The 69,326-nt window shown below is 34.8% G+C and overlaps 9 protein-coding genes across 9 annotated transcripts; all 9 read right to left on the minus strand.

Annotated features, from left to right (window-relative positions):
* Positions 1–8,321: 8,321 nt before the first annotated feature.
* LOC135844304 (uncharacterized) lies at positions 8,322–9,787 on the minus strand. The gene is made up of 5 exons (XM_065362461.1): positions 9,509–9,787; positions 9,277–9,430; positions 9,002–9,199; positions 8,815–8,923; positions 8,322–8,716 (listed from the first exon to the last, which is right to left on the minus strand). The coding sequence occupies exons 1-5, from the start codon at positions 9,609–9,611 to the stop codon at positions 8,513–8,515; spliced, it is 768 nt and encodes a 255-aa protein (XP_065218533.1). The 5' UTR covers positions 9,612–9,787; the 3' UTR covers positions 8,322–8,512.
* Positions 9,788–12,465: 2,678 nt separating this feature from the next.
* On the minus strand, positions 12,466–14,286 carry LOC135845420 (uncharacterized). The gene is made up of 5 exons (XM_065363951.1): positions 13,846–14,286; positions 13,592–13,745; positions 13,257–13,454; positions 13,030–13,144; positions 12,466–12,909 (listed from the first exon to the last, which is right to left on the minus strand). The coding sequence occupies exons 1-5, from the start codon at positions 13,964–13,966 to the stop codon at positions 12,706–12,708; spliced, it is 792 nt and encodes a 263-aa protein (XP_065220023.1). The 5' UTR covers positions 13,967–14,286; the 3' UTR covers positions 12,466–12,705.
* A 1,873-nt stretch (positions 14,287–16,159) lies between these two features.
* Positions 16,160–17,614, minus strand: LOC135844271 (uncharacterized). Its single transcript, XM_065362422.1, has 6 exons — positions 17,369–17,614; positions 17,110–17,263; positions 16,923–16,978; positions 16,776–16,851; positions 16,570–16,678; positions 16,160–16,481 (listed from the first exon to the last, which is right to left on the minus strand). Exons 1-6 carry the CDS (start codon positions 17,469–17,471, stop codon positions 16,275–16,277), a joined length of 705 nt encoding a protein of 234 aa, XP_065218494.1. The 5' UTR covers positions 17,472–17,614; the 3' UTR covers positions 16,160–16,274.
* Positions 17,615–20,772: 3,158 nt separating this feature from the next.
* LOC135843842 (uncharacterized) lies at positions 20,773–22,221 on the minus strand. Its single transcript, XM_065361873.1, has 5 exons — positions 22,024–22,221; positions 21,779–21,932; positions 21,451–21,645; positions 21,252–21,360; positions 20,773–21,152 (listed from the first exon to the last, which is right to left on the minus strand). Exons 1-5 carry the CDS (start codon positions 22,091–22,093, stop codon positions 20,946–20,948), a joined length of 735 nt encoding a protein of 244 aa, XP_065217945.1. The 5' UTR covers positions 22,094–22,221; the 3' UTR covers positions 20,773–20,945.
* Positions 22,222–22,506: 285 nt separating this feature from the next.
* On the minus strand, positions 22,507–24,331 carry LOC135844866 (uncharacterized). The gene is made up of 5 exons (XM_065363249.1): positions 24,104–24,331; positions 23,848–24,001; positions 23,523–23,717; positions 23,311–23,419; positions 22,507–22,835 (listed from the first exon to the last, which is right to left on the minus strand). Exons 1-5 carry the CDS (start codon positions 24,306–24,308, stop codon positions 22,629–22,631), a joined length of 870 nt encoding a protein of 289 aa, XP_065219321.1. The 5' UTR covers positions 24,309–24,331; the 3' UTR covers positions 22,507–22,628.
* Positions 24,332–25,993: 1,662 nt separating this feature from the next.
* Positions 25,994–27,358, minus strand: LOC135844620 (uncharacterized). The gene is made up of 5 exons (XM_065362861.1): positions 27,106–27,358; positions 26,849–27,002; positions 26,529–26,723; positions 26,333–26,441; positions 25,994–26,250 (listed from the first exon to the last, which is right to left on the minus strand). Exons 1-5 carry the CDS (start codon positions 27,206–27,208, stop codon positions 26,044–26,046), a joined length of 768 nt encoding a protein of 255 aa, XP_065218933.1. The 5' UTR covers positions 27,209–27,358; the 3' UTR covers positions 25,994–26,043.
* A 3,580-nt stretch (positions 27,359–30,938) lies between these two features.
* LOC135843415 (uncharacterized) lies at positions 30,939–32,216 on the minus strand. The gene is made up of 5 exons (XM_065361291.1): positions 32,028–32,216; positions 31,789–31,942; positions 31,466–31,666; positions 31,247–31,355; positions 30,939–31,172 (listed from the first exon to the last, which is right to left on the minus strand). Exons 1-5 carry the CDS (start codon positions 32,137–32,139, stop codon positions 30,960–30,962), a joined length of 789 nt encoding a protein of 262 aa, XP_065217363.1. The 5' UTR covers positions 32,140–32,216; the 3' UTR covers positions 30,939–30,959.
* A 1,835-nt stretch (positions 32,217–34,051) lies between these two features.
* Positions 34,052–35,258, minus strand: LOC135843564 (uncharacterized). Its single transcript, XM_065361499.1, has 5 exons — positions 35,147–35,258; positions 34,915–35,068; positions 34,575–34,721; positions 34,353–34,458; positions 34,052–34,264 (listed from the first exon to the last, which is right to left on the minus strand). The coding sequence occupies exons 1-5, from the start codon at positions 35,256–35,258 to the stop codon at positions 34,052–34,054; spliced, it is 732 nt and encodes a 243-aa protein (XP_065217571.1).
* Positions 35,259–38,029: 2,771 nt separating this feature from the next.
* On the minus strand, positions 38,030–39,223 carry LOC135843569 (uncharacterized). Its single transcript, XM_065361501.1, has 5 exons — positions 39,097–39,223; positions 38,859–39,021; positions 38,558–38,755; positions 38,368–38,479; positions 38,030–38,236 (listed from the first exon to the last, which is right to left on the minus strand). Exons 1-5 carry the CDS (start codon positions 39,221–39,223, stop codon positions 38,030–38,032), a joined length of 807 nt encoding a protein of 268 aa, XP_065217573.1.
* Positions 39,224–69,326: the final 30,103 nt, after the last annotated feature.

Below are 69,326 nucleotides of genomic sequence, written 5' to 3' on the forward strand. Positions count from 1 at the left end.
GTAGTTTTCGATTTCTCTAAAATTTTAAAATTTTTACAGAAAGCTTGAAAATCAATTATGGGCAGCCAAAAATCAAATTTTTGCTAATTCTCGAAACATTTACCGAAGCTAATTTCCAAGCAGACATCTCGAGTGCGGTTTTTTAGCTCCATCTTACCCGAAATCACTCCCCCCTCGCATGAATTTCTCCTCAAGAATTTCAATATTTATCCAGAAAGCTTGAAAATTAATTATGAGCAGCTAAAAATCAAATTTTAGTTCAATCTCGTCCTATATCTGACATCTCGTGTCTCGTGTGCGTTCTTTTGCTCTAAGTAGGTAAGTGGAAAAAATAAAAAAGTAGATAATTTTTTGCTCGTAGAAAAATTTGAAGTTCGTAAGAATGGCTTTATCTAGGCTAAATAAACCGTCCCTTCAAATCCAAATTTCAACATTTTGAGCCACATTCTAGATCCTTCGACGTGATTTTCGATTTTTCCAAAATTTTGAAGCTTCTCCAGAAAGATGGAAGTTAATGTAAGGAGCCATCGAAGAATCCAATTTTAGCTTAGTGTCTTATTCTTATCTTCTAGTGAGTTTATTTACATTATTGTTTCAATTTCTAACAAGGGAATCTCTTGAGGTGTCACACTCCGATTTGAACGGGACCACGATTTTTGGAAAGAGCATAGTCTAAAACCCCCAAAACCAAATTTTCAGCTGCCCAAGTTCATTTTTCGATTTTTGACGAATTTTTGAAAATTCAAAATTGACTGTTTTTGACAATTTATGCTTTTTTTTAAAAAAATACGTACTTGATCAATAAAAATAGTCAAAATAAGTCCCAAAACTAATATTAATTACCCAAATCCAAATTTTACCATTTCCAGTCATTCTGGAGCCTCCAGCGCGATTTTTCAATTTCTCCAGAATTTTGAATTTGCTCCAGAAGGCGTGAATATGCAGTTGGGAAGCTAAAAATCGAGTTGTGTATTATACTCGACCTGTTTAAGGAGTTTATTTACATTTGAGTCGATTTTTGGAATTACACCTCAAGAGTGGTTTTTTGACCAGCTTTTTTCAAAATTAAAAAATCCAAAAACCAAAAAATAACCTTTGGTGAGGAAATTTTTGAAATTTGGACGAATCGCTGCATTTTCTTTGAGTACTAACCCGGCCGGAGCGGAAATTCCACCATTTCCAGCCGTTTTGGAGCGTGAGTGACATCTCAAAAAACCACTCTTGAGGTGTCATTCCAGAAATCGGCTCAAATCTAAATAAACTCGTTAAACAGGTCGAGTATAATACACAACTCGATTTTTAGCTGCCCAACTTCATATTCACGCCTTTTGAAGCAAATTCAAAATTCTGGAGAAATTGAAAAATTGCGCTGGAGGCTCCAGAATGGCTGGAAATGGTAAAATTCGGATTTGGGTGATTAATATTAGTTTTGCGACTTATTTTGACCATTTTTATTGATCAAGTACGTATTTTTTAAAAATAGGCTAAGCATAATTATATCGCCAAAAATCGAAAAATGAACTTGGGCAGCTGAAAATTTGGTTTTGGGGGTTTTAGACTAGGTATGCTCTTTTCAAAAATCACGGTCCCGTTCAAATCGGAGTGTGACACCTCAGGAGGTTCCCTTGTAAGCATATTACACTCCAGGAAAAAAATTTAAAAATTTCTGTTTGCGAAGAAATCTTTGAAATTTGCGAGAATGGCTGCATCTTGCTTAAAATCAACACTTTAAATCCGAATTTCAACGTTTCGACCCATTCTGGAGCTTCTGGAGTAGTTCTTGTTTCTCCAAAATTTTGAATTTGAAAATTTGAAATTTTTTTTAGAATTTTGAAATTTTGGATATTAAAAAAAAGGTGGAAATTGATTAGGGCAGCTGAAAATTGAGTGTTATTCCAAGTTAGTATTGCTCCGTCTAACGAGTTTATCCACATTTAGCCCGATTTCCAGGAGGACATCTCGAATGCGTCTGTTTGACCTAGGTGAGTATTTTTGATGAGGTCATATATTCGGTGACTTATCTCATATATTATGTATATGAAAATCATTTCATCTCAACAACTTGTCGTTCACGAATAAGTACCCACGTTGATACCAAACCCTACTCACGTGTTATTCCAATCCGGACATTCCGAGAAGAAAAATTCAATTTACGATGCTCCTTAATCTCCACCCGCTGGAAAACTCTTGAGAAACCGTAAAATGCTATGTAAAAGGATGAAAAAAGCCAGGCAAGGGACAAGATCACATGAAATGAAAAATTTCACAGGTGTCTACTGCGGGTGAAGTGATACTGGACATGGTGATGATCGCGGTCGCGGACCCTGTCTTAAAATGCCCGTCTGAGGTAGCCATTATAAAGTTATAAAGATTTGCGGTGTCGAGGTAAGATTTGCGAGAGGCAGTTTAAGAAGGACGAATGACAAGACTGATGAAGTTGAGAAATGATTTGCGGCGGATTGAGCGACCTGCGAGGCTAAGGGAGGGAAATACAGCTCGGTGTGTGCGAGAGAAAGAGAGAGAGAGAGGCTTAATCAAGCGAGACGCCTTCTTCGTGCTAACAACAAAAGAGAGAAAATTCTCGCATTAATCAAACCGACAACGGTCTCACCTCGGTGACATTTCATCTTGCCACGCAGCACGCGTCAATGGTGCGGACAATGCGGCCCGAATCTGTATCCTACGTTGTTTTCTTCTATACTCGTTCGCGTTCCTATCTTCGTCTCTCTTGGTCTTCATCGTCATCGTCGTCTTCGTCGCTGTGTACTTCGATATCTATATCCTATCGTATCGTGTACATGCCACGATACCTCCGTCATTTTTTTGCGTAGCTTTTTTTCCCATCCCCATCCCCCTCGTCTATATATAGTTTTGAACCGCACCTCATCCCCTATTCAGAGTTTTTCATCTTCATCTAGCCGGCTATTTCGCCCTCTTACCCCTTTCGCAGCTTTTCCATCGAGGTTGTATTCTTCTCAGCACAGGAAAGCAACGACGACGACGACGTCCTCCTCGACGTTTTTTTCGCTTCTTCTTCCGCCATCCGCGTCGTTCTTTTCTCGCCACACCGTTTCCAATACAAAAGGTTTTCACTTCCGGTGCATTGGCGTTGTCGATTTTCAATCAGCACACTTCCCCCCTGCACACCCCCCTTCGCCCCAATTGTCGCTTGTACCGATTTAATGAATTTTTCGTCACCGCTACCTCGATCCCAGCCCGAGTTGTTGCTGTTGTCGTCGTCATCATCGTCGTCTCTGCTTAATCGTATTCCGGCTGAGTAATTACTTCTTTTAATGTGCGGTCTTAGCCGACTGATGCGACAGCATTCTGAGCTGCTGTGCGGCGACGACGACGACGACGGACTCTGCTTTTGCTACCATTTCGTCGTTTTTCTTCGTCTTTCATTTTTTTTCTTCTTTTTCTTCTTTTTTTTCAGACTACAGAATTCTCTTTCGTCGAAGAAAAAACCTAAGGCTATTGTATTTTATGCTGGAAGAATATCCGATCTGCTGCATGGGGATGAGTAGGCGAGAGATTATGACGTGTTACGATTTCTTAAAAGCTGAAAAAATTGATGGGATATTTTCTTTGAGGAAATTTTTGTATGCGTTTGTGTTACTCGGACGTTTTTATTATAGAGTCTTTTTAATAATAGATAGAACATAGCTCGGAATTACTTTGTAGGAGCTTGAGTTTTAAAATGGGTTTCATGAAATTACCTATACGCGTTTGAATCGTGGCTTAGTAATTTCGATGTATGTGGAACACTTTCACTGATTTTTTACATGATAGGAGTTCAATCGATGTTTTGAATATATTATTCGACTGTTGATGCCAGAGCTTTAGAATAATCGACAATTTCTTCCAATTTTTAGAGGAATTTTGTATTAATCTTCAAGTTGTATTCCATTTCACATGATGGTTCTCTTCTCCCCCCCTCCCCCCCCCCCCAAAATGGAGATCAAAAAATCGCAAAACATGTTATTTTTTGACTAAAATCTAATATCTGATGATGGAGAATGAACAGTAAGTTTGGATGAATAGATTAAAACCTACGAAGGATGAACGACACCATCATTTTTGAAAAGAGCATGGCCTGAAACCCCTATAATCAAAATTTCAGTTGACGAAATTGATTTCTCGATTCATTGACGAATTTTTGAAAATTCAAAATTGACCATTTTCGACGAGTTAGGAAAAAAATCACGTAGGTCGTAAGTGTTTATTAAGTAAAAATGTTGGAATTTCATAATTTCCGTTCATTCAAAAGCACCCCTGAGTGATTTTCGATTTTGCTGGAATTTTTAAACAATTTCCAAGGGCAGATAAAAATCGAGTTATGGCTTGGTCTCGACGTCTTGTTCAAAGAGTTTGTTCAAGTTTGAGCTCATTTTTTGGCAGAATCCTCCGAGTATCGTGAAAACTAAGTAAGTTTTGGAAAATTTGATCGATCACGATGCTCTTTTCAGTTTTGATAAAATTTAGAAGTTTTTGGAAATGTTGGCAGAAAACATACCTACCTTTTTTGCTGACATTACAACTTTTAACACTTTTTGTAGAAAATGTGACTTTCTTACAATTTTAAGGAATATTAAAAATTTTTGGATTGTTTTTGGCAACGAATGAGAATAATTTTTGATATTTTTGGCTAAATTTAGCCTTTCCAACGATGCTGATAGCGAAAAAATGACTTTTTTTGGCAACTTTGGGAGAAAAGCACATAGTTGGAGAGCCTGCATAAGGATCTATCGCACCCCCTCCCTTCGTTGATCCTCCGGGACAACTTTTTTCCAAAAGAGAGAGTCCTAAGGAACATTTTTAGCTCTTGCCCTCAAAAAAAAGTGGCCCTACTTACAAAGTGGTGGCCATTTTGATTGACAAGTCAGCCGAAATCGCAGATCGCGTTCCAACATAGGACTTGCACGAAATTTTTCGAACCGTACAGACGTATATCGAAAGATCAAGCAAAAATTTATCACTTTTTAAAATTTCAAGTGCCAAAGTGCTTTTTTCCATTTTTGGTGAATTTTTGAAAATCGAATTTAGGTCAAAAATGAGGGAAAATCAAAATTTTACCAAATTGACCGATAAAGCTGATATTATTTGGGAAATACCCTATTTTCGACATGCCAAATCGACTGGAAACGGTTTCAACCCGTTTTGAGCAGTTCTGGAGCCTCCAGCATATTTTTAAAACTCGAAATTCCCACAAAATTCCATCAAATTGGAGTTGTAAAGCTAAAATTTATTCTAAAAACGAATTTCAATACGCTACGAAGTACTGCAGGTGAATTTCAAGTTGTTTTGAAGCCTCCAGCAGATTTTTGAAACTTTAAATTTTTACAAAATTTCATCAAATGGAGATGGAAAGCTGAAATTTACTCTACACTCCAATTTTAACACCCTCTGAAGACGACTTCAAGTGGGTTCACGTCATTTTAGAGCCTCCAGCGACTTTTTTTGAAAATTACTGGAGCCTCCAGTAGGCTTTTGAAACTTGAAATTTCCCCAAAATTTCATCAAAGTAAGATGGAAATCCGAAATTCATTCTGCAAACTAATTTCAATTCGCTACGAAGTCGACTGCTGGTGGATTTCAAGTCGTTTTGGAGCCTCCAGCGACTTTTTGTAAGGTTGTATGGCGTTTTTTGGAAACTTGAAATTTCCAAAAAGTAGCTTGGAGCTTCAAAACCATTGAACTCATCATGCATAACTCCATTTGATAAAATATTGTGGGAATTTCAAGTTTCAAAAATCAGGTCAAGACTCCAGTAATTTTCAAAAAGTCGCTGGAGGCTCCAAAACAACTTGAACCCAACGTGAAGTCGTCTTCAGAGAATCTTAAAATTGGAGTGCAGAGTAAATTTCGGCTTTTCATCTCCGTTTGATGAAATTTTGGGAAATTTCATGTTTCAAAAATTTACTGGAGGCTCCAAGAATTTTCAAAAAGTCGCTGGAGACTCCAGAATGAATTGAACCCACGGGCAGGCAGTCGGTTTTTTAACTCAATTTGTTGAAGTTTTGTAGAAATTTCAATTTTCAAAAATCTACTGGAGGCTCCAGTGATTTTCTAAAATTCCTAGAGGCTCCAAAATAACTCAAAATCTACCTGCAGTTGACTTCATAGCGTATTTAAATTAGTTTAATTTTATATGATCGGAAAATGAGTAGTTTCCTAGACAGTTTTGTGGTTGGAAAATACGTCTTTAACGCATCTATCTAAACATGTGCGGAAAACGGTTACTTTCCTCCCTAGGGAGGAAAGTAACTGTTTTCCGCTCATGTTTACAAATTTGAAATTAACAATTTTTTAAAATTTCAGCACTTATTTTCCTCTCATATAAAATTAAAATAGTATACGCGACAGGATTGGACAGTAACGCGATTAACTTGTGCGATTATGTCGCTCGGCTTCGCCTCGCTCCTTAAACTTCGCACTCGTTAATCGCATACTTTCCGCTCGATCCTGTCACGTAATATACTATTACAGAATAAATTTCGGCTTTCCAACAACAATTGATGACATTTTGTGAAAATTTACAGTTTTAAAAATTTACTGGAGGCTCCAAAATGACTTGAAGTCCACCTGCAGTTGACTTCATAATTTATTAAAATAAGTTCACAAAATGTATTTTGGTTTTCCAAATGCTTTTGATGATGGAAAGCCGAAATTTATTCTGAAAACTAATTTCAATACGCTACAAAGTCAGCTGCAGGTGGATTTCAAGTCGTTTTGGAGCCTCCAGCGACTTTTTGAAAGGTTGTACATGGCGTTTTTTAGAAAAAAGGAATTTCCAAAAACTAGCTGGAAGCTTCAAAACCATTTGGAAACACCATGCAGTCGACTTCATATCTTATTGAAATTAGTTTGCGAAGTAAATTTCAGCTTTGCTAACTCCATTTGATAAAATGTTGTGTGAATTTCAAGTTTCAAAAATCTGGTGGAGACTCCAGTAATTTCCAAAAAGTCGCTGGAGGCTCCAAAATGACTTGAACCCACCTAAAGTGGTCTTCAGAAGGAATTATAAAATTGGAGTGCAGAGTAAATTTCGGCTTCCCATCTCCGTTTGATTTCAAGTTTCAAAAATCTACTGGAGGCTCCAGTAATTTTCAAAAAATTGCTAGAGTTTCCAAAAGACATTAGTATGCAGATTAAATTTCGGCTTTCCAACTCCATTTTTGATGAAATTTTGTGGGAATTTCTAGTTTCAAAAATCTGCTGGAGGCTCCAGAACTGCTCAAAACAGTTTGAAACAGTTTTCCATCGATTTAGCATGTCTAAAATAGGGTATATCCCAAATTTTAGCTTTCTTGGTCAATTTGGTAAAATGTTGATTTTTTTTCTCATTTTTGGCCCAAATTTGATTTTGAACAATTCACCAAAAACCGAAAAAAGCACTTTAGCACTTGAAATTTTGACATGTGATGAATTTCTGCCTGATCTTTCGATCTATCTCTGCTCGGTTTAGAAAATTTCGTGCACGTCCTATGTTGGAACGCAAAATCTGCGATTTTGGCTGTCCTGTCAATCAAAGTGGCCCCATTTTGTAAGTAGAGCCCCTTTTTCTTTTGTGGGCAATGGCTAGAAATGTTTCTTAGAACTTTCCCTTTAAGAATAAAGTGGTCCTGGAGGATCGAGGTAGGAGCAAAAAATGATTTTTTGGACATATTTGTCAGAAAAACAAGTTGACTTTTTTCCAATGAGAAAAACAGAGGACAGAATTTTTTTTTTTTTTTTTTTGAAAAAAGCAATTTCGAAAAAGAAAAAATCGGAATTTGTAAGTAATTAAGCCAAAAATATTCACGTATTAGATGTTTTGGCAAAAAAATAAAAATAAAAAACAGAACACACGATCAAAAAGTGGGGAAAGCAGGATAAGCAGGGCTTTTGGACACCCTGAATGACTCTCGTATCAGAAGCACAAAATGTTCGTAGACCTCGATTTTTCATTTTTATGATGTTTTATTCATACTTTGAAGGCTCCATATAAGAGACCAAAACACTGTTCGGAGTACCTACTAAGAAAGACTCTTTTTTGAAAAAATACAATTTTTCGAAAGCTTTTCGAGACAGACATGTAAAATTTTCAAGAAATATTCACCATGTTTGGTTTACTTCATTCTGCTTGATTTTTGCAACCGAGTGGGGGGGGGGTCGTACAAGGAGACCAGCATAGCTTGGGAGGACTGGGTGGTGTTTCCTTGAAAATGCATAATATTATTTTGTTAAACGAAACTTCAAAATAAAAAATAAGAGCTCTTTTATCAATAGTACGTAGAAACAATATTCATAAGCGTTGAAATCAAATTAAAATGCACCGAGAACGTATCATCATTTTTTATCAGTGTTTTTATAATTATTTCATGCAGAGAAAATTATACCTACTTACATCGGCTACATCACACTTTGTACGCTACGGTAATTATAAATATTTTGTTCATTAGTTTGCTATCTACATTTTAATTCAACTTCATACGTAATTTGTAATCATCTCGATACCAATCCAAGTTCCCTATTCTTCAGATTTTTCTCCCAAATGATCTAAATATTCAAAAAGCTCGTCAAGAGTCATTCCACCCACAGCTTCTTCGACCAAAATATGAGCTTGGGCATTCAGTACTTTATCACCATTTTTCTTCATTAAATCATCCAAAATGTCATCTAAGACTGCACTGGCAAACGGATCTGGCAAATCCATGAGGTTGGTAACCTTGACCTAAAAAAAAAAAAAGTAGAGTAAGTACGAGATATTATTTCGTTCAATCTGTGGTTCGGATTCTAAAAAATCGATGCCTAATTGCGTTGAACACTCACATCAATATTTTTGTTGACTCGATCAATTTTCACTTTTTCAACAACCACGTATCCTTGTTCTAAGCCCAGATCTATGACAACTTGGAATACTTGATTCGGTGTAGAGAATCTGCATCAGTTCAGAACATTTTGTAAATAATTTAGTAATATTATAGTAGGTAAAGATGGTTTGCAGGCGATCACTTACTCGATGAAACCATCACCAAATACAGGCATGAAGTTCTTCAACAAATAGCCATCTAATTTATAAGGAATTTTGGATGAAATGTTTCTGTGAGTGAGCATGAACGACACCCGCATGTCTTTTGCGCTCGCTTCCACATTCGTGGCTTCATAATTAGCGAGTCCTTTTATGATAGTTGTGTTTTTATTGAAAAAATTCAGACTGTGGATTGAATGAGTGAATCTTATTAACGATTGATATTGAAATCAGATATGACATCGATACGATTATAATCTAACCTGTATTTTTTACTAATTGATTTATCGCTGAGATCCCAAGAGGCATCTACGAGCTCGTAAGGATCCATCACCGGATAATCAAGTTCTGTATCTCCTACCAACATTATCTTACGAAATCCTTTAATGGCCTTGACCATGTAATCTTTAAGTTTCTCTACATCATGAAAAAAAAATCAATTTGAGCAAAAAAGCATCTCAATGGTCATATCAGATACAAAATCGTATTACTTACGCTGACTTACGCCCACAATCCCATCATCATTTACAGCCAAACGACCTTGGGTGAAATCTTGAATAAATACGACCACGCAAATCAAAATCAAAATTGATCTCATGATGACAGAAGTACCTATTACGTATCAAAAACTCTCACTTAATTCACAAAATTGAAAAAAAAATAATAATTTGTGTCGAACAAATAAGTACAACTTTACACGACAATATGAACAATTTCTCGGTATTAAAGATTCAGACGTGCTCATTACGACGCGACGAGACGAAGAGGACCACCTAAAGTATCACTATTTCTCAAGTATTCGACGTATAGGTACTTATAGATAAAGAAAATATAAAGTGGATTGTAATCAGTTCTTTTTTTTTTTTTTATTTTTTAGAAAATGTTTTTCATTCGGTTTGATAAGTCGAGTCTCGCAGACTTGAACATTTATTGTTATGTAGGTAAGGTTTACCTATCTGAATTCTGAATACCTACTCAAAGTTGTAAAAATAGTAACTAAAATGAAGATACAAACTGACATCTTGAAAAATCGTATTGGAATAATTTATTCGTTTGGAGTAGGTAGGTAAATTTGTCCTCGATGCAATCCAAATTCGAATGTTTTTAACTTGAGAAGTGAGGATACTATGATCAGGTTTTTTGACAAATTATATAATCTGGCATATGACAATACGAGTAATTGCACCCCCCCCCCCGCCGATCCTCCGGGACAACTTTATTCTTATAGGGGACATCCTAAGAAACATTTTAAAGCAAACTTGCCCAAAAAAAAGTTGGCCTTACTTACAAAATGGCGGCCATTTTGATTGACAGGTCAGCCAAAATCGCAGATTTTGCGTTTTAAGATAGGACTTACATGAACTTTTTCAAACTTTACAAAGGTAGATCGAAAGATCATGCAAAAATTTATCACCTGTCAAAATTTCAAGCCTTGAAGTGCGTTTTTCGATTTTTGGCCAATTTTTAAAAATAGAATTCAGGCCAAAAATGAGGGAAAAAATCAAAATTTTACCAAATTGACCAAGAAAGCTGAAATTTGAGATATACCCTATCTTTGACATTTTAAATCGATTGGAAAGGGTTTCAACCCGTTTTGAGCAGTTCTGGAGCCTCCAGCAGATTTTTGAAACTCGAAATTCCCACAAAATTCCCATCAAATTGGAGTTGTAAAACTAAAATTTATTCTAAAAACTAATTTCAATACGCTACGAAGTACTGCAGGTGAATTTCAAGTCATTTTGGATCCTCCAGCAACTTTTTGAAAATTCCTGAAGCCACCAGCAGATTTTTGAAACTATAAATTTTCACAAAATTTCATCAAAAGGAGATGGAAAGCTGAAATTTACTCTACACTCCAATTTTAACACCCTCTGAAAACGACTTCTGGTGGATTTCAAGTCATTTTAGAGCCTCCAACGACTTTTTTGAAAATTCCTGAAGCCTCCAGCAGATTTTTGAAACTTGAAATTTCCTAAAATTTCATCAAACTAAGATGGAGAGTCGAAATTCATTCTGCATACTAATTTCAATACGCTACGAAGTTGACTTCTGGTGAATTTCAAGTCGTTTTTGAGCCACCAGCAATTTTTTGAAAGGTTGTATGACTTTTTTTGGAAAATTGAAATTTCCTAAAAGCAGCTGGAAGCTTCAAAACCATTTAAAACCACCATGTAGTCTGCGAAGTAAATTTCAGCTTGCCTACTCCATTTGATAAAGTGATGTTGGGGAAATTTCAAGTTTCAAAAATCTACTGGAGACTCCAGGAATTTTCAAAAAAGTCGCTGGAGGCTCTAAAATGACTTGATCTCACCTGAAGTCGTCTTCAGAGGGTGATAAAATTGGGGTGTAGAGTAATGTTTAGCTTTCCATCTCCATTTGATGAAATTTTGTGAAAATTTAAAGTTTCAAAAATCTGCTGGAGGCTTCAGGAATTTTCAAAAAAGTCGTTGGAGGCTCTAAAATGACTTGAAATCCACCAGAAGTCGTTTTCAGAGGGTGTTAAAATTGGAGTGTAGAGTAAATTTCAGCTTTTCGTCTCCATTTGATGAAATTTTGTGAAAATTTAAAGTTTCAAAAATGTGCTGGAGGCTTCAGGAATTTTCAAAGAGTCGCTGGAGGATTCAAGATGACTTTAAATTTACCTGCAGTACTTCTTAGCGTATTGAAATTAGTTTTTAGAATAAATTTTAGCTTTACAACTCCAATTTGATGGAATTTTGTGGGAATTTCGAGTTTCAAAAATCTGCTGGAGGCTCTAGAACTGCTCAAAACGGGTTGAAATCGTTTCCAATCGATTTGGAATGTTGAAAATGGGGTATATCCCAAATTTCAGCTGCCTCGGTCAATTTGGTAAAATTTTGATTTCTTCATTTTTGCCCTAAATGGATTTTCAAAAATTCGCTATAAATCGAAAAACGCACTTTAGCGCTTGAAATTTTGACAGGGGATAAATTTTTGCATGATCTTTCGATCTACATTTGTAAAGTTTGAAAAAGTTCATGCAAGTCCTATGCTAAAACGCAAAATCTGCGATTTCGGCTGACCTGTCAATCAAAATGGCCGCCATTTTGTAAGTGAGGCCAACTTTTTTTTGGCAAGTGTGCTTTAAAATGTTCCTTATGATGTCCCCTTTAAGAAAAAAGTTGTCTCAGAGGATCGGGGGGGGGGGTGCAATTACTCCTATTGTTATATATGCCAGACTAATAAGAGTTCTTTTGAATTCGATACGTTTTGGAGATGAAAAAGCTCTGCTAAAAATTAAAAACTAAAAAAAATCGAATTTTCAAATGAACAAAATAACATGAGAGTGGAAGATTTTTTAGATGTCTATTTCAGTTCGTTGAGGGGAGCGGGGGCTCATCAATTTTTTCACAATCCTTCTTCCAATTCTTCATTACACGTACAACATAATCCTCAAAAAAAAAAAAAATGAAAAAAAAAGAAAACACGAATCCTGGAAAGTTTCAAAACTTTATTGAGAATCTGAAGAAAGCTGGACTTAGTAGGAAGATTGCAAACTCAGGAAATTGTAGAATTTCCTCATTTTTTAATGAAACAAAATCAACATTCCATCAAAATTTAAATTATTCTAACAAGAAACTTGTAACCTGTAATACAAGAGCTTAAAAACAAATTGCTTGTGTTTCATTAATATTGTTTTCAAACCAACATCGTAATACAAAATTCACTTTTCACTGGATTTTTCTTTCAAAATGACCAAGGTAATCAAATAACTCATCCATGGTCATTCCACCAATAGTTGCTTCAATACGATCAAGCATGATATTCTCCAGTGCCTTGAGACCTTCTGTTTCTACTTTAGAAGAGCCGAGGATGTCATCCAGAACATAGCTAGCGAACTTATCAGGTAGATCCATAAGACCAGTAACCTTGACCTAGAATTTAAATAGGTATGTAGAATAAAGAAATTAAATTTTAGGCAATTTATCGAACCACTGAAAAACTTTCTAGAATCAATAAAATGTGTAGGTAAATTTTACATTTCTCTTACGTACGTTTATCTCGTCATAGTACGAGTATGAAATAAGACGAAAATTCTCAACCATGATGAATCCTTTCTCCATATCCAAATCAATTATAATATAAAACTCTTTATCAGGAGAAGAAAGCCTGAGTCAAGACATAAAAAATGATATCGCTAAAGTATTTTCTTCACGAATCAGTTCAAAAAAATGAAGTAACGTAGGTAAGTATTTAGATGAAAAAAAAAAACATCACGTACTTGAGAACACCTTCACCATACACGGGCATAAAGCCTTTCAACAAATACCCATCCAGTTTGTAAGGAATTTCGATTTGAAGATCGGAGAAACCAATATCGAAAGCCAATGTCATATCTTTAGCACTAACTTGCATACTTCTTATTTGGCAATTGGAGAGTCCTTTTACAACAGGTTGGTTCACGCTGAGAAATTTCATACTGAGAAAAACAAGCGTGATTAAAATTCGAATCAACATAATGTAGAATTGAACCTGTTTACATCCAAGAGTGAAATATGGATGATTGGGATGTACTTAGAAGTTTCTGCACGATCAAGTCTCTAGGTTCAAATTCACCTGTATTTGTTACTGCCTGATGTATCGCTCCAATCCCAAGAAAAATCTTCCAATTTGTAAGGCTCCATAATGGGATAGTTCATTTCCTCGTCTCCTTTCAGTATTACATTTTTGAATCCATTGAAAACTTTGGTCATGTATTCCTCGAGATTTTCTAGGCACAATAAGGAAAATGTCACGGATCATAAAACGATCGGGAAAAGTAGATAGGGGCACGTAATAACGGAACTCAAATATTTAGAATAGGTACTCACTTTCACTGACACCAACAATACGGTTATCATCAGTTGAATTGAGATCCTCAAAAGCAAAACTTTCAAAAAACACCAAACCATAAACCAACACTAACACTGATTTCATGACGACAAATTTCATTTCAATTCGAGTTGTAACGAAAAATAATATGTCCAGAATGCACAAAGTTCTGAGGCAATGTGTGAGATTTTTCTCAGTATGATCGTGTTAACTTTATGGGATTAAATAACCTATACGATAAGGAAGACACCTGTTGAAAATGTCATTACTTCTGGTTTGCGTGGGTAGAAACAGTGGTACCTTACCTATGTACTTCATGATGAAGTAAAATTTGTGGAGTTTCTTGGAAAATTCACTTGAAAATTAGGTACTCGTAATTTGATATCGTTGCTTAGAAATCATGTTTTTGATTTGCCAACGAGCCATGTTTTTAATCGGTGAGAGCGGGTGACACAATGAAAGTTACAGGCGAGAAATGATAAAAACGCACTCCAAGTTGATACATCGATTTTTTTCAATTACGTTTTACTGCCTTATTGAAAAATGTTGAGTAATTACGTCGAGAAAGTCGAAAAAAATTTAAGTGATTGAATTAGTTGGAGAAGAACCGAAAAAATTTGAAAATTTTCCTCCGAAGTCATAAGAAATTGGAGATGACCCACACAAAAAGAGGCTTGTAAAATCATTTTCGCTCCTTCAACCCCTCGCTTGAGATTATTTCATTCGACTGATTTCATCATAAAAGATTTTAAAGTTTTCAGATGATTCTTTTTAGAATGCAATAAGTAATACATATGACAAGTAATTAATTGGTAAATATTGATTTCAGGTAATTATTCGTAATTTACAGGTAATTATGTACAAGTTATTTGCATGTAATTACAAGTGATTCGAAAATAGTGACTCGTAATTTTGGGTGAATACCAGTTATTTTAGGTAATTACGAAAAATTTCAGGCAATTATGAGTAATTTACGGGTAATTATGAGTGATTTACGAGCAATTTAGAGGTAATTACGAGTAATTTACAGGTAATTACGAGCAAGTAATTACGAGTAATTTACAGGTAATTACGAGTAATTTACAGGTAATTACGAGTAATTACGAGTAATTTACAGGTAATTACGAGTAATTTACAGGTAATTACGAGTAATTTACAGGTAATTACGAGTAATTTACAGGTAATTAAAAGTCATTTACAAGTGATTACGAGTCATTTACAGGTAATCACGAGTAATTTACAGGTAATTACGAGCAATTTAGTGGTAATCATGAGCAATTTACTAGCAATTATTAGTCACTTACAGGTAACTACTAGTAATTTACAGGTAATTACAAGTAATTTACACGTGATTACAATTCATTTACTGGTAATTACAAGTAATTTACAGGTAATTACAAGTCATTTACAGGTAATTACGAGTAATTTACTGGTAATCATTAGTCATTTACAGGTAACTAGTTAACTACTAGTAATTTACAGGTGATTACGAGTCATTTACAGGTGATTACGAGTAATTTACAGGTAATTACACGAGTAATATCAGGTAATTACAAGTACCTACGTAAGTGAAAAATAATTACAAGAAATTTTCGAGAAATTTACTGGTAACGGCGTAATTACAAGCAATTTACCGGTACTCACAAACAACGTGCCTGTAATTACAAGTATTTTTCCAGTAAATCGCGATTAATTCAACAACTTACGAGTAATTCATCCAAAATTATGACAGATCCACCCATAATTGCAAGAAATTCAGTTGTAATAATTATACTGCGTTGAAAAATAGATAAACATGGGGAATTGGGGAGGGAAGGACAGTTAAGGAATTCGACTTTTCGAGATACTCACAATAAGATGCATCTAGGTCAAAAAGTCAATAACATTTCTCTCGTCTTATGATGACCTACAGAAAATTTTCTACACATTTGATCTCGCAAACTGATTCTGATCACTTTTCTTAACAGAACGTAGGAGTAAGTAATATGAACCATTAAACCCATAGTATGTAAAGCTCTTGAAAGAAAAAAAAAACATCAATTTGGGTAGAAAATTGACAGTTATAAGGTATTTGAATTTTGAAAAGTAAATCAAAATGAAATAGGTAGGTAAGCACTTACCTACCAGTAGTTAAAAATTTTCATGAAGTGTTGATAATATTAAATGGTAAGTTATATTATCCCAGAAAACACATTTTCTATTCACTGCATCTAAATTACAATCCTATCAAATTTCAGAGGTTCGATTTTCATAAAAGTGAGAACAATACGCTCGTATTTTTGAAAGCTCAATTCCTTCAAAAAAAAAAAAATCAGATAAAAGAGTGCTCGAATCAAAATTTTTTCGTATTTTGATTTTACAAAATTTATGTATTTTTTAAAAAAATTCATGGCAATTACATAAATAATAAACATTAACGAAAATTCATTCATTTTTTATCGTACTTTTTAACAAAATGATCGAGGAATTTGAAAAACTCATCCATAGTCATTCCACCAATTGTCTCTTCGATGAGATCACTCATGTAGTTTTGCAATGCCTTATCACCGTATTCATTCACAATACTGTCCAAAATGTCATCCAGCACGTAGGTAGCGAATTTATCCGGCATATCCATCAGACCAGTAACTTTAACCTGCAATTAAGAAGACGTTACTGCATCATTTTTTGAATAACCGAGAAAAATGTTGGAAGATTGATAAAGGAAATTCTCCAGTTCTCACATCTGTGTTAAAACCGTATCGATCAAGACGCAAATTTTCTAGAAGAATGAATCCTTTCTCGATACCTAAATCAATTGTAACTTGAAACTGTTGCATAGTACTAGAGAGCCTGTGTATAAGCGTAAGTAAGTAAATACGAATAGAATTATTATTTTTTTCATAAGTCAGTTGGAAAGAAGACGTCTAAAAGCAAAAATTCTACTTACTTGAGAAGTCCTTCGCCATATACGGGCATGAAGCCTTTGAATATATATCCGTCTAATTTGTAGGGAATTTCGGTTTCTAAATAGAAGAAAGCAAGTACGAAATCGAATTGCATATCTTTAGCGCTTACATCCATCCGATATACCTACTTATGTAATAATTGGAAAGTCCGCGTAAAACGGCGTCTTTTAAATCAACTTTTACGCTGCAAAGATGAAATACGATTAAAATGCGTGATTTCAACGAAAGACGTAGAGACCTAGGGCTACTTTTTGATTGTGAAGAATAAGATGGACAAATGAGTCTTCGGAGGCAAAATGATATGTCTAAATTTACCTATGTTTGTTTTTTCCGGACGGATCTATAAAATCCTGAGAAAAGTTTCCATATTTATAAGGCTCCATAATAGGATAATTCAGTTCCTCGTCGCCTTTCAACATTACATTCTTGAATCCTTTAAGAGCTTTGGTTATGTATTCCTCGAGGTTTTCTGCAATATGGATAATTCAATGGACCGTATGAAAGGAGTGTAAAAAGCGAGTAACTATAGGTAATAAAGATAAGTAACGGAGGAAAATCAAATATTAGTGCTTACTTTGACTGACACCGACAATACCATCTTTATTTAGAGCAGGATCACCAGAAACAAAACTTTCGAAAAATGACAAAGCACAAACCACAAGCAAAAATAATTTCATGGTAAAAAATGTAAATCCAACTTGTCTATTCAGGTAAGTATAAAGAATAATGTCTGTCTTGAATGAATAACTTGATACAACGATACATAGGTATACCTATATAAGATTTTTCATTATAACTGCAGGGAACCATAATACATTTACACAATATGATGAAATTTGTTGTTGAAAGTGTCATTACATCTTAATTATCTACCTATTGCGAATAGATAGGCAATCGGTCATCAAGGAAAATAATAAGTACATATATGTACGTGAAACTTCTTTGAATATAGTCTCGAGAATCACTTGTAATTTAATCCTGTTGTAAGTACAAAAATTACGTTTACAATATTTATTGACGAGTCAGTTAGTTCCAAAAATTTAAAAAAAAAATGAAAGTCAATCACAGCTCTTTGAATCCATACGAAAATGTGTCACTCTGAGAGATGCCTTTCAATGGAGTATTCTTTTTTCTCGTAGTTTGATTGAAAAACATCGCTTTCGTTTCGTTTTAACTTATTAGCAAAATTATGATAGATGAAAAATTTTGAAATTTTTCGAAATCAGGTATTTATCTACATTTGGATGATTTTTACTTTGTTATTTCTGCTCATATTTTTGTGTTGGAGAGGAGCAGTGACCCTAGAGGAAAATATTGGATCTGATCGTGATCTAAACACATTAATCTAATACTTTAAAAATTTCATGTGGTTAGATCAGATGAGATCAAACTGAATCAAGATAACATTGAATTTCTGATTTGACCACATCTGAACCGATATAATGTGATGAAAACTCGGATCTGATTATATTTGATTAGATCTGGTCAAACCAACTTGGATCCAGGGTTGGCACTCATAGCACAGTGCGACACATATGTAGAGGTGGAAGACACGCTGAATCAGGAAATAGAAGAGCTCAGTGCATACTATACAGCCAACCACCTGAGGCAAAACCCAGCCAAGACAGAAACTTGTTTGTTCCACCTGCGAAACCGCGAGGCCAAGAGACAGCTCAACATACAACGGAGAACCACCGCACTAAATCACGTTGACCACCCCAAATATCTAGAAGTGACCCTGGACAGATCACTCACCTACCAGCAACACTGTGAGAAGACCAAAAAACCTGATACGAAAGCTGTGCGATTTACAAGTAATCTACTGGTAACTACAAATACTTTACAGGTAATTACAAGTAATTTACAGTTAATAACGAGTCATTTACAAGTGATTTATGGGTAATTACGAGTAATTACGAGTGATTTACGGGTGATTACAAAAAATTTACGGGTAATTACGAGTAATAAAAAATAATTTACGAGTAGTTACTGGTAATTTACCGGTAACTATGGGTAATTTACAGATAATTACATATAATCTCAGGTAATTACGAGTAATTTACAAGTAATTTAACGGTAACTACGGGTATAATTACGAGTTATTTACGGGTAATTACGAGTAATTTAGGGTAATTACGAGTACTTTACGGGTAATTACGGGTAATTTACGGGTAATTTAGGGTAATCACAATCACGAGTAATTTACGGGTAATCATGGGTAATTTACGGGTAATTACGAGTAATTTACAGGTGATTACGGGTAATTTACGAGCCAGTGGAAGATTGAGGGACAGGGCCATAAAGAAATACCTCTTGCAATAGTCTAGTTTTTGCTGCATTGGCTTTTCAATTTTTTTTGTTTTTTTTTTGTTTTTTGATACCATTTACTCTCCACCGCCCCTCCAACATTATATTATATTGTACTATGTTTCGTAGTTTTGTTAATCATTTTTTTTTCTTTTTTTTCTTTTTTTTTCTTTCTCTCTCTCTCTCTTTTCATACCATTACTTTGTAATTTGTCAGCTCTTTTCTATAGTTTGGTTGAAATTGGCTGTGCGACGGATACATAGAGCGCGCTGTTACGCGCCGAAACGTAAAGTTGAAAACGGGTCCAGTTGTACAGAGAGTATAGGGAGAAATCACGTTTTTTAATTTTTACGCAAAAACGGTAGGGTTTTTTGCTATTATGTATGAAACATTATTTTCAGAGAATTTAATTTCCGATTTTTTGGTGTAAAAAAAATTGAATTTCGATCATTTCTTTCACCCGCTTTCAGCATTTCACAACTTTTTAATTGAATTTCTCCGCGAGTATTCAAGCTAAAAATCTGGTGATTATATTAATGTACAGAGGAGAAAATGCTGATTACTGAGAACATTAAAAAAATCAGCATTTACCAATATATTTTTTTGTGAAATGCTGAAAACGGGTGAAATTGCTACACGAAAACCAAATCTGTCACGTTGGAAATGGTCGAAGGTCATTTTTTTTTATACCAAAAAATCGGAAATTAAATTCCCTTTAAATAATGCCCTACACAATTGGTAAAAAACCCTACTGTTGTTCCGTAAAAATTAAAAAACGCGATTCCTCCCTATGCTCTCTGTACAACTGGACCCGCGTTTTCAGCATTTCGAGCGTTCGCCGCTAGATGTCAGCCACTTTGCGTCGCAGTGCCAATATCTGCGTTTTATACTTATTATTTTATTTTGTTTTTTGTTTTTTGCTTTGTTGTCTTTGATTGTCTATTGTTTATCGGCCCCCGCTCGCCTTTGGCATAGGGGTGTCGTTAATTTGTGTACCTACTTGCCGTGTAATGTTATCTTCAATAAAATTATTATTATTATTTACGGGTAATTTACGGGTAATTTACGGGTAATTACGGGTAATTTACCAGTATTTGAGAATAATTCACTGATTATTACCAAAAATGTACAAGTAATACCGATAATTGATCAGTAATATCTGTAATATACCAGTAACGATGGTAATTTACTAGTAATGACAGTAATTTACTGGTAATGACGATAAACGTCAGTAATTTTTCAGTAACGGCATAATTACACGTAATATACCGATTACATACAATCTGCCATTACGCATCCTGGGTAAGAATTTAATAATATTAATTAATTCTTCCAGCATAATGACCTTCAGAAAGTTTTCTTCGCATTTGAGCTCACAACCCGATTTTAATATGTACAATCCAAGAGAACGTAAGTGTGGACCCATAAGAGAGCTCTTGAAAAAATTAAAACAATTGGGACAGAAAATTGACGGTGGTGTTTTAAGATCTATTTTTGAAATGGATCAGATAAAATTCATTTTTGAAAAACTCAAAAACGAAGAACTAAAATATCAAGGAATTACTTAGTTACTGATTTCATAATATGGCTTATTTGAAAAGTTTGAGACCAAAAGGTTTTAGTGAAAACCACTATCTTGGAATCAAATAAAAGATCGTGCTCGAATTGAAACTTTTTCATGTTTTAATTTTACAAAATAGGTACTTATACTTATTTTTGTTTGAAATTTGTAGCTCAAACATATGACTATAAAATTATGCGTTCAATCTTTTGCATAGGTAGGTACCTATCTAATTTCAACATTAATTTGTTTCCACAAACAAACATATTTTCCGGAAATTCATTCATTTTTCATCACACTTCTTAACGAAATGATCGAGAAATTTGAAAATCTCATCCATGGTCATTCCACCAATAATCTCTTCGATGAGATCACTCATGTAGTTTTGCAATGCCTTATCACGATACTCCTTCACAATATTGTCCAAAATGTCATCCAGTGCGTAGCCAGCGAATTTATTCGGTAGATCCATCAGACCAGTGACTTTGACCTATAATTAGAGATGACGTATGTATCCTTTTTTTTGAATAGATACCTAAATGAGAAAAATACTAGAGTAGGTAGGTATTGATAATGTATCAGTTCTCACATTTATGTCGTTATTGTATCTATGAAGATGTAAAGATTCAAGCACAATGAATCCTTTCTCGATACCCAAATCAATTGAAACATAAAACTGTTGCGCAGGAGTAGAGAGCCTGTGTAAAGAATACGAATATGTAATTGATTTTTTTTCTCACGAGTCAACTGGAGAAAGGATCACATCTGACAGCAAAAATTCTACGTACTTGAGAAGGCCTTCGCCATAAACAGGCATGATGCCTTTGAATATGTATCCATCTAATTTGTAAGGAATTTTTGTTTCTAAATTGGAGAAAGTAAGGCCGAAATTGAATCGTATATCTTTACCGCTCACTGTTACTCGATTTATATTATAATTGGAAAGTCCTTGTAAAGTGCATTGATCAAAACTAGTTTTCAGGCTGCGAACATAAAATTCGATTAAAATGCTTGATTTCAACAATAGACGTAGGTAGACTTGGGTCTATTTTTCGAATGTGAAGCATAAAATGGACAAATGAGTCTTTGGAAGCGAAATGCAGAGTCCAAATTCACCTGTGCTTGTTACTTCCAGATGTATCTATAAAATCCCAGGTATAGTTTCCTATTTTGTAAGGTTCCATGATAGGATAATTCAGATCTTCGTCTCCTTTCAACATAACATTTTTGAATCCTTTAAGTGATTTGGTTATGTATTGCTGGAGGTTTTCTGTAAGCATGGATAATTCAATGGACCATGAAACGAATGTAAGCGAAGTAGGTAAAAGATAACCACGAAGTATCAAAATATTAATGCTTACTTTCACTGACACTGAAAACAAAACTTTTAAAAAACGCCAAACCACAAACGACGAGCAAAATTAATTTCATGGCGAAAGAATAAAATCAGACTGAACTATTCACGTCAAGAAAAATGTCTGTCTCCATTGAATGACATAATACGAGTACATTAACATGTAAGATTTTTCTTTAATATAAAACTGGCAAACGTAGATATCTAATGGGTACCAATGCTCAAAATATGATAAAGTTTGCTGTTGAAAGTGTCATTACATCTCAGTTATTGTGAATAAATAGGTACTCGATGATTTAGAAAAATAAGTACGTAAACTTCAAAAAATTGAAAAAAAGTAATGAAAGCCAATTAGATATAGGTAGGTACCTAGCTCTCTAAATTGATACGAAATAGCGTCACTCATTGAGATGACTTTCAGTTAGGTAGTTATACTCGTAGGAACAACAATGATAAGCATTAAGAGTGCTTGAATTAAACAATTTTCTCGTTTCAATTTCACAAAATATATTTTTGTTTGAAATTCATAGTTTAAAAATAGTTATGAAATAAAGGCATTCAACTTATTGCATACCATTCTCTTCACAAATAAACATTTCAACGAGAATTCATTCACTTTTCATCAAACTTTTCGACAAAATGATCGAGGAATTTGAAAAACTCATCTGTGGTCATTCCACCAACCGTCTTTTCGATGAGGTCACTGATGTAGTTTTTCAATGCATTGTTACCATGTTTCTTCACAATATTGTCCAAAATGTCATCCAGCACGTAGTCAGCAAAATCATCCTTTAGATCCATCAGACCAGTGACTTTAGCCTATAATAAGATAACGTTTACCATTTTTGAAGAGTGATATTCCAAAACTCGCTTTGTCCATTTTCACAACTTTTCAGGAGAGAGGAAAAACAGTTTCCCTTTAAACGGGTAAATTGGCTTTTTAGGCGAGTTTAGCACTTTATTTGGGTGGATTTATGATGTAGGAGTGTAGGTAGACATTTTATCCACTAAATACTGCTGAAAAAATTTCAATAACAATGGACAAAGCGAGTTTTGGAACATTATTTTTTTTTAAATTTTCAGTGAATTGGCTATTTAGGTGAGTTTAACACCTCATTTTGGTAGGTTGATGATGTAGGAATGTGAGTTAATACTTCATCTACCAGGTACCACTGAAAACCCAACTTTGATAAAAATGGACAAAGCGAGTTTTGGAATATCACTCTTCATTTGTATCATTTTTTGATAAACTTAGAAAAATGTTAAAGAATTGAATAAATGCATCAGTTCTCACATTTATATTGGAACTGTCTCGATGAAGAAGTAAATTTTCAAGCATAATTAATCCTTTCTCGATACCCAAATCAATCGTAACATAAAACTGTTGCTCGGGAGCGGAGAGCCTGTGTAAGCATAAATTGTGTACGAATAAAATTAGGTAATGTTTTTTTCACAAATCAGTTGGTGAAAAGACGTCCAAGAGCAAATTGCAAAAATTCTACATACTTGAGAAGACCTTCGCCATACATAGGCATCATGCCTTTGAATATGTATCCATCTAATGTGTAGGGCATTTCAGTTTCTAGATTGGAGAAAGTCAGAGCGAAACTGAATCGCATATCTTTAGCGCTCGCTTCCACCCCACCTATCTCATAATTCGAAAGTCCGTGTAAAACGGCGTCCTTAAAGCCAACTTTGACGCTGCGAAGATGAAATATGATTAATATATGTGATTTTAACACTACAGAACTATGGCCTGTCTATTGAATTTGAAGTAGGTATGTGAACAAAATATAATTCTGTAGAGCCAACATGAAAAGTTCGAATTCACCTGTGTTTGTTTTTTCCAGACGGATCTATAAAATCCTGGTTAACGTTTCCTAATTTATACGGCTCCATAATAGGATAATTCAGTTCTGCGTCTCCTTTCAACATTACATTTTTGAATCCTTTAAGAGCTTTGGTTATGTATTCCTGGAGGTTTTCTGTAATATAGATAATTAATAATTCAATGCACCATGAAACGAATATTACTCGTACGTAGGTAGGTAAAAGGTAACCACGAAAAATCAAATATTAATGCTTACTTTGACTGACACCGACAATACCATCTTTATTTAGAACGGGACCACCGAACACAGAACTTTCAAAAAATGCCAAAGCACAAACCACGAGCAAAAATAATTTCATGGTGAAAAAATTAAATCCAACTTGACCACTCACGTAAAGAAAAATGACTGTCTCGAATGAACAACACAATACAACAATATGTAAGGTTTTCCAATATAACATGGGAGACGTAATATTCTCAAAATATGATAAAATTTGTTGTTGAAAGTGTCATTACATCTCAATTATTGTGAATAAATAGGCACTCGATGATTAAGGAAAATACGTGAGTACGTGAAACTTATTTGAATAGGTATTTTTTTGAGAATCACTTGTAATGTAGTCTTGTACTAGATAAGTACAAAATATACGTTTATAATATGTATCGATGAGTCAGTTCAGAAAATAAAAAAAAATAATGAATGCCAATTTATAGCTCTTTAAATTGATACGAAATGTGTCACTCTATGAGATGCCTTTCAATGGAGTATTCTTTTCTTTTCTCTCGGAGCTTGGTTGGAAAAATCACAAAAAAACTCGTAAGACATCGCCTTCGTTTCGTTGTAACATTAGAACTCTTTTTGTTCATGGAAAAAATTATGATAGACGAAATTTTCGTAATCAGGTAGGCACATTTTGGTTTTACTTCGTTAATTTCTGCTCCTCATATTTTTGTGTCGGAGAGGAGCAGTGTCCCTAGAGGATATAAGATTGGATCTGATCATGATCTAAACACATCTGATCTGATACTTGGAAAATTTCATGTGGTTAGATCAGATGAGATCAAACTGAATCAAAATAACGTCCAATTTCTTATTTGTCCAGATCTGAATCGATATAATGCGATCGAAGCTCGGATATCTGATCATATTTGATTAGATTTGGTCAGACCAACTTGGATCCAGGGGATCTTCAGACCTGATCTGATCTGATTAGACACGATCGACCCTCTTTACCGCCTGCATTTATCAATGGAGGTGTGCTCAATTAAGTAAAAGAGTTTAAGTATTACTATGTTAGGTGGGATTCAAATCGAAAATGAAATGAATCACAGATTGAGAAAAACAAGTCCATTTTTCAATTTTTTCCAACCGAAATTCAAACTAAAACTGAACAAATGCAAAGCGAATGATAGGTACCTACGTAATTTCAAAGGTGATCAATGAAATGAATTGATTCTCTGGCGTTCGATCAACCGATTTTCGATCACGACCATTTCTGATCGTGAGGTCTGTTTTTCTTTTTTGGCTACTATTGTTTTTTCATTTCGAACACTTTCGATGATATAATAACAAAAAATCGATTTTTGGAATTTGATTAGTCGATATTTGATAATCGATGTGATCGATTTTTTATCACGAGGTCTTTTTTTTAGTCTAGATTGGATTTTTCATTTATAACATACCTATCCGCTCCTATGAGATCAAAAATTGCAAGTGGATCAATTTTTGCGATTCGATTAATCGATTTTCGATTGCAAGGTCTGATTTTTGCTACTATTGATTTTTAATCTAGAACACTTTCGATCAAGTGAGATCAAAATTCACAAATGAATCGGATTTTTGGAATTCGATTAGTCGATTTTCGATCATGATGATCGATTTTTTGACCCGGAAGAGTATACCGAAGTTGAATCCAAATAATCAACACTAATACTCGTCGACGTCGAATTATGAGAAATAACTTGCTGCTAAACATTCAAAATTTTTAGACCCTGGTCCCCTTTGAATGGCGTGAAAAAATACTTTTTTGTAAAGAAAATAAAAATACATTTATTCAATGTGATTTTTTCAAATTTTCAAAATGGTGAATTGAACTTTTTTGTATTTGACCTGAAACGTTGAGCTTTTACATATATCATGAAAATTCAATAGTACCTTTATTTTCACAAAATATAATCATTTTAACGTAAATTCATTCATTTTTCGTCATACTTCTTAACAAAATGATCGAGAAATTTGAAAAACTCATCTGTGGTCATTCCACCAATAGTCTCTTCGATGAGGTTACTCAAGTAGTTTTGCAATGCCTTATCCCCATGCTTATTCACAATACTGCCCAAAATGTCATCCAGCACGTAGTCAGCGAATTTATCCGGTAGATCCATCAGACCAGTAACTTTAGCCTGCAATTAGAAGACATACCGCATCATTATTTGAATAACCGAGAAAAATGTTAAAGAATTGATAAAATGCATCAGTTCTCACATTTGTGTCATAATCGTATCGATGAAGTTGTAAATTTTCAAGCAGAATGAATCCTTTCTCGATACCCAAATCAATTATAACTTGAAACTGTTGCACAGGACTAGAGAGCCTGTGTACATATAAGCGTAAGTATACGAATAAAATTATATATTATCTTTTTCATGAGTCAGTTGGAAAGAAGACGAATTCTACTTACTTGAGAAGTCCTTCGCCATATACAGGCATCATGCCTTTGAATAAATATCCGTCTAGTTTGTAGGGCATTTCGGTTTCTATATTGTTGAAAGTAAGATCTAAACTAAATCGCATATCTTTAGCGCTTACTTCCAACCAATCTACGTTAAAATTGGAAAGTCCCTGTAAAATGGCTTGATTTAAACCCACTTTCACGCTGCGAAAATAAAATATGATTAAAACATGTGATTTCAACAATATAGAACTAGGGCTACTTTTTGATTGTGAAGAATAAGATGGACAAATGAGTCTTCGGAGGCAAAATGATATGTCTAAATTTACCTATGTTTGTTTTTTCCGGACGGGTCTATAAAATCCTGGGAAATTTTTCCTAATTTATAAGGCTCCATAATAGGATACTTCAGTTCTTCGTCTCCTTTCAACATTACATTTTTGAATCCTTTGAGAGCTTTGGTTATGTATTCCTGGAGGTTTTCTGTAATGTGGATGATTCGATGGACCATGAAACGAGTGTAAAAAGTGAGTAACTAGGTACCTAAAAGGTAAGTAACCAAGGAGAATCAAATATTAATGCTTACTTTCACTGACACCGACAATACCATTTTTATTTAGAACGGGACTACCGAAAACAAAACTTTCAAAAAATGCCAAAGCACAAACCACGAGGAAAAATAATTTCATGGCGGAAAAATTAAATCCAACTTGACCAACTATTCACGTAGGTAAAGAAAAATGTCTGTCTCGAATGAACCACACAGTTACAGCAATAAGTATGTATAAGATTTTCCAACATAGGTAGGTAACTGGGAGACGTAATATTCTCAAAATATGATGAAATTTGTTGTTGAAAGTGTCATTACATCTCAATTATTGCGAATAAATAGCCACTCGATGATTAGGTAAGGTATATAAGCAGGTACGTGAAACTTCTTTGAATAGGTATTTTTTCTGAGAAGCACATGTAATGTAGTCTTGTTCCAAGTACAAAAATTACGTTTATAATACTTAATTGATGAGTCAGTTCGGAAAATTCAAAAAAAAAAATTAAAAAATAGAAAAAATAATGGAAGCCAATATTATAGCTCTTTAAAGTGACACGAAATAGTCGTGTCACTCACTGAGATACTTTTCACAATCAGTTATATTCCAACGTTGATTGGTTGTAATCATGTTATCATTACACAGTTCTATCCAGATAGGAACAGCGCCTAAGGAGAAAGCTAAGCTTCTCAAAAGTGGCTAGAAACTAGTGAAAAAAGATGAGAATTTTGATTTTGAGTCAGCAAAAATGGAGGATTCGAGAGTAGAAGTATTAAACCTATTTCAGATGGAACTCGCATCAAAAATAAAATAAATCACAGTTTGAGAAAAAAAACAAATTTTTGTCAATTTTTGCCAAACGAAAACGAAAGATAAAACTGAACAACGCAAAACGAATGATGCATAATTTTAAACATGATCAATGAAATGATCGAATCACTCGAGTTCGATCAATCGATTTTCGATAATAATTGATTTTTGATTGTATGGTCTGTTTTTTTTTGGCTATCATTGATTTTTCATTTCAAACAATTTCGATCATATGATATTGAAAAATCGATTATTGGATTTTGAGTCTAGATTAGGTTTTTTCATGTTTCGCTCTCATGAGATCAAAAATCGAAAATGAATCGATTTTTGTGATTCGATTAATCGATTTTCCATCATGATCGATTTTCGATTGCAAAGGTCTGCTGTATAGGTAAGTACTAATGGTTTTTCATTTCGAACGCTTGCGATCATTTGAGATGGATTTTTGGAATTCGATTAGTCGATATTCGATAATCGATGTGATCGATTTTTTATCACGTGGTCTTTTTTAGTGTGCGTAGCACACTATTGGTTTCGCTTTGAGAAATGAAATTTTATTGGAACTGAATGTTCTCTTAAGCTATCCAACCGTTTTTTGTACCTATTGGACACCATTTGAGAATCATTAAGGCGGAGGGAATAGATTAATTTTCATTCAATTCGGATGGGTAATTGCTGAGTAATTGCAATTTTAGTTCATTATTTTAATGCATTAAATCCTAAAAAAGGGAAAAGGGGACTTGCAGAACACCTGCCGCTCATTGTACCCTGCTATACCCCCAGTCTATTCCATCACCAGCTGTGTTTCATTGTACCCTGTTACACCCCCGGTCTGTTAGCTGTAAATTCCAAGTGGGAGTGGTTTGGTGGGGCGTTTACCAAACAAATATATTATTTTAATGCCCTAACCCTCGTAGGCAATTGTTGGCTGAGTGGTTAGGGCATGTAGGTAGGAATAGGAAATTTAGGGACCCAGGTTCGAATCCCCGTGAGGTAAGTAGGTAGGTGACAGATTTTTCATAGGCAAATTGGATAGGTAAATGCTTTGGAGTTACCTATGTAGTAGGTACATGATAATGGGGTAAAAAATATAATGCTGAAATTGAGTTATGAATTATGATATATTTGCTAACTAAAAATTCATTTCATTAATTTTTTGTCTACCTATAGCCATAAGTATAGTAAGAATTACCTTGACATGCATAATTTTTAACTTTTTACTTATAATTTAAAAATTACTTCAAAATGAGTAATTAAACTAATTTTTGTACAATTGAAACATGTAATTTTTATTATCATGATTTAGTAAAAATTATTAAAACAAAATGATTTTTACTATTGGTACCTATAGCAAAATTTATTAAAATGATAATTTTTACTATACGATTACAGTAAAAATTATTGAATGGGATCTGGTACTTAATTGTGCTAAATACCAGTATTTAGTTAAATTTTTTTGTAAAAATTACCCATATTTTTTTTTGTGTAATTTAGAGGCAATGCAAATTCTTAACAATCATATTTTATAAGATTTAATTCTTAATTTAGAATAAAAAGCAAGTTCTGAAAATTGGTTTGAAAATTTATAAATTTGAAGACAATAGAAATTCTAAAAAAAATAATATGAAAATTTGTATTTAGAGACGCTGAGAATTACAAAAATTGATTAAAAGTTCTGTAAGTTGCAGATAATGTGAACTTGAAAATTATATGAAATAAGTATTGTAATATTTATGAAGAAGATGAGAATTCTGAAAAATTGGAGGCAATGTGAATTCCAAAAATTGAGTAAATGTTTTATAATTTGTAGACAATATGAACTTGAAAATTGAATTTGAAATTTTTTAATTTAAAGACAATAAGAATTCTGAAAAATTATTCAAAATTTGACTATTTAGAGGCAATGTAAATTCTAAAAATTGGTTGCAAATTTCCTAACTCAGCAGCAATGCAAAATTCTGAAAATTTATTGAAAACTTTATGAAATTGTTGCGATGGGGAATTCGGGAAATTGATTTGAAATTTTGTAAATTTTAAAACAATGCAAACTATGAAAAACAACTAGAAATTTCTTAATTTAGAAGCAATAGGTACAAGCTTATAAATTATTCTGAAATACCTATTGTAATTTGGAAAATATGAAAACACTGAAAAACAATTATTATTTTGAAGCAGTGAGAGTTTCAAAAATTCTCATCACTGTGACATGGTTGATTCACTTATGCACTACCTAGATGTAATAACGGTTATAGCTGTAGAAAAGGCAGCTAGCTACGCACACTTTGCAGCTAAGCTTTGCTTAGCTGTCTAGTTTGAGTCTAGACTAGATTTTTCACTTAGAACATAGGTATTCACTCCTATGCGATGAAAAATCGCAAGTGGATCAAATTTTAGGATTCGATTAATCGATTTTCGATTAAGAACGATTTTTAATCGTGAGTTCGGTTTTTTGGCTAGGTAGGTACTATCAATTTTTCATTTCGAACACTTTCGATCATATGGTAGACATAAAAAAATCGATTTTTGAAATTTGATTAGTCGATATTTGATAATCGATGTGATCGATTTTTTATCACGAGGTCTCTTTTTGAGTCCAGATTAGATTTTTCATTTAGAACATATTCGCTTCCACGAGATCAAAAATCGCAAGTGGATCAATTTTTGGAATTCGTTTGGTCGATTTTCGATCATGATAATCGATTTTTTCATCCGGCAAGTTGGTTACCTGCTGAGCTGAATCCAAAAAATCAAACGATACTCGCGAAGGTCGAATTAATGAGAAATAGGTAACTTGCTCCTAAACATTCAAGATTTTTATATGTAAGTAGAATGTCGACAAAAATGCCAAACCCTTGTCCCATCTGAAAAATGTAGAAAAATAGTTTGTTGCGCAGAAGATAAAAATATATTTATTCAATGTGATTTTTCCAAATTTTTCAAAATGGTTAATTGAACTTTCGTACTTGATTTGAAACGTCAAGCTTTCTTCTTGAAAGATTCGAATTTTCTTTTTTCATTCTTCTATAAAATAACAGCAGAATCTGACGTTATATTCAAAACAAACATTTCAATACAAATTTATTCACTGTTTATCATTTTTTTCTTTTTTTACAAAATGTTCTAATAAACCGAACAACTCTTCCATAGTCATTCCTCCAACAGCTTCTTCGACCTTATTCCGCACGAATTTTTGTAATTCTTTGATTCCTTGGTTGATGATAATATTGTGTAAAATATCATCCAAAACTGTGTTGGCGAACTTGTCAGATAGATCCATGAAACCAGTGACATCGATCTACGATCAAATACCATTATAAACTCATTATGTTTTGTACAATCGTTTAAATAAAATTTTTTTGTAGTTCTTACATCAATATTATTTTTATATCGATGAACTCGTACGTCATCAACTATGATGAATCCATTCTCGATATCCAAATCAATCATAATATTTAAACGTTGAGTAGGAGCAGAGAATCTGTAATGGTAGACACGAGTAAAATTGATTAGTAGGTATTTGGTAATTATTTACCACGTTGAACGAGTCAATCAGAAAAAATTGATTCACAAAGGAATAATGTTACATACTTGAGAAGACCTTCGCCATATACTGGCATAACGCCCTTGAACAAATATCCATCTAATTTGTAGGGGATTTCGGTTCGTAGATTGGAGAAAACAATATTGAAAGTCAATCTCATGTCTTTGGCATCAACATCCACACCTGTTATTCTATAATTGGAGAGTCCATTTATATTAACTGGTTCATTTTTTTGGAGAAATTTCAGGCTGCGAAAAATAATAAGTAGGTACATTGTGATTAAAATGAATCAATACCATAATTTTCATCTTTCAATATAAATGGTTTAGTAAATGGATGTTTTGAAAGTAGAAAGTCGAAGCACTAAAACCTGTATTTATTACTGCTAGGTGAATCAGTATGCTCCCAAGAAATGTCTTCCAGTGCATAAGGATCCATAATCGGATAATTGAGTTCCTCGTCTCCTTTCAACATCACATATTTGAATCCATTAAGAGCTTTAGTTACGTATTCTACCAGATTTTCTACAATATGAAAAATTCAATGACCCATGAAACAATTATAAAAAGTAAAGAACAATAGACATCGTAAGATATAGGTATTACTCACTCTGACTTACACCAACAACACCATCACCATCATCATCGCTTAGATCGAGATGACCAACAACAAAACTTTCAAGAAATGCAAAACCACAAATTAACAACGAAGTTAACTTCATGGCGAAAAATAATATCAACTTGACTCTTCACGTAACAAAGAATATTTGATTCGAATGGACAAAATAACTCGACTAAAACATGTAAGTATGATTTCTTGGCATGATTAAATAAACCTAATCCACATGAATCACGATAAAAAAGTACCTAGGTAATTGAAATTGTCATTACATATCATGTTATTCTAGGTAGGTAGGTAAGTAGGCGTAAAATTATTGAAATATTATCGTGACACTTCCTGTAATATTCTTTCGAGAATCGCTAACTAAATACGTAAATGGTTCATCAATGAGTCAGATTTTGTAAACGTCAAATACCTACACAAAAAATGGAGGAAGAAGGTGGTGGGATTTTCAATCACCAACCCCTTCAAGGGAGAGTGAGGGTTTTTTTATATTCTCACAGTATTTCGTGGCATCTAAATTCAGGAAATTCCCTCTCGTTAATGCAAATTTTGATGAAACTTGAAATCTCACTAGGCCTCCACGATTCCTCAAAAGTACTAGTATGAGCCTCAATTTTTGGTGAATCATTTATGAACGAATTGATACATTTTTTGGAAGAACCATTTCCGAACAAATACATTCATTTTTGGCGAATCATTCGCCAACGAATTGATCGCAATTCTTTAATTTATTAATCAATTTGTTCGCGAATGATTCACCAAAAGTTATGCAATTCGTTCATGAATGATTCACCGAAAATGGAGTAAATGAATCGATTCGTTCGCGAACGAGTCACTCATACAAAATAATCAATTCGTTCGTGAATGATTCACCAAAAATTGAGTAAATGAATCGATTCGTTCGCGAACGAGTCATGTATACGAATCGATTCGTTTGCGAATGAGTCACCTATACGAATCAATTCGTTCACGAATGATTCCCTGAAAATGATTCAATTCGTCCGTGAATGATTCACCAAAAATTGAGTAAATGAATCGATTCGTTCGCGAACGAGTCACTTATACGAATCGATTCGTTCGCGAACGAGTCACTTATACGAATCGATTCGTTCGCGAACGAGTCACTTATACGAAACGAATTCGTTCGCGAACGAGTCACTTATACGAATTGATTCGTTCACGAACGAGTCTCTTACACGAATCGATTCGTTCACGAACCAGTCACTTATACGAATCAATTCGTTTGCGAACGAGTCACCTATACGAATCAATTCGTTCGCGAATGATTCGCTGAAAATTATGGAATTGCTTCATTAACGAGTGACTTATACAAATCAATTTGTTCGCGAATGATTCACCAAAAATTGTTCAATTCGTTCGTGAATGATTCACCAAAAATTATCCTATTCGTTCATGAATGATTCACCAAAACTTGAGTAAATGAATCGATACGTTCGCGAACGATCCATTAATAATTATTGAACTCGTTCACGAACGAGTCACTTCTACAAATCAATTTGTTCGCGAATGATTCACCAAAAATTATCCTATTCGTTCGTGAATGATTCACCAAAAATTGAGTAAATGAATCGATTCGTTCGCGAACGATTCACTAATAATTATTGAATTCGTTCACGAACGAGTCACTTCTACAAATCAATTTGTTCGCGAACGAGTCACTCATACGAATCGATTCGTTCGCAAATGCTTTCAAAATAAGCGAATCAATTTGTTCGTAAAAGACTTTTATTTGAGGAAAAGTCAGTATTCTTACGCCAAATGCGTTTTTTTCCGAAGAAGATTAAACTTATATTATTTTACTTATTCGATGTGATTTTTCCAAATTTTCAAAATGGTGAATTGAACCTTTGTACAAATATTTGACCTGAAAAGTTGAGCTTTTACAAATATCTTGAAAGTTCAAATTTTATTCTTTCATTCTTCTATAAGATAATACTTAACAAGAATCTGAAGTTATCCTCAAAACCAGAATTTCAATACAAATTTATTCACTGTTTATCATTTTTTTCTTCTTTAACAAAATGTTCTACGAAACCAAGCAATTCTTCCATGGTCATCCCTCCAACAGCTTCTTCAACCTTGTTCCGCACGAATTTTTGTAATTCTTTGATTCCTTGGTTTTTAATAATTGGGTCTAAAATATCATCCAATACTGTGCTGGCCAATTTGTCAGGTAAATCCATGAAACCAGTGACACGGATCTAGTACGATTAAATACCATTATAACCCCATTATTTTTTGCACAATCGTTTGAATAGAAAATAAGCGTGATTTTTGTGTGGTTCTTACATCCATAAAATTATTTCGAGTAACTTGTACGTCATCAACTATGATGTATCCGTTTTCGAGATCCAAATCAATCACAATACTCAAACGTTGAGTAGGAGCAACGAATCTGTAACGATAGACACGAGTAAAATTTATTAGCAGGTAAGTATGTATTAGGTAATTATTCATCAGTTAAACGAATCAATCAGAAAAATCCATTCAAAAATAAATAATGTTACATACTTGAGAAGACCTTCGCCATATACTGGCAAAACCCCCTTGAACAAATATCCATCTAATTTGTAGGAAATTTGGTCGCTGTGTAGATTTAAGAAAACCATGTCGAATGTCAATTTCATGTCTTTGGCACTAACAGCCACGTTTCTTATTCTATAATTGGAGAGTCCATTTATAACTGATGGAGTTTTTTGGAGAAATTTCAAGCTGCGAAGAATAATAAGTAAGTAGGTACATGTGATTAAAATGTATTCATGTCTACCATAGTTTTCCTCTTACAATACAGAGGTAAGTATATGGTTTAGTGAATGGGTGTTTTGAAAGGAGAAAGTCGAAGCACTAAAACCTGTATTTATTACTGCTAGATGAATCAGTATGCTCCCAAGAAATGTCTCCCAGTGCATAAGGATCCATAATGGGATAATTGAGTTCCTCGTCTCCTTTCAACATCACATTTTTGAATCCATTAATAGCTTTAGTGACGTATTCTACGAGATTTTCTACAATATGAAAAATTCAATGAACCATGAAACGATTATCTAAAAAGTAAAGAATAATCGACATCGTTAGATACTCACTCTGACTTACACCAACAACACCATCACCATCAACATCGCTTAGATCGAGACGACCAAAAGCAAAACTTTCAAAAAATGCTAAACCATAAATTAACAGCAAAGTTAACTTCATGGCGACTAATAATTTCAACTTCACTGCTCACGTAACAAAAAATATTTGACTCGAATGGACTAAAAAACTCGACTATAAATACGTAATATGCAAGATTTCTTGGTATGATCAAAAAACCTAATCCACCCACGAATCACGATAAAAAAGTAATTGAAAGTATCGTTACATCTCCTGTATTGGAGGTATGTAGGTAGGTAAGTAGGCGTAAAATTATTGAAATATTATCGTGACACTTCCAGTAATATCCTTTCGAGAATCGCCAACTAGTAAATGGTTCATCAATGAGTCAAATTCTTTTAACATCAACTACCTACACAAAAAATGAGGGGAAAAGGGTCAAGGAGTTTTGTGTCCTCAAACCCTTCATTAGAGAGCGAGAGCGGACATAGAAATTACATCAAAATGACAGGACACGAATAAAAAAAGTTTTGATGCTCGGGAGGCTTCTTGTCTCAAATGTCTTTGAAATATAAATAGGTACTTTAACAGTTTTTTTAAAAAAATATCTCAGATGAATATTTTTTGAGTTCACTCACCTGATAAAAATCTACGCTTTCCATGGTTTTCAAGGATTCAAATCATAGCCTCAAAATGTGGCAAGATTTTGAAGATTGAGCTTCTAAAAAAAAGGTGACCTTTGAAATTTTGAAAATTTTGGCAAATATTTTACTTACCGACTTTTTGTAAGAGACAAAAATCAAGTACTGGTAGGTGGGTATCTATTATTTTTGGTGGGATTCGTAAGTATTGAAAATGAAATAAATCACAGATTGAGAAAAACAACGGAATTTTTGTCAATTGTTGCCAAACGAGAACAAAAATAAAAACTGAGCAACGCAAAACGAATGATGTGATCAATGAAATAAATTGATTTTATTCGCATTCGATCAATAAATTTTTCGCGAACAATTAATAGATTCAATTTTGACGAATCATTCGCCAACTAATTGATCAATTCTTTGATTTATTAATCGACTCGTTCGCGGATGATTCACCAAAAATTATTGAATTCGTTCACGAACGAGTCACTATAACTATTATACAAATCAATTTGTTCGTGAATGAATCATCAAAAATTGTGTAAAGAATCGATTCGTTCGCGAACGAGTCACTTATACGATTCAATTTGTTCGCGAATGATTCACTAACTATTATACAAATCAATTCGTTCGTGAATGATTCACCAAAAATTGAGTAAATGAATCGATTCGTTTGCGAACGAGTTACTTATACAAAATAATCAATTCGTTCGTGAATGTTCCATCAAAAATTGAGTGAATAAATCGATTCGTTCGCGAATGAGTGACTTTCTAGGAATTGATTCGTTCGCGAACGAGTCACTTATACGAATCAATTCGTTCGTGAACGAGTCACTTATACGAATCAATTTATTCGCGAATGATTCACAAAAAATTATTCAATTCGTTCGTGAATGATTCACCAAAAATTGACTAAATGAACCTATTCGTTCGCAAACGAGTCACTTATATAAAATGATCAATTCGTTCGTGAATGTTTCATCAAAAATTGAGTAAATGAATTGATTCGTTCGCGAACGAGTCACCAATATAAATCAATTCATTCGCGAATGATTCACTAAAAATTTGAGTAAATGAATTGATTCGTTCGCGAACGAGTCACTTATACGAATCAATTCGTTCGTGAACGAGTCACTTATATGTACGAATCAATTTGTTCGCGAATGATTTACGAAAAATTGACTAAATGAACCTATTCGTTCGCGAACGAGTCACTAATATAAAATGATCAATTCGTTCGTGAATGTTTCATCAAAAATTGAGTAAATGAATCGATTCGTTCGCGAACGAGTCACTAATATAAATCAATTCATTCGCGAATGATTCACTAAAAATTGAGTAAATGAATCGACTCATTCGCGAACGAGTCACTTCTACGAATCAATTCGTTCGCGAACGAGTCACTTATACGAATCAATTTGTTCGCGAATGATTCACGAAAAATTATTCAATTCGTTTGTGAATGATTCACCAAAAATTGAGTAAATGAATCGATTCGTTCGCGAACGAATCACTTATACAAAATGATCAATTCGTTCGTGAATGTTTCATCAAAAATTGAGTAAATGAATCGATTCGTTCGCGAACGAGTCACTTATACAAATGAATTTGTTCGCGAATGATTCACGAAAAATTATTCAATTCGTTCGTGAATGATTCACCAAAAATTGAGTAAATGAATCGATTCGTTCGCGAACGAATTACTTCCTGTAACATACTTTTGAAAATCGCTATAAAAATTTTGTTTATCAATTTTTTTTTTTAAACAAAGAAACAGCAGAACTGTCGTGAGGCATTCACCACATACAATTAACAGACACAAATTTACAAAAGTGTGAGGAGAATGAATCAGATTTTCAAAACACGAACCTAGTACATATACCTAAGTACACAGAAATTGTAGGGAATGATGGTGGGAAGATTTTCTGTTCCCAATCCCTTCAATTTTTCTTGCTCAAGTACCTACACAATTTCTTCCCAACTTTCCCAACTTTTTCCAACTTATTCAATTTTTTCCAAAAATCCTCAACTTTTTACCTTATTTCGCTGTCTGGGTGGGGAGGGAAGGGAAGGGGGCTGAGATACCTTCCTCACTTTCATGAGTTTCGAAACATTATTTTTAGGTACTCGAGACATGACAAGAGAAGACGTGTTTCACTTTTCTATGTTTCACGCAAACAGAATCAACAATTTAGTTTCAAAATATAAACGCTCTAGTAAGTACTGATTTATTTACTGTTTATCACTTTTTTTCACAAAATATGCAAGAAAATCTGAAAATTCTTTCATCGTCATTCCACCAACAACTTCTTCGACCGTATTGCTGATGAATTTTCGCAATTCTATGTCTCCATGTCGTTGCATAATTCTATCCAAAATGTCATCTACTGCGTAATCACCGAACTTGCCAGGTAGGTCCATGAAATTGGTGACTTTCACCTGCATATTTGAGTAGGTATAGTAGATATGTATAGGTATATTATTTTTCGTACGATCGTTCATATTAAATGGATAAAAATAAACTCAAGTGAGCAAAATGAATGAAACATTCGAATTTTCCCAGCACTTACGTTTGTATCATCATCATCATATCGTTCAGTATTTACAAGATCAACTACAATGTATCCATTCACAACATCCAAATCAATCGTAATACCCAAACGTTGAGTAGGAGCAGAGAGCCTGTACAAATGGACAGAAGTAACAGTTGGTTTTTTTTTTTAGAAAAATATGACATAGATAATAAAAAATGCCACATACTTGACAACGCCTTCGCCATATAGGGGCATCATTCTCTTAAACATAAATCCATCTAATTTGTAAGCAATTTCAGTTTGTACATCGGATAAAATGAGATTGAAAGATACCAACATTTCCTCAGCGTTAACTCTCAAATCCTCTATAGCGTAGTTGGAGAGTCCATGTATTTTGCTCTCTTTTTTGTTGAAAAATTTCACACTGTGAAGTACATACATACAATTTTATTCGTCATGAAGAAGGCGAGAAAAGAGAATTGGACGTATTTATTTTCCGCAGAAGCAACGAAGAGATTTAAATTCACCTGTATTTTTTACTGCCTGATGTATCGATATAATCCCACGAAACGTCTCCCAGGGTATAAGGATCCATAACAGGATAACCCAACTCCTGGTCTCCTTTCAACATCACATTTTTAAATCCTTCGAAAGCTTTGGTTATGGATTCTTCGAGATTTTCTACAATACCTACGTACAATTCAATTGAAAATGAAACCATTCGTGGAAATTGAAAAAACATTGAGTAGGTACCTACTTACTTACCGATAGGATGTTCACTTTGACTTGCTACATTAATCAAACCATCGTCATTGTCACTTGGACTCGAATCACTGAAAGAAAAAATATTTAGAAATGCTAAGCCGCAAATTAAGAGCAAAATTGAGCTCATTGCGAAAAAATAAATTTTAACGTGACGAAGAATGTTTATCGCGAGTTAATAAAACAATCAGACGTTATGTAAAAATTTTTTGAAATAATCGAGCAATTTGATTTGCTCAAAGTTCCTATTATAATCGTGCTATTGAAAGTGTTATATATGTAATTGTCATAAAAGTACATGTAGGTAGCTGCGGATTAACACGAATTCTTGAAGCTTCTGAGAAAGTTCTCTTGAAAAATCAGTCGTAATGTGAAATATTTCTGCGAAAATTACGTCTCTGATTTATCGATATCTTGTATTTAAAATTAGTTGAAAGGTAAATGGAAGCCACACTGAGAAAAGTTAAAATAAGTTCATCAAGTTAATACGAAATCACGTCTTTGTTAAGAAATATTTTTTTCCAAAATGTTTCATCATTGATCTTAATCACTCAATGGGCTAGATTGAAAGAGCAACCATAAATTTATCAGCAGTCAAAATTTCAACTGCTCAAATGCATTTTTTGATTTTTGGTGAATTTTTGACAATCAAATTTATTTGGGTCAAAAATGATGGAAAAAACCAAAATTTTACCAAATTGACTTAGAAAGCTGAAATGTTGAGATATACCCTATTTTTGACCTGCCAAATCGATAGAAAACGGGTTCAAACCGTTTTGAGCAGTTCTATGGACTCCAGCAGATTTTTGAAACTTGAAATTTTCATAAAATTTTATCAAATGAAGTTGTAAATCCGAAATCTACGCCTCACTCCAACTTAAACACGGTATTAAGTCAACTGATGGCGGTTTCAAGTCATTTTGGAGCCCCAGCGACTGTTTGAAAATTCACAAAGTCTCCAGTAGATTTCTGAAGCTTGAAATTTCCACAAAATTTCATCAAATGGAGTCGGAAGTTCAAAATTTGTTCTGTAAACTGATTTCAATAGGCTATGAAGTCGACTGCAGATGGATTTCGAGTCGTTCTGGAGCCTCCAGCTACTTTTTGGAAGTACTGGAGCCTCCAGCAAATTTTCAATGCTCGAAATTACCATAAAACTTTAACAAATAGAGTTGAAATGTCTTAATTCACAATGAACTCCAATTTCGACATTCTATCGAGTCGATTTCAGAAGTGTTCAAATCATTTTCAAGCCCCCAGCAACTTTCTGAAAATTTCTGGAGTCTCCAGCAGATTTTTGATTTCAATACACCATGAAGTCAGCCGGAACCGGTTTTAAGTCGTTTTGAAGCCTCCAGCTACTTTCATATTTCTAGGTTAATTTGGTAAAATTTTTATTCTTTCTCATTTTATGCCAAAAATGAGAAAAAAATCAAAATTTTACCAAATTGACTTAAAAAGCTGAAATTTCAGATATACCCTATTTTCGACCTGCCAAATTTATTGCAGTCAGGTTCAAACCGTTTTGAGCAGTTCTGGAGCGTCCAGCAGATTTTTGAAGCTTGAAATTTTCACAAAATTTTATCAAATGAAGTTGTAAATCCGAAATTTACACTGCACTCTAACTTAGACATGCTATCAAGTCTACTGCTGATGGGTTCAAGTCATTTTGGAGCCTCCAGCGACTTTTTGAAAATTCACAAAGTCTCCAGTATATATCTGAAGCTTGAAATTTCCATAAAATTTCATCAAATGCAGTTGTAAATTCGAAGTTGGTTCTGTGAGCTAATTTCAATAGGCTATGAAGTCGACTTCAGCTGGATTTCAAGTCGTTCTGGAGCCTCCAGTGACTTTTTGGAAAATACTGGAGCCTCCAGCAGATTTTCAATGCTCGAAATTTCCATAAAATTTCAACAAATAGAGTTGAAAAGCCTTAATTCAATCTGAACTCCAATTTCAACACTCTATCGAGTCGATTTCAGGTCGATTCAAGTGATTTTTGAGCCTCCAGCAACTTTCTGAAAATTTCTAGAGCCTCCAGCAGATTTTCGATTTCAATACTCCATGAAGTCGGCTGGAATTGGTTTCAAGTCATTTTGAAGCTTCGAGCTACTTTCATATTTCTACGTTAATTTGGTAAAATTTTGATTTTCTTCTCAATTTTTGGTCCTTCGAATTTTAGAAGTTCACCAAAAATTGAAAAATGCACTTGAACCCAAAAAAAACTTTGGTTGGTAATGGTAATATTTGATGGTTTTCTGATCTAGTTTTATCTGTTTCAAAAAATTCTCTGCCAGCTGAGATTTCTCTCTGGTACATAAATCAAAATTCTTGATGTAGTGACAATTTAAGGGAGGGGGTACCTATTTGGTTGAATTTAGAGCCCAATGGAAACGTCCAAGTTGAAAAAAAAAAACATCATAGTAACTGTTAAGTCGTTAGAATGTTATTTTATATTTCATTTTATGAAGAATTTAATCAAGGCAATGACGAGAATTTTCAGAAAACGAAAACGGTTATCTGAAGTATTACCAATGGGTAAAGTACTTATCGATAAATGCATTCGAATTATTTATCATCGAAGTTATGGGTAATTAACAGCCTTCAAGCAGCAACAAAATGAAAAATAAAAAAAAAACAAGCACTTGTAATTTATTTCGAATATTTCTCAAGTACCTACTCTAAAACGAAAACTACCTACTCTGAGATTTCTATTCGTTGTAGGTAATCTAACGACAGCGTAAACTGTACTCGTATTTATTGTTTAAACGAAATAAAGAAACAATATTACACCAATAAGAATTTAAATGTAGGTAGTTTGCAAAAGAGGCACAATTTACTTCTCGTTCATCCTACGCAGTTGTCATCGTCAATTTCAGCAACGTATTAATTGAGTGTGGGAGACTCACAAGGGCTGAAAAGAGACCACTTTGCAGTTTGCATGTCATTTAAAAAATTCTCGATTCATAAGATAGGCTGTAGGTACATGTACCTAGTCTTTTTATCGTATCTGAGAAAAAAAATTCACCGAACACTTTCTCAAACATGGCTCGTCTTTCTTCTTCGTAGTCGGTTTTGATAAACGAGTTCGTGTCGGCCTAGTTGTCGCGTGTACGCTGAATAGGGCCAGCTGGGGGTGAGGGGGCACACTGGCGGCGCATTCATTTCTATTAAAAGGCGCGCCTTGCCGCCGTGAAAATAACAAATTATATTTAAATTCGCTTGATAAGCGAGTACAGTTTGGAAAACTGTCAAGACATGATTGAAAATACGATCAACATTTAATAAAATTACGAAGTTTCGATTTAACCCCTCATCCGATACCTGCTCCACGACATCGTGCGTGTGTAGGTACGCAACACCCGAGCCTATAGCTTGGGTGGGACAAGAAGAAAAAAAACGATGCGAAGAAATAGAGGTATTAAAATATAGCTAGGTAGTTTTTTAGCTCGTCGCCTGTGAACCGACCAGACGAGGGTAGTTGTGAAAAGGGGGAGTGAAATTGGAACTTACTATACCATGTACGAAAGTGTACATAGTTTGAGTATGAAAATAGTGTAAAAATTCTTCTGCAGGCGGTATACGAGCGTCGTAGTAGGAGAAAAAAAAACACCTAAATCAAATTTACGTACTCGAGAGATATTTGCCATTATGTTTTGATTTATTGAAAAATGAGAAATTTTTAATTTTGTTAATTTTTTTCAGCGAGGGTGAAGAATATAAACGAATCCTGGAAGAGGAAGTGGTTGGAGTGTAATGGTGCTCTGGGACACGAAAGGGGAAAGAAGTTATTCGAAATTCGCGAAAATTATTTTAGGAGAATAATAAATATGCAAAGTGTAACAAAGTACAATAGCGTGATGAATTGATTAACCTATTTTTCTAACGGGTGAATTGCTTTAAAAATACCTGGTCATTAAAATCGTTTGCGAACGATAAAATTCCTTTTATAATGAGTTGGCAGTGAAAATTTGTTATTTATTCGAAACGAAACCTCACAGTCCAAAAAATATTACTGAGTGAACCAAGGTTTCAAATTGTTCGCGAACGAGACTCGAGGAAATCATTCATTGTAATGACTGAATTATTGTATTATTGGAAAAGGAAGTATTGTTTTTCAAATAATTTAATGAAGATTTTTCACAAATGAATCATTCAAATCGTTCGCGAACGACTCACGTGATTCATTCATGAACGACCGAATCACTTTGGATACGAAAGACCAATGATGGCATGATTATTCTACCAAAAACGTTCCAGTAATTCACAAAATGACTGATACATAACTCATAGCTAAATCGTTCGCGAACGAGCCGATTACACTTCGAAAATATCTTTGACCAGAAGTACGAGCAATTTAAATTACTTAATCAGTTCGACAAAAAATGTTGGAAAATGTTTGGCATCCGAAAATCTTTCAGATCAAATCAACGACTGAATTCGTTCTTACTGTGAACCATTCGCGAACGTCTGATTCACTTATGAGGTTTGTTTTTCAAATGCATTATTTTGATGATAATTTTTTCGCAATAATATAACATTCGAATCGGTCGCGAACCACATTCATGAATAACTAATCATCTCAGATACCTACAAATTTCCTATATTCAAGTCAATCGTTCGCAAACGATTCATGTGAATAATAGTCCGGCATATGACAATAGGAGTAATTGCACCCCCCCCCCCCGCCGATCCTCCGGGACAACTTTTTTCTTAAAGGGGACATCCCAAGGAACATTTTAGAGCAAAGTTGCCAAAAAAAAAGTTGGCCTTACTTACAAAATGGCGGCCATTTTGATTGACAGGTCAGCCGAAATCGCAGATTTTGCGTTTTAACATAGGACTTGCACGAACTTTTTCAAACTTTACAAAGGTAGATCGAAAGATCATGCAAAAACTTATCACCTGTCAAAATTTCAAGTGCTAAAGTGCGTTTTTCGATTTTTGGTGAATTTTTGAAAATCGAATTTAGGCCAAAAATGAGGGAAAAAATCAAAATTTTACCAAATTGACCAAGAAAGCTGAAATTTGGGATATACCCTATTTTCGACATGCCAAATCGATTGCAAACGGTTTCAACCCGTTTTGAAAATTCCTGAAGCCTCCAGCAGATTTTTGAAACTTTAAATTTTCACAAAATTTCATCAAATGGAGATGGGAAGCTGAAATTTACTCTACACTCCAATTCTAACACCCTCTGAAGACGACTTTAGGTAAGTTCAAGTCATTTTAGAGCCTCCAACGACTTTTTTTTGAAAATTACTGGAGCCTCCAGTAGATTTTTGAAACTTGAAATTTCCCTAAAATTTCATCAACCAAGATGGAGAGTTGAAATTCATTCTGCAAACTAATTTCAATACGCTACGAAGTTGACTGCTGGTGAATTTCAAGTCGTTTTGAAGCCTCCAGCAACTTTTTGAAAGGTTGTATGACGTTTTTTTGGAAAATTGAAATTTCCTAAAAGTAGCTGGAAGCTTCAAAACCATTTGAAACCACCATGTAGTCTGCGAAGTAAATTTCAGCTTGCAAACTCCATTTGATAAATTAATGTTGGGGAAATTTCAAGTTTCAAAAATCTACTGGAGGCTCCAGTAATTTTCAAAAAAGTCGCTGAAGGCCCTTAAATGACTTGAACCTACCTGAAGTCGTCTTCAGAGAGTGTTAAAATTGGAGTGTAGAGTAAATTTCAGCTTTCCATCTCAAATTTGATGAAATTTTGTAAAAATTTAAAGTTTCAAAAATATGCTGGAGGCTCCAGTAATTTTCATAAGTTGCTGGAGGATCCAAAATGACTTGAAATTTACCTGCAGTACTTCGTAGCGTATTGAAATTAGTTTTTAGAATAAATTTTAGCTTTACAACTCCAATTTGATGGAATTTTGTGGGAATTTCGAGTTTCAAAAATCTGCTGGAGGCTCCAGAACTGCTCAAAACGGGTTGAAACCGTTTCCAATCGATTTGGCATGCCGAAAATAGGGTGTATCCTAAATTTCAGCTTTCTTGGTCAATTTGGTAAAATTTTGATTTTTTCCCTCATTTTTGGCCTAAATTCGATTTTCAAAAATTCACCAAAAATCGAAAAACGCACTTTAGCACTTGAAATATTGACAGGTGATAAGTTTTTGCATGATCTTTCGATTTAACTTTGTAAAGTTTGAAAAAGTTCGTGCAAGTCCTATGTTAAAACGCAAAATCTGCGATTTCGGCTGACCTGTCAATCAAAATGGCCGCCATTTTGTAAGTAAGGCCAACTTTTTTTTTGGCAACTTTGCTCTAAAATGTTCCTTGGGATGTCCACTTTAAGAAAAAAGTTGTCCCGGAGGATCGGCGGGGGGGGTGCAATTACTCCTATTGTCATATGCCGGACTATAATTGACGAACCATCCAAGTGAATCGTTCGTGAACGATTCAAACAAATCATTTACAAGCGATCCAAGTGAATCGTTCGTGAACGATACAAAAGAATCATTGACAAACGATCCAAGTGAATCATTCACGAACGATTCTAGCTCTTAGAACACTCCCTTTTCTGAAGTTTGATCTCATTTAATCCATTAGAACATTGTCCAGGTCAAAAAAGTGAAAGTTCAAGTTTCTGTGAATCTTTCATATGAAATCTGAAACAGCAAGGACCGTCTAATTTGAGCTCAAAAGTCCAGAAATATCAAAATTTTCAACCCTCCCCCTCCCCTCACTTTTTTTCAAAACCGAGCCTACCACAATAGCCATCATTTTTCAGCTAAAATTTGTCTAAAAATGCTCCATTCTCTATATTCTTTGCGATTCGACTTCGAAAGCCATAGCCAGGTATACACAGAATAAAGAAGAAAGCAGAGAAAAAAGAAGACGAACAAACTAACAACAACAATAAGTCACCTGATTGCAAATTCGATTCGACTTAATGTTTCCACCGAAGCGTATGATTTAAATCTTCTTTCTACCTTCGCCAACATCGTTCAGTGTATGTTTTTCCTCTCTACCTTGCCTAGCCTATATAGCTCTGCGTATGTATTTTCGTAAACGTCTCGTTCGTATATGGACCATATTCCACTACAACGGCCTTATATATTTATCATTTAATTTCGAAATCAATTTTTCGCGCTGCATGTACATACCTACCTATACCATCGTCTACCTAACGTACATTGCTATAGAGTGTATATTTGCGTAAACAGCGAAGCAAACAGATATTACAGGAGGAGAATAAGGAAGCCAGCAGCAGGCATTATAGAGAAATACGTACGAATATCGAAATGTAAAAAATATACAAACTATGCAAAAGTTTATTTTCGTCGACGAAAGGATTAAAGTACACGTGTGTGATGGTAATGGTGTGTCTGTGTATATGTATCGTTTTGCCTTTGCCTATACTCAAAATGTACTTTATTTGTACCTATATCTACTCGTATAAATGCACAAATACACGTTAGTACATCTAGTATACTAGCAAATCTTCCAAATGAACACGATAACGTACACGCGAACAACGTTTGGACGTCGTTGAAGCGAAAAATGTATTCGCAAATGCGACCTGTTCCCGTTTAAATCAACAATTTTACACGAGAATGAGGTACTGAGGAGGGTTCGACGTTCGAGTTGAATACGACGAGCTGCTTTGCAATCTAGACGAAGGAATGACGAAGATGTGAGACCATCATCGTCGAGAAGAGAGCTTTTCTGCTCGATGGATGGATTTTCCTCACCTCTATTTTCATCCTATTCTCGTAATCGAAACGAGGAAGGCTAAATATGCATGGGACGACTGACGATAGTGAAATGGCGATTTGATTTACTGTAAATTGATAATATCGATGCGTCAAGTATCACGTAGATAGGTAAATTTCCACGAAGCACATAAATTTCACCATGTGTACGTTTTGTTACCTATTCCAGCATAATATCTAACAAGTTGCAAACGGCGAGAAAGTTTTTTCCCCTTATATCAAAGATGAGAATATTTGAATTTTAATACGACCCCTGCTGCTGGAATTTTCTACACGAAGTCTTCAATGTGGAACGAAGTAGTTTACCTACTTACCTGCCTACTATACCTACTTGTATGTAGTATAATCTACCACATGTACTATATGTATATAGGCATGCGTCCCTAGATGATTGTAACAACCAAACAGTTGTACATGCTACACATAAAAGTTGCCTTATACTTTATTCCTTTCCCTTCCCCACCTTTTGTTAGTCTCCGATATGTGCAGCTTTCGTACATATGCCAAGTTTCCAGATGTGAAGAGATATTCTGTTCAAAAAGCTTCTTCACGTATCAGCCAAACAGAATGTAAGGTAATTTACATTATTATGCGCGTCTAACGTGAAACCGTAGGTGTAGTAAAGAGACACGAGAAATGAAAGATTCAAAAACAAACAATACGTGCAGTAAACTATGTTTACCTACTCTATCATATATTTTAAGCGTCCTTGGGATCAAAAACATTTGCGTCAAAATGGAGCTCGAAGGTGTCAGATCGTGAGAATAATTTCTTCATTGCGATCGCAACAATCTCGAAAACACAACATGAATCGTAAGTGACAAGGTTTTCTCTATTTTCAGTGAGAAAGCGAGAGAGAAAGAAGGAAGTTGAAAATACTGAATCCAAAAAATCAGTAAATTTTTGTTTCGGTTCCTCAGAAACTTATAAAATGACCTTTTTTTTTTTGCATTCTGGCCAAAACTTCTTGGCATCTGTATCCTAAATGTATACTTACAGGATTTTTTAAAATTTCAATGTTGTACTTACTTACCTAATTTCAAAAATAATATTCAAAATCGGTGATCGAAATTTTGAAGCTCAGAATTGAAATTTAAAGTTGTACAAGCTCAACTGATTTTATAATGATGATTCACTAGAATCATTCGTGAATGATTCACTTGAATCTTTCGTGAATGATTCACTTGAAGTGTTTGTAAATGATTCACATGAATCGTTCGTGAATGATTCACTTGAAGTGTTTGTAAATGATTCACTTGGGTGGTCCGACAATTATTCACATGAATCGTTCGTCAATGATTCACTTGAATCGTTCGTCAATGATTCACTTGAATCGTTCGTCAATGATTCACTTGCATCGTTTGTCAATGAATCACTTGAATTGTTCGTAAATGACTCACTTGAATCGTTCACGAATGACTCACTTGAATCGTTCACGAATGATTCACTAGAATCGTTCGCAAATGATTCACTTGAAAATTGCAGAAAGATCATTTTTTCGAAGGGACGTGCGTAATTTGGCCTCAAATTGATGAAAACGGTCCAAAATAGTACCATACTGAATATCCTAACTGTAACTAACATACCCAAATTTCAGCCTCCGACGTCACCTCACCCCATTTTAGATGGAAAAAACATCATCTTACCCCTATTCTTGACCCCTCCCCCACCTCTAAAATGGACCTAAGAGCCCACATTTTTAAAGTAAAACTAGAGCGTATCACGAAGTGCTTTTTGCAGGTTTCATCCCTCCTACAGCCTGTAGCCCCTCAAAATTCACCTAGAAGGTCCAAATTTCTAATATTTTGTACTTAATTAGAGTGTCACTGAATTGCCTTTTGTAGGTTTCAACCTTCCAATCCTTCTTGACCTCACTCCAGGGTCAGAAAAAGTGAATTTTTGGCCTATTTAACCAACTTTAGATATCTTTTTCTGAACTTTGAGTTTTTTGTTTTCGTTTTTGTGTTTATTTTTTTCTCGTATTTATCATACAAATTACTCTACTATTGGATTTCGTCTATCAATTGAAATGTGTCAATAATTTTAAAAACTGTTTATTTTATAGGATAGATTCATGTTTTACCGACTTTGCCGTGAAACGGAAAAGTATTACCGACTTTGCCGTGAAACGGAAAAGTAAGGTATTGTATTTGTCATGATGGTTGAGGATTTGGGTGGGGGTGGGTTTTCTTGACGTTTTGGAGTGTGCTGATCACGATAAGACGTATGGCGCAAAACGAGATAAGTTTACATATATATTTATAGATTTAAACTTAGTCATTGTGGTGCCCGTTTTAAGTATACGTAGTCATTGTGGTGCCCGGTTTTGGGCTTGTGGCGCCCAAATCGGGCACCACAAGGTCTTTTTATATATAACGATGTAGAATTTGATGAAATGCACTCTAAGGTGAAAAAAAATTTTTTGAGGCAGGCACCACAAGTACCAAGTTTATATAACGGGCACCACTATGACTAAAAACCACAAAAAAAATAAACTGCTCCAAAACACCTTTATCATACATATATATATGATCCTCTATGTATGCGGGCACCACAATTACCATAAAAGACCCGGGCACCACAAGGTACTAGGTACGTGTATTCATATATATATTTATAGGTATATCAATTTATGTATAAATTTGTGTCACGCTGAACTCAAAAGCTCCGAACTTTAAGTCGAAACTGATGATGGCAAAATATTGCTTTGATACTGAACTAGAGAAATTTTTAATTTGGTCGAAATCGATTCAGCCGTTTACGAGATATGAACGTTTAAGTGTGTTTCAACGTTATGGATAAGCAGAAATTTGTGTAAACCCTTATATCTCGCAAACGGCTCACCCCCATCAAACAGATGGGGTGGTTAGGGTGTGTAGGTTGCAGATTGGTGCGCCGGAGGTCGGGTGTTCGAATCCCGCGCGAGTCAAAAGGAGAAAATTTTTTGTTGATTTTTTTGTTAATTTTATCCGTCCAAAATTTTTTTGCCATAAAAAATCAAAATTTTTCAAAAATTTCTAGTGTAATTTTTGTTTCAACAAAAAATATTAAGTTTTTGGTAAATAGCCAGTAAATTTTGATAATTTTTTTTTTTGGTGAATTAATAGTAATTTTTAGTAAATAAAATGATTAGTTATTTTTGGTGAATTACTCGTAATTAAAGTTGGTCAAAAATTTTGGTAAATTGCTTGAGTAATTTTTGTTTTGGTAAATTAATAGCGTAATTTTTATTGGTAAATTGGTATTCCAATTATTAAATTTTCGTAAATTGCTGGGGTTATTTTTGGTAAATTGGTAAAAAAAACCTTTGGCAGTAAATTACTGGGGTAACTAAAAAAAAGTCGGTAAAAATTCGGTAAAAAATTGGTAAATTAGTGGGGAAATGTCTGGTAAATTACTGAGGTGAATGTTGGTAAATTGCTGGAGTAATTTTTGGTAAATTGGAAAATTGGTAAATTAGTGGGTAATGTCTGGTAAATTACTGAGGTAAATGTTAGTAAATTGATAGGGTAATTTTTGGTAAATTCATAAATGTTGGTAAATTGGTAAATTTTGGTAAATTTTGGTAAATTGGTAAATTTTGGTAAATTTTGGTAAATTGGTAAATTTTGGTAAATTGGTAAATTTTGGTAAATTGGTAATTTTAGGTAAATTGGTAATTTTAGGTAAATTGGTAAATTTTGGTAAATCGGTAAATTTTGGTAAATTGGTAAATTTTGGTAAATTGGTAAATTTTGGTAAATTGGTAAATTTTGGTAAATCGGTAAATTTCGGTAAATTGGTAAATTTTGGTAAATAGGTTAATTTTGGTAAATTGGTAAATTTTGGTAAATGGGTAAATTCTGGTAAATTGGTAAATTTTGGTAAATTGGTAAATTTTGGTAAATTGGTAAATTTTGGTAAATTGGTAAATTTTGGTAAATTGGTAAATTTTGGTAAATTGGTAAATTTTGGTAAATTGGTAAATTTTGGTAAATTGGTAAATTTTGGTAAATTGGTAAATTTCAGTAAATTGGTAAATTTTGGTAAATAGCTAAATTTCAGTAATAATTTTGTTTTTTGTCAACAATTTTCTTGATATATTATTCCACTTGTAATATGATGATGGTTACGTCTTCATAAGTACGCTAATTTTTATTTGAAAATCAATTTCATAAAAGTGTAATATGATGGCTACTTATGATTGACTATTTTACTTTGTCGATGTTTTCCACTTTTCGTATTCATTAAATCGGTAAATTTGGGTACTTCCGCGCATTTTGATAAATTGGTAAATTTTTAAGTAATGTCTGGTAAACTACTGAGATAAATGTTGGTAAATTACTGGGGTATATTTAGAGCAAAGTCGGTTGATCTTGCGAACTGCGCAAGATGTTTTTTGGGGATTTTTTTCCTCTCAAATTTTTTCTGCAATATAGTCCGGCATATGACAATAGGAGTAATTGCACCCCCCCCCCCCCCGCCGATCCTCAGGGACAACTTTTTCCTTAAAGGGAACATCCTAAGGAACATTTTAAAGCTAACTTGCCAAAAAAAAGTTGTCCTTACTTACAAAATGGCGGCCATTTTGATTGACAGGTCAGCCAAAATCCCAGATTTTGCGTTTTAACATAGGACTTGCACGAACTTTTTCAAACTTTACAAAGGTAGATCAAAAGATCATGCAAACATTTATCACCTGTCAAAATTTCGAGTGTTGAAGTGCATTTTTCGATTTTTGGTGAATTTTTGAAAATCGAATTTAAGCAAAAAATGGGGGAAAAAATTAAAATTTCACCAAATTGATAAAGAAAGCTGAAATTTGGGATATACCCTATTTTCGACATGCAAAATCGATTGGAAACGGTTTCAACCCGTTTTGAGCAGTTCTGGAGCCTCCAGCAGATTTTTGAAATTCGAAATTCCCACAAAATTCCAGATCAAATGGGAGTTGTAAAGCTAAAATTTATTCTAAAAACTGATTTCAATACGCTACGAAGTACTGCAGGTAAATTTCAAGTCGTTTTGGATCCCACAGCGACTATTTGAAAATTCCTGATGCCTCCTGCAGATTTTCGAAACTTTAAATTTTCACAAAATTTCATCAAATGGAGATGGAAAGCTGAAATTTACTCTACACTCTAATTTTAACACCCTCTGAAGACGACTTCAGGTGGGTTCAAGTCATTTTAGAGCCTCCAACGACTTTTTTGAAAATTACGGCAGCCTCCAGTAGATTTTTGAAACTTGAAATTTCCCCAAAATTTCATCAAACTAAGATGGAGAGTCGAAATTCATTCTGCAAACTAATTTCAATACACTACGAAGTTGACTGCTGGTGAATTTAAAGTCGTTTTGGAGCCTCCAGCAACTTTTTGAAAGGTTGTATGACGTTTTTTTGTAAAATTTAAATTTCCTAAAAGTAGCTGGAAGCTTCAAAATCATTTGAAACCACCACGTAGTCTGCGAAGTAAATTTCAGCTTGCCAACTCTATTTGATAAATTAATGTTGGGGAAATTTGAAATTTCAAAAATCTATTGGAGGCTCCAGTAATTTTCAAAAAAGTCGTTGGAGGCTCTAAAATGACTTGAACCCACCTGAAGTCGTCTTCAGAGGGTGTTAAAATTAGAGTGTAGAGTAAATTTCAGCTTTCCATCTCCATTTGATGAAATTTTGTGAAAATTTAAACTTTTAAAAATCTGCTGGAGGCTCCAGTAATTTTGAAAAAAGTCGTTGGAGGCTCTAAAATGACTTGAACCCACCTGAAGTCGTCTTCAGAGGGTGTTAAAATTAGAGTGTAGAGTAAATTTCAGCTTTCCATCTCCATTTGATGAAATTTTGTGAAAATTTAAACTTTTAAAAATCTGCTGGAGGCTCCAGTAATTTTGAAAAAAGTTGTTGAAGGCTCTAAAATGACTTGAACCCACCTGAAGTCGTCTTCAGAGGGTGTTAAAATTAGAGTGTAGAGTAAATTTCAGCTTTCCATCTCCATTTGATGAAATTTTGTGAAAATTTAAAGTTTCGAAAATCTGCTGGAGGCTTCAGGAATTTTCAAAAAGTCGCTGGAGGATCCAAAACGACTTGAAATTTACCTGCAGTACTTCGTAGCGTATTGAAATCAGTTTTTAGAATAAATTTTAGCTTTACAACTCCAATTTGATGGAATTTTGTGGGAATTTCGAATTTCAAAAATCTGCTGGAGGCTCCAGAACTGCTCAAAACGGGTTGAAACCGTTTCCAATCGATTTGGCATGTCGAAAATTGGGTATATCCCAAATTTCAGCTTTCTTTATCAATTTGGTAAAATTTTAATTTTTTCCCCCATTTTTTGCCTAAATTCGATTTTTAAAAATTCACCAAAACTCGAAAAATGCACTTCTGCACTTGAAATTTTGACAGGTGATAAATGTTTGCATGATCTTTTGATCTACTTTTGTAAAGTTTGAAAAAGTTCGTGCAACTCCTATATTAAAACGCAAAATCTGGGATTTTGCTGACCTGTCAATCAAAATGGCCGCCATTTTGTAAGTAAGGACAACTTTTTTTTGGCAAGTTTGCTTTAAAATGTTCCTTAAGATGTCCCCTTTAAGAAAAAAGTTGTCCCGGAGGATCGGCAGGGGGGGTGCAATTACTCCTATTGTCATATGCCGGACTATTAGTTATTATTTAGGAACGTTGTGATGTCAATTATTTGATCATTATCGTCACATTCAAAAACTCAACCAATTTTTTTTCTAGATTTTTTGAAATTAGCAGTTATGGCAGAAATGTTTTCAATACACGAATCAAATATTCACATTGGATGCAAATAATTCAAAGTACCTATCCACGCAGATTTCCAATAAGAGAACATTCAAGAGGTTTAAATTTTTATAAATACATAATTATTTCATGTTTGATGTATTACAGCTAACCACGTCGGCTCCTTTTCTAATCGGAAAAATATCCTTAATTTTGTTTTTCTAATATGCACAAATAATCAGCCAACTCGCGATAGAGAAGGAAGCAACGATACTTTAAACGCCTGCCTTTCAAGTCGCTAGAAAACAGAGCAGCGAGACAAAGACAGGAACACTGTGGAAATGATAATTGGATACCGAAGAGGAAGAAAATACCCCTTTGCATTATAATGTGCTGCAGTTGAGCTTAGAAACAATCGATTACCGGCACAATCCCTAAGCGTACAAATTGCACCGCATTCTGCTGACTTTGTAATGTAAAGGAACAAGTAATTGCTAATTCAAAAGACAGCGAGATTCGATTTTCAAAAGGAAATTTTATTTCAGGCTTCAGCATTTCTTCGCTGGCGCGCCTACGAGTGGTGGAAGAGAGCCTTTACTCTTGCTATCTAACAATAATACATAGGTATAGTGTGTATACGAGTAAGTACTCAGTCCTACCCACCCCTGTACCTCTCACTGTGGGTGCTTTTTTCCCCTATATGCTGCATCTTTGCATTATTTCGAATAGTTTTCACGTTTAAAACTCAAAATGAAGGGTCTTCGCTGAATTTGGTCATAATCGTAATATTTTTTTTCGCAATATCGCAATCCATCCAAAAATTCTATAAAAGTTCTTGCGGGGAAAAAATGTTTACAAAGGTGTAAATGTATATTCTCTTCCTCTTCATGTGTTGTTGTTTACTTAACCCTAAATTAATAAAGACAAATACATATATACACTATGCGACGATGACGACGAGTAAGCTCTATCCTCATTTTTAATGGACTCGTCGCTCGTTTGAGGGGAGAGAGAGAGGAGAAGACAGCTGCGAAATATTCTATATATTTCCATTTTCTTATGTACTTGTACTTAATCACAAAAAATTCAGCAAACTACTGTTATTTTATTATTACAATGATAATATTAAAACGAGGGCTCGTAATTATATGGTTTTATTTTCCAAAGTTAAATGCATTGTAAAAGCAAAATGAGTCTTTGAGATATTTAATATCGTCGCTTTAGCGAGAAGCTTTTTTCATCTTTTGGTAGTCTGATGCTATGACCATCATTGGAATGGATTATACTAAGGGTGAGGAATAGAGGAGGGTTTATTCTGAGAAACATAAACAATGATTTCTCGTCGCAAATAACACTTTTCTTAGGTTAGGTAAAATTTATCTATATAGGAAATATGTACGAGTGCTTATAAAAGATTGAGATGAAATACACAAGTAGAGGGGATGATTCCAAGAGCGATTTGCTCGCTGCAGCATGCAAATACACATACAAGTAAGTATATTATGTACACTACTTGATGCAGGGTGCAAAGCAGGAGGGGTGCGGGGGGAGGACGAGTATCGCTCCGCGGCAGTGATGATTTACGAGACGCCAGCGAGATAGCAACGATTAAACATTAAAAAAGAGAGAAAATTGCGCATAAAAAAGTCAAATTTCAAAAAAATTACCCTCAGCGATTTTATTATTCGGCGATACGCTTAAAAATCTCAAGTTTTCTCCGATATAAGCGAGTATAAGTTTTTCATTTGATGGGCAATAAAAGTTTTTTTTGCCTTTTTTTTGCTTTCTTTTGCTTTTTTGTGTTATAATTTAGTATGTAAATTTTTTTAAATGTAATACCGTTATATAGTAACCAAGTTCACAGCAATAAACCATTAAATTATACGTAAAACGACGATTCGAAACTTTTTGCTTCTTTTTTTCCCCTCCCTGAATGCGTATCTTTGCTACGATTTTTTTTTCTTTTTATTTAATAAAACACCGCGTAATTTATCGATAAATACATGCTGCGGAGCGTGCAGAAATTACGCCCAAAGAAGTTGTATTTTGTCCAATTTTACTGTACTTGGTAGAAAAAGAAACACCGAAAGTTTCAAGCAGAAGAAGGTAAGTAAACCTGTGTATGGACAAATACTTCTTTGGGGTTCATTTCCGAACACTCCGCAGCGTTTATTTATCGATAAATTACGTGATGTTTTATTAGATAAAAAGAAGCAACATGTAGGCACTTGTACATTAGGGTACAGGTATCTCGAAAAAAAAGTCAAACTAAATTCAGTGAAGACACTTGGAAACATTTTGGCTCCGAAGGTGTCGTCGTGGAGCCCGCATAAGGATCAATTGCACCCCCCCCCCCGTCGATCCTCCGGGAAAACTTTAAGGGGGAGTCCTGAGGAACATTTGTAGCGCTTGTACTCAAAAAAAAAAATAAAAAAATGAGCTTACTACTTACAAAATGGCGGCCATTTTGATTGACAGGTCAGCCGAAACCACAGATTTTGCATTCCAACATAGGACTTGCACGAAATTTTTTCAACCGTACAAAAGTAGATCGAAAGATCAGGAAAAAATTTATCACCTGTCAAAATTTCAAGTCCTAAAGTGCCTTTTTCGATTTTTGGTGAATTTTTGAAAATCAAATTCTACGTGGGCTAAAAATGAGGAAAAAAATCAAAATTTTACCAAATTGACCAAGAAAGCTGAAAGTTGGGGTATATCTTATTTTCGACACGCTAAATCGATTGGAAACTGTTTCAAACCGTTTTGAGCAGTTCTGGAGCCACCGGCAGATTTTGGAAACTCGAAATTTTCACAAAATTTCATCAAATGGAGTTGGAAAGCCGAAATTCATTCCGCAAACTAATTTCAATACGCTCTGAAATCAACTGCAAATGGATTTTGATCCTACAAAGACTTTTTGAAAATTACTGGAACCTCCAGTAGATTTTTGAAACTTGAAATTTCCCAAAATTTTATCAAACGGAGATGAAAACTCAAAATTTACTCTGCACTTCAATTTTAACACCCTCTGAAAACGACTTCAAGTGGGTTCAAGTCATTTTGGAGCCTCCACTGACTTTTTGAAAATTACTGGAGTCTCCACCAGATTTTTTAAATTCGAAATTCTCACAAAATTTCATCAAAATGGAGTTGAAAAGCCAAAATTCATTCTGCAAACTAATTTCAATACGCTACGAAGTCGACTTCAGGTGGATTTTAAGTTGTTTTTGAGCCTCCAGTGACTTTCTGAAAATTACTGGAGCCTCCAGTAGACTTTTGAGACTTGAAATTTCACAACATTTCATCAAATGGAGATGAGAAGCCGAAATTCATTGTGCAAACCAATTTCAATACGCTGCGAAGTGGACTGCTGGTAGATTTCATGTTATTTTGTAACCTCCGGCGACTTTTTGAAAATTACTGGAGACTCCGGTAGAGTTTTGAAACTTGAAATTTCCGTAAAATTTCTTCAAGTAGAGATAATTGAAAGGTTGTATGCCGTTTTTTGGAAAATTAAAATTTCCAAAAAGTAGCTGGAAACTTCAAAACCATTTAAAACCACCTTGCAGTCGACTTCATATCGTATTGAAATTAGTTTGCGAAGTAAATTTCAGCTTGCTCCCTCCATTTGATAAAATGTTGTGGGAATTTGAAATTTCAAAAATCTGGTGGAGACTCCGGTAATTTTCAAAAAGTCGCTGGAGGCTCCAAAACGACCTAAACCCACCTGAGGTCGACTTCACAGGGTGTTAAAATTGGAGTTCAGAGAAATATTTCGGATTTCCATAACCGTTTGATGACATTTTAGGGAAATTCCAAGTTTCAAAAATCTACTGGAAGCTTCCGTAATTTTCAAAAAGTTGCTGGAGGGTCCAAAACGAATTGAAATCCACGTGCAGTTGTCTAAGCAGCGCATATTGAAATTAATTTGCAGAATGAATTTCGGCTTTTCATTTCCATTTGATGAAATTTTGGAAATTTCAAGTTTCAAGAATCTACTGGAGGCTCCAATAATTTTCACGTATCGTATTGAAATTAGTTTTCAGAATGAATTACGGCTTTCCAACTCCATTTGATGAAATTTTGAGAAATTTCGACAGTTTCAAAAATCTACTGGAAGCTCCAGTAATTTTCAAAACGCCGCTGGAGGCTCCAAAACAACTTGAAATCTACCTGCAGTCGTCTAAGTAGCGTATTGAAATTAGTTTGAAGAATGAATTTCGGCTTTTCATCTCAATTTGATGAAATTTTGAGAAATTTCAAGTTTCAAAAATCTACTGGAGGCTCCAGTAATTTTCAAAAAGTCGCTGGAGGCTCCAAAACTACTTAAAATCCACCTGCAGTCGACTTCGTATCGTATTGAAATTACTTTGCAGAATGAATTTCGGCTTTCCAACTCCATTTGATAAAATTTTGTGGGAATTTCGAGTTTCAAAATTTGCTGGAGGCTCCAGAACTTCTCAAAATGGGTTGAAACCGTTTCCAATCGATTTGGCATGTCGAAAATAGGGTATATCCAAAATTTCAGCTTTCTTGGTCAATTTGGTGAAATTTTGATTTTTTTCCATCATTTTTGACCTAAATTTGATTTTTAAAAATTCACCAAAAATCGAAAAGGGGACTTTAGGACTAGAAATTTTGACAGGTGAGGAATATTTGCCTGATCTTTCGATCTACCTTTGTACGGTTTGAAAAAGTTCGTGCAAGTCCTATGTTAAAACGCAAAATCTGCGATTTGGGCTGACCTGTCAATCAAAATGGCCGCCATTTTATAAGTAGGGCCACTTTTTTTTTAGTACAAGCGCTAGATATGTTCCTTAGGACTCTCCCTTTGAAAGAAAAGTTTTCCCAGAAGATCGACGGTGGGGGGGTTGCAATAGATCCTCATGCGGGCTCCCCGACTTCCTAATTGAAATTGAAATGGGCATGTTAAGCGAACCAACTGAGCGAATCGTTACCAAGCAATCAACTCCAATTTTTTGTGGGTATTGATTCATGATACGACGTTCTATAGTATACTCGTTAATCTAGTTCAATGTGCGATTGCAGTTTTTCAGAAGAGCTTGCTACCTGAAACCTCTGTAATCAAAATTTCAGCAATCCAAATTAAGTTTTTGGTTTTTGAAAATTTAAAATTGACCGTACGTATTCGACGATATAAAAACAAAAAAGTAGTTTTGTAAGAATTTGGCCTTCGAGAATTGCCAAAAATTCATTAAAAATGAGGCCTCATATTTTATCATTTCTTTCAACCAAAATTTGTACATTGCATACAAAGCAAGTGTTCTACTTTTTTCCACCAAGTTCGAGTATGCCCTTGTCCCACAACAATGTGGCACCAGGGCGTTAAATTGAACAGTTTTTCTCATTTTTTCTCAACATGTCGCCGACTAGATCGCCCACCATCGCAATGAGGTGAGCGAGAGTTTACCTTCGTAGATTAAAAGCCACTACTCGTACGTTTAAAAAGACAACGACAACGATGAGCTCATCAGCGAGACCATCGAAGCGAGAAATATAATGTATACATAAGCGAATGAGGTGTTGTATTATGTATTTGATGTTTAAAAAGTACCTCTTGGATGTCTTTTCTGTCGTGGGTAAGATTGCGATATATGCACTTACATACAATAACACGTTAACGTCGTGTATTGTAGTAAGTACCCACAAAGGAGAAGAATAGGTAGCGAGATGTTGGAATTTTTTCGACACACTTACCGAAAAAAAAAGTAGACGAAAGAAAGAAAAAACAGCACTAGATTCATAATAACATGTGATTAGACGCGTTAGAGTGGAAAATACTCCTTTGCTGAGAGAAGACTCGAATGAGGAAGAACGAGGATAAACAGAGGTGAAATTTTCATAATTGGAGTCTCGAACTTGCTGACGATGATACAGTTACAGACTTTACCACGACAACGTTACAACTTTCCAGGATAAATGCGTTATCAGTTTTTTAAAAGTTTTTTCATTCTTTTTTTCAGTGTTGTTACCTACCTAAGTTTCAAAGGTCTATGATTGTGAGTTTCTCCAAAACTATTACCTCAAAAACATGATTTTGTAAAAGTACTTGTAGATATTGATTAGGAAAATTCAAGTCTCGGGGAGCCCGCATAAGGATCTGTTGCACCCCTCCCCCCGTCGACCTTCACGGACAACTTTTTTCTTAAAGGAGGAGTCCTGAGGAACATTTCTAGCCCTTGTTATTAAAAAAAAGTGACCCTACTTACAAAATGGCGGCCATTTTGATGGACAGGTCAGCCGAAATCGCAGATTTTGCGTCCCAACATAGGACTTGCACGAAATTTTTTAAACCGAACAAAGGTAGATAGAATGATCCGACAAAAAATTCATCACCTGTCAAAATTTCAAGTGCTAAAGCGCCTTCTTTGATTTTTGATGAATTTTTGAAAACCAAATTTAGGCAAAAAATGAGGGGAAAATCAAAATTTTACCAAATTGACCAAGAAAGCTGAAATTTGAGATATACCCTATTTTCGACATGCCAAATCGATTGGAAACTGTTTCAAACCGTTTTGAGCAGTTCTGGAGCCTCCAGCAGATTTTTGAAACTCGAAATTCCCACAAAATTTCATCAAATGGAGTTGGAAAGCCGAAATTGATTCTGCAAACTAATTTCAATACGCTAAGAAATCAACTGCAGGTGAATTTCAAGTCGATTTGGAGCCTCCAGCAACCTTTTGGAAATTACTGGAGCCTCCAGTAGAGTTTCGAAACTTGAAATTTCACAAAAATTTCATCAAATGGTGATGGAAAGCCGAAATGTATTCTGCAAACTAATTTCAATACGCTAAGAAATCAACTGCAGGTGGATTTCAAGTCGTTATATGGAGCCTCCAGCAACTTTTTGAAAGGTTGTATGGCGTTTTTTGTAAAATTGAAATTACCAAAAAGTAGATTGAAGCTTTCAAACCATTTGAAACCACCATGCAGTCGACTTAATATCTTGTTGAAATTAGTGTGTGAAGTAGCTTGCTAACTCGATTAAATCAAATCTGGGAATTGTTGGAGACCCCAGTAATTTTCAAAAAGTCGTTGAGAGCTCCAAAATGACTTAAAATCCATTTGCAGTCGTCTTCAGAGGGTGTTGAAATTGGAGTGCAGAGTAAATCTCGGATTTCTATCTCCGTTTGCTGAAATTTAAGTTTCAAAAATCCACTGCAGTCTTCAGTAATTTTCAAAAAGTCGCTGTGTGCTCTAAAACGACTTAAAACCCATCTGCAGTTGACGTCATAGCGTACCTATTGAAACTAGTTTGCGGAATGAATTTCGGCTTTCCATATTCCATCTCCATTTGATGAAATTTTGAGGGAATTTCGAGTTTCAAAAACCTGGTGGAGAATCCAGTAATTTTCAAAAAGTCGCTGGAGGCTCGAAAATGACTTGAACCACCTGAAGTCGTCTTCAGAGGGTGTTAAAATTAGAGTGCAGACACAGAGTAAATTTCGAGTTTCCATCTTCGTTTGATGAAATTTTGGGATATTTCAAGTTTCAAAAATCCACTGGAGGCTCCAGTAATTTTCGAAAAGTCGCTGGAGGCTCCAAGACGACTTAAAATCCACCGCAGTTGACTTCGTACAGTATTGAAATTAGTTTGCAGAATGAATTTCGGCTTTCCATCTCCATTTGATGAAATTTTGAGGGAATTTCGAGTTTCAAAAATCTGATGGAGGCTCCAGAACTGCTCAAAACGGTTTGAAACAGTTTCCAATCGATTTGGCGTGTCGAAAATAAGGTATACCTTAAATTTCAGCTTTCTTGGTCAATTTGGTAAAATTTTGATTTTTTTCTCATTTTTGGTCCAAATTTGTTTTTTGAAAATTCACCAAAAACCGAAAAAGGCACTTTAGCTCTTGAAATTTTGACAGGTGATAAATTTTCGCCTGATCTTTCGACCTACCTTTGTACGGTTGAAAAAATTAAGTGCAAGACCTATGTTGGAACCCAAAATCTGCGATTTCGGCTGATCAATCAATCAAAATGGCCGCCATTTTGTAAGTAGGACCTTTTTTTTTTTTGAGGACAAGGACTATAGATTTTCCTTAGGACTACTAATCTAGGCGAATTAGCATTTAAAAAAACATTTTTACCTAGCAAAGATTTTTTTGCGGGAAATTGTCGAGGGTGACCCCCTGAATAATTCCTGAGAGTTACCACCCCGTACCCTTCTTGCTAATTTTTTTATGGGGGGCTGAACCCCCCCAAAATGAGTTTTTCGCAGTTTTCTCCCCAGGGGTTGATTTTACGTCGAAAACAGCTCAGAACTTTTTTGTTCCACGTCAAATTTCCGATCTAGTGATATATCAACTGTTCTTCTACCCGCAAGGGGGGTGGGGCTGGAACCGTTCAAATGAGAGGGGTTTTCTAAAAAACACAAAAAAACTATCGGGGCATAGGAGGGGTGAAATGGCCTCCGAGAGCGTTCGGGTTGATACTAGCATGTAAGGTGGATACCATCGAGAAACTACCGCGTGAGAAATTTCAGATCCACGCCGCCTCCCCTTATTGGGGAACCCCCCTTTTTTGAAATTTCAATAACACAGCTCTCAGCCCCATTTCAACCGATTTTGAAAATTTTTCTGGAAGTTATGTATATCCTTAGTAGGCATCCCCACAAAAATTTTCAACCCCCTCCCCTCATATTTACCCCTCAAAATGGCGTTTTTTTCATTTTTTTATGGCTATTTACAATCAAGATTGAGAGGCACAATTTTGGAAACACGTTTTTTGGATGTATTTGTGGCTCCCAAACATCATATACCATATTAGAAATTTTTGGTTTGGTGCGCCGTGGTTAAAACTTGAAATAATGTATCTTAGGGGGGTGGGGGGGTGAAATGGGAATTTTGAAAAAAATAACTATTGGGTATCGTTTTCATATGATTCGATACCGCTGAGCACGAATATGAACTCAGATTTTCTGCTACGCTCACCTAGCCCTCTCCAGAGCCTCTCAGTCCCCCCCCCAATTTTCACTTTTTTTGAAATCAATATTATTTTGATGACATTGGTGTCGTTTTCATATGATTCGAAACCGCTGGGCACAAATAAGACTTCAGATTTTTTGCTACACTCACCTAGCCCTCTCCTAAAAACTGAGGGGGGCCAAGGGGCTCTGGAGGGGGCTATGTGAGTCCAGCAGAAAATCTGAAAGTAATATCCGTGCTCAGCGGTATCGAATCATATGAAAACGACACCAACGTCATCAAAATAATATTTATTTCAGAATATTGAAAATTAAGGGTGGCTGAGGGGCTCTGGGGAGGGCTAGGTGAGTGTAGCAAAAAATCTGAAGTCGTATTTGTGCCCAGCGGTATCGAATCATATGAAAACGACACCAATGTCATCAAAATAATATTGATTTCAAAAAAAGTGAAAATTGGGGAGGGGGACTGAGAGGCTCTAGAGAGGGCTAGGTGAGCGTAGCAGAAAATCTGAGGTCATATTCGTGCTCAGCGGTATCGAATCATATGAAAACGATACCCAATAGTTATTTTTTTCAAAATTCCCATTTCACCCCCCCCCCCCTAAGATACATTATTTCAAGTTTTAACCACGGCGCACCAAACCAAAAATTTCTAATATGGTATATGATGTTTGGGAGCCACAAATACATCCAAAAAACGTGTTTCCAAAATTGTGCCTCTCAATCTTGATTGTAAATAGCCATAAAAAAATGAAAAAAACGTCATTTTGAGGGGTAAATATGAGGGGAGGGGGTTGAAAATTTTTGTGGGGATACCTACTAAGGATATACATAACTTCCAGAAAAATTTTCAAAATCGGTTGAAATGGGGCTGAGAGCTGTGTTATTGAAATTTCAAAAAAGGGGGGTTCCCCAATAAGGGGAGGCGGCGTGGATCTGAAATTTCTCACGCGGTAGTTTCTCGATGGTATCCACCTTACATGCTAGTATCAACCCGAACGCTCTCGGAGGCCATTTCACCCCTCCTATGCCCCGATAGTTTTTTTGTGTTTTTTAGAAAACCCCTCTCATTTGAATGGTTCCAGCCCCACCCCCCTTGGGGGTAGAAGGACAGTTGATATATCACTAGATCGGAAATTTGACGTAGAACAAAAAAGTGCTGAGCTGTTTTCGACGTAAAATCAACCCCTGGGGAGAAAACTGCGAAAAACTCATTTTGGGGGGGTTCAGCCCCCCATAAAAAAATTAGCAAGAGGGGTACGGGGTGGTAACTCTCAGGAATTATTCAGGGGGTCACCCTCGACAATTTCCCGCAAAAAAATCTTTGCTAGGTAAAAATGTTTTTTTATTGCGATTTTCCACCTAATTCGCCTAGATTATACCTCTTTAAGAATAAAAAAGTTGTACCGGAAGATCGAAGGGGTGTGTGCAATAGATCCTTATGCGGGCTCCCCGACCTGATCTTCCTCCTTTTCCATCGGAATGAGTCTCGCAAAAGTTATTCCTTGCTGGAGAAGAGCCTGAAAAATTACATGAATTTCTCTAAAGTAGGTAGGTATCTATTTGTATTTGGTATGTGCTGATCAGCTTTTATGTAAGTATTCCATGATCTAAGTACCCTTTAAAAATTACGAAAGCATGAATTCAACATACAATGAGTAAACAATGTTCTGAGTTACTACATACAATATACAAGGTACAGAACGCATAAATGTCCACAGTAAATACCTACACTCGTATAATTCTCTGCTCGAAATAGCCAGAGCGTAGGTTTTTGATACGTGAAAACGCACTTTTCATTATCTGATATTATTGTAACACGGTTTTCCATCTATGGCTATGATGATGCATAGAGCAACGGCGAAGGTGTATACTACACCGTGCTTCACATAGGTACATATAAAGGTACCTATACTACATACATAGTAACACCAGCAAAGCATCGTCGGTCGTCTGATACCGTAATGTGTTGCCACTTTCGAACGCGTTAAGTGATAACAGTTTAGGTTAAATGTTGTCATTAAGGGTTAATGTAATATCAACCCTCTTTAGTACAGCACAGTGTGAGTTAGTGAGCCGGCAAGTTGCTGATAACACACATATTGTATATTAATGTATGCCCCTTTTGCGCGTCCCCTCTTCGTCTGGCGGTATTCACCCTTCGCCTGACATCATCTTCCACCCCCCTTTGGGTCTGTACCATCTCGCTACCGTATATGTATAGGTACTGTACATGAAGAGATGGGATACATTGCATGAGGTAGTAAAACCTGCTACATTAAACGCTGGTGGTTGTCTAATGTCTTTTTAGTTAATAGTATTTCGTGTTGGTTGTGCTCCTCTACTCTACTCTCATTCTGTACCTCTTCCAGCATCGCACAGATCCCTGCTTGTGTTACTCTGTCATTTACCTTAAATATACGTATATTTAGATGGGGCTTTCAATCAGCTTGGCAGAGAGATGCGATGATGTGCATAAATATTGTCGACATCGTGCGTACTATTTATGCCACCGAAGCTCGTAAATCGGCCACAAAACCGATTACCTCAGTTATATGTATAAATGTGAGGGTAATAGGTATGCACTCGCAGTATCTACTCATCCATAGGGTGACGGAAATTTTTGCACTTGACCTATTTGGAAACTAGAGTACATTGTGGTGGGTTTTTGCTTTGGAATTCTGCAGCAAGCATCAGAAATACGTACTGACGTTAACGTTTCCTGTGCTTGAATAATTTCTATTATGCTAAATGTTGCGTTGTCATTTATACATATATTTTCGCTTCATTGTTCTCATTATCCTATAGATAAATTTAGCAGTTCTCGGGCCCTTTATTTTTGACTAAGTTTCTTTACAACCGCCCTGTCCATCTTTTCTTTCGCCATTTCCACTACTCTTTTATCTTATCACGTGTTGTTAGTTCTTATCTACACACGTTAAATACACCCTGTCTGTTTAGCCATGTTATCTCGTCCCTCGTCGAATGAACGATTATTGACGATTTTTTTTTAAGCTGCCAGGCGTAATCGTTATCTTTCTCTCAAACTCAAAGAATATTACATTAGACAAAAATTTCTTTCTAATTGAAAGAGTGCTCTCATCGCTGTTTGTCTTTATCTTTCCCTTTACTGCTGGGAATGGAACGAGATGCGATACCATTCCACGTTAAGATATAATTCGTCGTCGTTGTCGTCAAATCTTCTGGATAAAAACGCTTCCCTTCTCCTCATACTCCATTTTATTTCTGTTGCAGCCTCCATTCTATAATCTTGATACATATCTGTTTTATCCTAAAGAATAATCTTTCTCTATTCCATGTCAAATCGGCGGATTTTTGCACGAGAGTCTTCGATTTTTTTTTAAAAATCAGATCATGTTTAGAGGTCATCCAACGATGACGAATGACGCTAATGAGACATTTTTTCAATTTTTTTGGCGGAGCTGTTGAAAGTTCTCCAAAATGGCCGAAAATGGAAAATTTCAGTTGCAAATTTCTCCAGTTGTACGTGGTATAGAATTTTGAATTTTTTTTTAAATTGTAGTACTTTGAAAGGGTAACTGGCAAATGATGTCAAAATCAGTGTTGCCACTTTCAAAAACCTAAAAAAATCGAATTTAAAAATTATAATTCAAATATAACCACGATGTCCGCGAGTAAAAATTCTGAAAAAATTCTCAGTTTTAGTCCTTTTCATGTAGAATAACATATCAAAAAATTGGACAGGCATTTTTTCTCATTTTTGAGAAAAAAAATTACAAGTTTGCCACTTATTGCAAGAATACCATCAGAATCCTAAAAAATGAAAATTTTTGCATTTTTGAGATATTTTACCAATGTGTGGATAAACATTTGAAAAAAATTCCTTCCCCCTCCCAATTTGTCAATTTTTCGTGCTATAATTTTAAAAGTGACTCATATTAAAAAAATTTCACCGTGAAATATCTCACCAATATGTAGACTGAAATGTGAAAAATTCCCTCTCCCCCCCCATTTGTCAGTGAATTTACGAAGAATACCATTTTTCTGGATATGAATTATTTGGAAGTAATACACATTGGAAAAATTGTTCCACCGTTTTAAACAAAAGAAAAGAACACAATTTTCATAAAACTTTTTACTAGGGGTGAAACCGAGTCAAGGCGAACGATTTTTACTCGAGGGTCATTCCACGTCAATTATTAGACCAAGAAGAGGTAGGGGGGTTTGGCGATTTTTTTGAAATTTTTCCAGTAGAAAGACCTTCCAAAGGGATGACCAATGACGCAATTCGCAGCCCTCTAGCGCATTTTTAAAGGCAGCCAGAGGGTATGAAAGTTTTCAGTGAACCTGAAATATCATCCATTTCAGCAGTGGATTACTTGATAACCACGATACCTACCAAAATGGAACATTTTCGGCTTTTTGGTGATATCGTAAAAATCAGTGTTGCCACTTTTTTTCGTACAAAAAATTAGCTCAAAAAGTTTCGAAACGTAGTTTTCATATCGTTCCGACTCTCAAAAATTCTGAAAAAAATATATTATGGACAACTTTTCATGCTGAACAACCTATCAAAAAATTAGGATGGCATTATGTCGAAAAGTAGATTCAAAAAAATTAAAAGTTTTCGAAAAAATTCGATTTTCAAATTTTAAACATGAAAAAAAGTTTTGATAGGTGTAGTTGACCCATTTGACCCCTATTTTTACGTATCTGTTGAAAAAGTTGAAAAAACCCTTTCACTCGATGAAATGAACTCCTCACAAAAAACCTAAGTTCGAAAAAATTCAATTTTCAATTTCAAACATCAAAAAAAGTTTAAATTTATTCAGTTGTCTTATTTTGACCTCTTTCTAACGTATTTCATGAAAAATTTGATAAAAATTACACTCACAGCAACAAAAAAATGAAAATTCATTAATTTTTTGAATTTTTTCGAATTTTGATTTTTTTGTGAAGAGTTCATTCCATCGAGTGAAAGGTTTTTTTTCAACTTTTTCAACGGATACGTAAAAATATGGGTCAAATGGGTCAACTTCATCTATCAAAACTTTTTTTCATCTTTTAAATCAAAAAATCGCATTTTTTTCTCAAACTTTAAATTTTCTTAAATCAACTTTGCAACAAGGTACCATCCCAATTTTCAATCGAGTTTTTTAGGTTTTTGAAAGTGGCAAAACTGATTTTGACATCATTCGTTTAATGACCTATAAACATGATCTGATTTTGAAAAAATTCGAAGACCCCTCGTACAAAAATCCACCGATTTGATATAGAATGACCCATTCTCTTTTTGGATGCTTGCAGATGAGTGACAAAGTGACGTGTCGTGAGGGAGGGGGGTGACTGAAGTTTTTTCTACTTTTTACCTCTCATTTCTCCTCTCTAAGATCCAAATGTGGTTCGAACAAATTTTCGAAGAGAGAGCTGAAAACAAAAATGATGAATTATTTCAAATTTTCAAAAACAATGCTTTTATACAAACAAGAAATTTGAATTGTTTTATTGCAAGGTTGGTACTGAAATCCAAAATCCAAAATTCGCAATTTTTGCTTGTTTTTTTTTGCTTTCTGGTCTTTAAAAATAAAATTCAAGTAGATAACAAGACCTCTTTTATTTTACCCGAGTGAAAACTTCAGAAAAGTTATAATTTGTGAGGTACAAAAAAATCATCATCGATATATTATCAGTTTCAAACTTCAAAGCCAAACATTTTTTCACTTCCTTAGTGGGTTGAACCAGTTTTCAGGCACCGAAGACTCGCCTACTCGCTCCAGGGACGAATATTTGTCCAGGGCTGGAATTATAACTAAGAGCGAGCTGTTGGTTAAATGCTGTTCTTTAGCAGCGTGATAGCGACCGGCGGTCATATCTGACCTGCTCTATACCCCTCCTCTATTGTCACCGACTGGAAAGTCTTCAGCTTATTCGAACAGCTCCTATCTTGCCGAAGGTTGAGTTACCACCCCGTATGACATGGACCCAAAGAACTACCCTGGTTTGATGTCTATTCGTATCACTGTCGATGGGACTGGCATCGTGTGACAGGATTGATTAGATATTTCTAGAGAAGGGGTTTCTAATGACAGATAAACCTCACCCCTGCATGGATTATCAATCAATATGAATGGACAAATCAATAGGCAAAATGGTTACCTTCATCTGTAATTCACTTTTATAAACCTGTCATTTTATTCGACAAAATTTGGATTTTTTCATACGTCAATTATAAAATTTTCTTGATTAAACTCACCTAAAATGTTAGTCTGGGTGTAAAATCATCCCGAAAAATTTTTGAGTCAATCCCCCACCCCCAACTCGAAAAATGATTTAATTTTTTTGAACATGTTGCACCGATTTTTCAGCTCCAAAAAAATAATATATCATATTTTATACCATTAGGGTGTAACTAGGTAAATTTCTGGGGAAAAAATTCGCACAGGGCTCCTCTTCAACCCCTTCAAATATGACATTTTTTTTGAAAAAAATTTCACGCACGCTCCTACCTATAGTAACATATTTTCTATGAAAGTTTTAAAAATGTTCAGGTCAAATCCCCCCCCCTTCCTGGAGAGCGAGAATTTTGGATTTTAAGCACGTATGGGAATATTTCTCAGATTGGGATGAGAGAGGATTTCTGGCCCAAAATATCTTCGAAGTACAAACTCAAGGTCTTGGCTCAGACATGATAAAATCTCACCCCTTTCCATTCCCTACCCGCCTCAAATTGGCACACTTCACGTAGGTAGGTAGTTTTCAGTTTCAGCTCACACTATAGGTAAGGCAACATCCTACCGTCCATAAATCTCGTCGAAATGTCGAACGATTTGTTTGCTTTCGATTCATTTACACTTTACAC

This window comes from Planococcus citri, chromosome 4 (assembly GCF_950023065.1).
Source record: "Planococcus citri chromosome 4, ihPlaCitr1.1, whole genome shotgun sequence".
Lineage (NCBI taxonomy): Eukaryota > Metazoa > Arthropoda > Insecta > Hemiptera > Pseudococcidae > Planococcus > Planococcus citri.

Coding starts and splice junctions, on each gene's coding strand:
- LOC135845420 (XM_065363951.1), bottom strand. CDS start 13,966: ATGAAATTTGTCGTCATGAAATCAGTGTTAGTGTTGGTTTATGGTTTG. Junction 13,746..13,845: donor TATTGTTGGTGTCAGTGAAA/GTGAGTACCTAT, acceptor TATTGTGCCTAG/AAAATCTCGAGGAATACATG. Junction 13,145..13,256: donor TATGGTGAAGGTGTTCTCAA/GTACGTGATGTT, acceptor GTCTTGACTCAG/GCTTTCTTCTCCTGATAAAG.
- LOC135843415 (XM_065361291.1), bottom strand. CDS start 32,139: ATGAAGTTAACTTCGTTGTTAATTTGTGGTTTTGCATTTCTTGAAAGT. Junction 31,356..31,465: donor TATGGCGAAGGTCTTCTCAA/GTATGTAACATT, acceptor CTACCATTACAG/ATTCTCTGCTCCTACTCAAC. Junction 31,173..31,246: donor GATATAAAAATAATATTGAT/GTAAGAACTACA, acceptor ATTTGATCGTAG/ATCGATGTCACTGGTTTCAT.
- LOC135844271 (XM_065362422.1), bottom strand. CDS start 17,471: ATGAAATTATTTTTGCTTGTGGTTTGTGCTTTGTCATTTTTCGAAAGT. Junction 17,264..17,368: donor TATTGTCGGTGTCAGTCAAA/GTAAGCACTAAT, acceptor TCCATATTGCAG/AAAACCTCGAGGAATACATA. Junction 16,482..16,569: donor GATACGGTTTTAACACAGAT/GTGAGAACTGGA, acceptor TCTTAATTGCAG/GTTAAAGTTACTGGTCTGAT.
- LOC135843569 (XM_065361501.1), bottom strand. CDS start 39,223: ATGAGCTCAATTTTGCTCTTAATTTGCGGCTTAGCATTTCTAAATATT. Junction 38,480..38,557: donor TATGGCGAAGGCGTTGTCAA/GTATGTGGCATT, acceptor CCATTTGTACAG/GCTCTCTGCTCCTACTCAAC. Junction 38,237..38,367: donor ATGATGATGATGATACAAAC/GTAAGTGCTGGG, acceptor TCAAATATGCAG/GTGAAAGTCACCAATTTCAT.
- LOC135844866 (XM_065363249.1), bottom strand. CDS start 24,308: ATGTTATATTGGAAAACCTTACATATTGTTGTATTGTGTTGTTCATTC. Junction 24,002..24,103: donor TATTGTCGGTGTCAGTCAAA/GTAAGCATTAAT, acceptor TCTATATTACAG/AAAACCTCCAGGAATACATA. Junction 23,420..23,522: donor TATGGCGAAGGTCTTCTCAA/GTATGTAGAATT, acceptor ATGCTTACACAG/GCTCTCCGCTCCCGAGCAAC.
- LOC135844304 (XM_065362461.1), bottom strand. CDS start 9,611: ATGAGATCAATTTTGATTTTGATTTGCGTGGTCGTATTTATTCAAGAT. Junction 9,431..9,508: donor GATTGTGGGCGTAAGTCAGC/GTAAGTAATACG, acceptor TTCATGATGTAG/AGAAACTTAAAGATTACATG. Junction 8,924..9,001: donor TTTGGTGATGGTTTCATCGA/GTAAGTGATCGC, acceptor GAACTGATGCAG/ATTCTCTACACCGAATCAAG.
- LOC135844620 (XM_065362861.1), bottom strand. CDS start 27,208: ATGAAATTATTTTTCCTCGTGGTTTGTGCTTTGGCATTTTTTGAAAGT. Junction 27,003..27,105: donor TATTGTCGGTGTCAGTGAAA/GTAAGCATTAAT, acceptor TCCACATTACAG/AAAACCTCCAGGAATACATA. Junction 26,442..26,528: donor TATGGCGAAGGACTTCTCAA/GTAAGTAGAATT, acceptor ATATGTACACAG/GCTCTCTAGTCCTGTGCAAC.
- LOC135843564 (XM_065361499.1), bottom strand. CDS start 35,258: ATGAAGTTAACTTTGCTGTTAATTTATGGTTTAGCATTTTTTGAAAGT. Junction 35,069..35,146: donor TGTTGTTGGTGTAAGTCAGA/GTGAGTATCTAA, acceptor TTCATATTGTAG/AAAATCTCGTAGAATACGTC. Junction 34,722..34,914: donor TCTAGCAGTAATAAATACAG/GTTTTAGTGCTT, acceptor CTCCAATTATAG/AATAAGAAACGTGGCTGTTA.
- LOC135843842 (XM_065361873.1), bottom strand. CDS start 22,093: ATGAAATTAATTTTGCTCGTCGTTTGTGGTTTGGCGTTTTTTAAAAGT. Junction 21,933..22,023: donor TGTTTTCAGTGTCAGTGAAA/GTAAGCATTAAT, acceptor CCATGCTTACAG/AAAACCTCCAGCAATACATA. Junction 21,153..21,251: donor GATACAATAACGACATAAAT/GTGAGAACTGAT, acceptor CTCTAATTATAG/GTCAAAGTCACTGGTCTGAT.